The sequence below is a fragment of the Falco cherrug genome, chromosome 4, assembly GCF_023634085.1.
Source record: "Falco cherrug isolate bFalChe1 chromosome 4, bFalChe1.pri, whole genome shotgun sequence".
NCBI lineage: Eukaryota > Metazoa > Chordata > Aves > Falconiformes > Falconidae > Falco > Falco cherrug.
Window position 1 is genome coordinate 109,014,994 of NC_073700.1, and position 72,089 is coordinate 109,087,082.

Sequence of the window (72,089 nt, forward strand, 5' to 3'; positions counted from 1 at the left end):
ACACATAAGGCCTATCTAATGCCAGCAAGCAAGGAGTGTTTGTGAACAAAATTCTGGACACACTCTATTGCTTTTAAGAAAGGGGACTGCAAATAAAACACCTATTTTCTTATCCTCACATACTCATGCTCTTACTGTGCCAAGTATTTTAAATGTCAGCTCCTCGGGATTATCTCAGAGCTGTATGACCAACTCCCAAACTATGTACATCAATGGGAATATCAGTGGTTCCACAGCACATTCAAACTCACCCTGAAACACTGCAAATGAAAGACTGTGGGTTTAGGATCGCTTTTTAAACCAAACATTTATTTTCAAAGATAAGAGAATGGTTATTGCCATGCTAAAAGCTGAATACAAAATTACTATATATATGGTAGCTTTAAAATATATCACTCATTTATACTTCTTTAAGAGGAAAAAAAATTTGGCTGTAGTTGCAATCAGTCTTAATTCATTCTTTATTGCTGCTCTGGTTCTGTGTTATTTGAGCTGGTTTAACTGTTAAAAGCGTTTCAAATGTTCACATGGTCTGCATTAGGTTACAGAATAAAAGTAAGTACAACCCACCAAATGTAACTTTCTGAAATGTAAACCACATGAATTTGATTTCTTTGTGGTACAACTTTAATTGGGTTCAGAGGTCTTTCGGTCTTACCTGTCTATCTGCTCTCTGATGGCCCGACCTGATAAAGCTAATACAAAGAATCTGAGAATGTGATCCAAACTGATTATCCTCAGTTACAGTACATGGCTTTATTCTTGACAGTAACAGCCCTTTAGCCTATTTCATTTTTAGGCTGCAAGTTTGAACCCTGGAGACACTACTGAACTGGGAGTGGAAATGTCACAGCTTGTAGTAAAAGATCACGTCCCCTTGCAACTCTGCAAAACTAGAGAACCAGAGGGAAAGAGAGCATCTAGGTGCAACTGTAAGAGATGACGTATCCTAGAAAAAATGAATGAGCGTGTGCATATATGTATACCTTGCACTGTCACAGCAAATGTCAATACAGAGACATCCAACACACCCTATGTTATGGAGAAGTGACTGCAAACAGAAATTACAACAAAGCCTGAAATCTTCAGGGACTGATCTTCAACTGATTTCGGATTGTAATTTTTTTTTTTTTCTTTTGACAATACACTGCATTGCCTTAATGACAATAACTCATCAGTTGCTCAAGTCTCTGTTGCACTGCCTTGTGCTACGTGCCTTGCTGGAGTGAAACAACAGTATTGCTGCTTCCCATCCAGAAAAGCTCATCATATCTCAGTAACAACATGGAAGGCACTGTACAACAGGTATACTCACCTTGTAATCCTGTGACCTAACTTGTAAACAAAGACCTGCATCAGCTTCTGGGAGCAGTTCTTGGCTAAAGCAGACAGCTCAGGAGAAATGTAGGAAGAAAGGGAGCAGCATGCTGAAATACTAGAAGTCCCTTTGCCTGGGTAGCTTGTTTTCTTGGTTTGGGAATGCACAGCCTCAGTTTTGAAAAAATAGCATAAAGAAGTGCCCATAGTTCTTGGAAGAAGACACCATAGAAAGGAACACTCAGCAGACCCAGTAATAACATAACCCAATATTGAAAATTACTCAAGTGTAACTTCCACTGCAATTCAGAAGTTTCATTCAAATAAGTAAATCACTAACAAGTAAAAACATTACAAGCCATCATCTAGTTCAGGCAAATTACATTCTCTTTTCCCTACTGGAAAACAAAAACAAAAAAATAATTGATTTTCAAAGCCAATGTAGTAAATTTTTTTAGGTTAATATTTTTCATCCTATTCCCCCAAAGCTGTTGCTGCCTTTATAATTTTTCTACAGTTCTATTACAGTGCACTGTTCTGTACTGGTAGAACTGTTCTTCCAAGTAATTTCCACTGGTGAACATACGAGCACTAACAAATGAGGTCCTTTAATTAGTTCCAGGTTTTTCCAATAAGCGGTGTTGGCAATACAGCTTTTAGCAATCTGTCCATCACACAAATAACAAGGCAGGGCCTGTAAACATGGCAGGGGTGTCTCCATTTTCCTGTTCGTATAATGGGCAAGCAGGAGTAAGAAGGAAATGTATACCTCAGTGGTGGGTTTTTATTGTCAACATGGAATAGTTTTTTTGGCTTCGAGTCATTTACGCTGTCTTCAAGGACACATCTTACCACTTCCCAACTCAGTCATAAGGAAAATTGAACATTTCCAAGGACGTTTCTTCCAAAACAAAAATTGATTTTTTTCCCCCCGGAGGTTTTAAATGTGGTTTTTTGCTTTTGTTCTCAACCCCGGTTTTCTTTTATATATGGGTTTTTGTTTCCCTCTGCATTTATGGGTTCTGCCTGGGTCCAATATTGTTTCTAGCATTTGCTTTATAGGAGTTAAGGCCTCACAACCCTTGATGTTGCATTAATGTGCAACAAAAAGCTCCATGCTACTAGGCTGTGTACAGAAAAAGACCAGACTGGAAGGGACCCCAGCTTTCCCCATAGAGAAATATAGTTTCACTTGATGGCTTCTGGAATGAACTTAGCCTATTATGTTTTATATGGATTTTGAATAAATCCTCTGAGTCACAAATTTCTTATTGGAACAATAGACCTATATACAGGCCAGGGGGAAATCTGGAAGCAAGTATGGGTTTTCTTCCCTGTCGTGGAGCCCAGAATCCATATCTTTCTCCCCATCCATTTAGTATGGCACAAAGGGAACTCACTGCCTGCTTTCTTCCAGCTTTCTTTGCTACTTCACGGTAGAAATACTATGCTGCTTCCTATTTTATTTCCCCACAGATCAAACACAAATCAAAGACACTCCAGGTCTCTTTCCTCTGCAGGCCTGGAATGGACTGCAGAGAAAGAAGAAATTAAAACAGACTATAAAGAAAATTAATTGTAAAGAGGTAAAGTTTTCCACAGAACTCTTCCATTTAGCATATGTATTAACCAGCTTTGATTGTATAATCTACTGACCATTTATTTTCTGAAATATAACCAGTTCCAGTTCACGTCTTCAAATCTAGCATATTTCGCCCAGAATCGGCCACCCTTAACAGCCTGTTGAGTTTAACAGACCTTCTTGTTTCAATTAGTATTTTAAAACTACTGCTGCCTTTTGCCCACTTTCATAATGCCCATTTACATGTGCTGCCCAAAAAAGTTACATCAACAACACATAGCGATAATGAATTAACAAAGTCCAGCATATCCAAAGAGAGATTTCTTCAGGCACATTAAGTCAGCAGTTTCTCTCTCCAGGGGCAGTTTCCAGTAACAGCGCAAAAACACTTGCTAAGAACACAAGCTTTACCCACGAGTACATCAGGAAAGTTTTCTGCACGCAGCTTTGCCCAGATGTTCCAGGAGAGCATCACCACTGAGATCTGTGCATCTCTTAAACATCTTCGAGTGCAAGATGTGGGACAACCCTACCGCACATTACAAGCCAGGGAAAGATGGTATGAGAAACCACCTGGCAGAAAGGGAAGCCAGATGCTCAAGTGTAGCTAGCACTTGCTTCCAAAGTGTTTGAAGGATTTAAAGCCCTCCCACCAGCCCAGACAGCACCTTGCAGCTGAAATGCAGTGGCATGGTTGCTCTCTAGACACCAGAGACAGCAGTCTAACTAAGACATGACAAGCAACATCCCCTATATAAGGACTAATATAAAGGGAGAAGCTTCACTGATTTGTTGTATAAATGCCAGCTACAGGTGTGAAACTGGATGCTCACAGCAGCGCAAGCTAAAAGCCCAGTCAGCTGAGATTTAACCAACCTGGATAACCATTTCATTACTCTTTAAGAAACTTCATTATGTTCTCTACTTGTATTCTTTTTAGGTCATCTAACTTTCAAAGGTGGGGTCATCGTGTCTTTGCCTAGGAAATCATAGACATCTCTGTGAGGGGAAAAAAAGGAAAAAGAAAAAAAAAAAAAAAAAAAAAGAGAGATGTTTGAAGATATCCAGGCCCTAAATAAAAATGCTTAATGTGTCAGGAATGCTGCGAACAACATAGCTCTAAACAAACAATGAATGGTCTTCACAGAAAATTGTGAATTTGTCAACACACTATAACACCAAAAATGTCAGGTTGTACATGAACCTGCACCAGGGATCTTTAGGGACTATTAGGTGTACATAATCACTCTCAGAACTGCCATGAACTGAATAAATGGTTCAGAACAACTGGTCTACTAAGAAGTCAGGATTAACATATCTGACCTCTAACCAGGTCTAGAAAATTTTAAGTTTCTTAAAGAAAACTTACAAGGATCAAAAGCTACTAATTTAATTAAAGAAATCATGGGACTAGAAGCACCAGAAGAATTTCTGTCTAGGATGATTTCATGCTAACTGTGCCTTTTTGTTAATCTCAAAAAAAAAGAACAAGAAATATAAAGACACAAGTAAGAAAAGGTAGAAAACAAACAACAGACACACCTTTTTTCTTATATCAAATGTTTGATATGGACACATGGTATTTCAATTTATAGGGTTAAAAAGAAGGAAGAATGTTATTTTGAGCCTTTACATTTACAGCACCAGTCAGCCTGGATGCTACGGTTAAAGAACTAGGTAAAAGTAACATAATATAAATCAGAATTCCCCAGGAAGTACATACAATTCTCTAAAGACTGTCAAATAAGCTAGGGATTTGGATTTCACTCATTTGGAGAATTGTCCACTGAAAACATTTTATTACCTTGCCAAGATTTTATGGACCCTATCAGAACAGCTGTGATTCACTTCACTTGCAGCAGAGGAAGCTGGTAATAGCTCAAAGATTGCCCCCTTCATTTCATAAACCAATTAGGACCTGGATCCTACAACTGGAGTAACACAACCCCTTTCTTTACTGGCAAAATTCCACTTCATTTATGTGAGCTCGGAATAAACATCTCTGTTGGCAGAATACAGATGCTCATAACAGCAAATGTTTTTAAAAAAAACACTGTAATTTTTTCCTTCTTCCAAGGAACACTCTTCCTGCACCCATCAAAATGAACACTTCGCAATCTACCTGCAGGTTCTGCCTAGCTACCAGTTCCTTGCTCACCTCAGCAATTTTTTACTAAACATTGCTAAGAGAATTTAAAATCATGGTTTACCATGGGGAACTTTGCTAGAAGGTCTCCAAAGCGACAGATTCCTTTAAATTGTATTTTCTTTCTAAATCAAGCACGATTTCCATTTTTTTAACAGAAGTCATTTTGGTGATGTCATCTTATATTTAACTATGCTTTTGATTTAAATTGTATTTTGGTTTGTTTGTTTGTTTGGGTTTTTTTCAAACATGCATTTGGCCTGTCTGTAAGTATAAATAAAACCATATATATGCCTTACATGGCACCATATTGTACCACTGATTTCTAAAACTCACCTCATCAATTAATAGGGAAGCCTACTTTTACAGGTGGTAACATAGGATCCATATATTTTACACATAGTCTGTAATTTCTGTGTTTTCCCCCAGGTATTTCTCTCTGAACTATTGTCATTGGTTTTCAGCCAGGTTCCAGCTTAAAAAAAAAAAAAACAGCCAGAAAAAACATTAACACTTTACTAACTTACAGTAGTTTACTAATTTACAGTATGTTTTTATATGTCTTTGAAAGCATTCAAAAAGACACTGGTAAGACAAACCGTATAAAACCAAGGTGGTTTCTGTTCAGCACATCAATGCCAATTCCCTTATTGAAACAGATACAAACATAACTTCTTAGTGGGTAACTAAATTTTTATCAGAGTTCTTTGCACGTAAAGGTCTTCATTTTTTTACTCACTCATTACAGCCACTGTGCCACCCCCAGGCAAACATTTAAGCCCTTCTTTGAACTGACATGGTGTGAGGCAGCATCCCAAAGTTTGCTATTTCTCTGGAACCTGCAAATTACTCTCTTAAACAAAAAGAAAAGAAATAAATAAAAAAGCCTTACACCAAACAAAGTCTATATTGTTTGAGTTAGTGCTTTACTGTGCCTTAGTTACCTGTCAAACAGGCTGACACTTGGATAAAACACATACTGGAATCACCCATCAGGGCAAGTTAAGTGCAAACCTGTGATGAAGAGCAGAGCTATGCAATTTGGCTGTGCCGAGCTCTAATGATCATTTCTGGTCTAGGAAAGCTTGATCTGTTGCATCAAACCGACTGCAATGAGATCCTCTTCCATCCGAAAATGATTTTACATCTGTTTTAGTTCAAAGGGTCATATAAATCAGAAGCTCTGACTATAAATTTTGATAACACCTTTAAAGAAGATTTATACAGTGTGTATTTTTTATATATATATATATACACACACACACACGAGGTATGTAAGAGATACCAAGCACTAAAATTAAGCAATCAATGCTGTATTTTCCAAGTTCTGTATATCATATTTTAAGTCCTATTTATGACTTACTCTGATGTGAGAGCCAACCTATGTCCATGAAAGCTTGGCATTTCTGTTCAGATACAGTTATGGGTGCAGCACGCTATTCTGACCTCCCGTTCCTATAGTTCTTGGGCAGGACAAGCTTTCCAGAACGGAAACATCATGATCCATTTCTTAGAAACCACTTCTAGAAGAACTGGCTTGAGCGTGGGTTTGCTGCCTATCTGAAATGACCATCAGGAGAGGGAGAGGGCTGATTCCTCTTCATAACAAAAGACAACCATCCTAATGAGAGTCGATGGCCAGCAAGTCACACAATATCCTGACACTTTTTTGTGTGTGTTCCTGCTGTAAACAAGCAACACTTCTAATAAGCTTAGGACTTTTGTCAAGTAGAAAGTATGAGGCATAAAATATTGTGGTTATTAATAAATTTAACCAACATGTAGAACAAGCGCATAACTTTCAGGGTAACAGCTGACTTCAAGTCAGATAAGGAACACACTAAACCTTCTCCATTCCTGGTTGACAGGCTATTTATTATCTGGCTAATGATCCTCCTTTCAGACCCCTGAAAGTCATCGTGATATATGTCAGTACTTTCTAACCCCTCCCTAGGCCTTACAGCAAGAAAGGGTTTTTGGGAAGGCATGGGAGGATGTGGTTGGGGATGGAAGAGCGATGTCGTGAACAATCACCCCTTTGTGCGGTGTCTGACACACAGACCAGCGCTGTTTGCTCTTTTTCTTCCTGACTCAGCAGTGTTGGGAGAGATTGAGTCAGCAGCTCCTCAACATGCCGATGCAAACAACAACAGGGGAGGCTGGGGAGCAGGCAGAGCTTCCATGCGTCACATGCGGAGTGGCACAGTTTGGTCTGCAGGTCAACGTGCAGACCTGGGCAGCTGCTAGCTAAAACGGATGAACCAGCTTGAGAGGATCCGTCTATCAGACTCCCATTTTCTTCCACACCACTCTTGTCTACTAGCCGTAAGCTATGAGACAACTTGCTCCTGTGAAGGGCTTACTTGTCGTAATTTCCTAAGTAATTCACCTGAGCATCCCAGAGACTTTTGGCTACTGCGCACATGTGGCTTGATAGGATTCCGTGTTAAGCCTGGCCAAGGTCAGTGTAGTAGAAGGGACTACAGAAAACACGCCTGAGCATAAACAGAAGAAAAAGAAGCAGGAGCATTAAACAGAGACTAAAGCCCAACTTTGAATACAAAGACGGGGGGAAAAATATTTGGACAGAACGGTGCTGTCAGATGCTTTCTCTTCCCACCTCTCCCTTTTCCTGCCCTTCCAGTGATCTGACTGATGTTCTTACATCCTGCGCAACCAAGGCATGGAATGGATCTGATCAAGTAACTGAGAGGTCATTTCGTACTTCATTTCTCACTGCACAGTTCTTCTCATCTAACAACATACTGTGGTGCTTCAGTTCAAATACATGAGTTGGAACAGAGGCTTTTATCCCCAGTTTCCTGGAAAGGGAACTGGTCTTTGAATTTAATAAAAGCACATCATTCCATGGCCTCTTTGATGCTATGCACTCCTCCAACTTACTAGCAGCTTAAAGAGATACTTTCTCTAGCATGTACAAAGACCCTTCTGAGTTACCAGCCTATTTCAAGTGCCTTCCAGAACTAGACGTATTATGGACGTTTCTGCCCATGAACATCTCTTACAGGAGACTTTCCTGTTTCTTCAAGCTATAAAGGATGATAGCAGGATACTGTGAGAACTCAACCAGCAGCTGCAGTCTCAGATAGCTTGCTGCTGCGGTAAAATCCCTGTGCCGGCCACAGAACAGCTCTGTCCCTCTGTCATTTTGGGTCCCCCAGATTAAGGCTACAGCTGAGAAGGTTTTTTTCATTTTCTCATTTTCCCCATCCCCAAGGCCAGTCACAATGAGTTTGCTCTTCATTGTGTCACCAAACCTCTGTTAGTCCCATTACCTGCAGTTTTCATGACCACTCCATTTCCCATGCCCCTCTGCTTGGAAAGCGTTTGAACCCCACAAAAAGATTATAAACTGGAAACAGAGAAAGACGTATGGCATCATGAGAAGGAAGAGAGAGGCACAGGAAAGAAGTGCACAGGTGTTAAAACGAATGCTGCATGTGGGGACTGAAAGGCTGTCCTCCAACTGGCACCATGATTCTTTGGTACTACAAAGGCACCAGAGGCATCTTCCAAACCCCTTTTGTTGCCTTCTCCTACCTGCTTGCATTTCACCAAATGTGGTTGCAATTTTTTCCTTCTGATGCTGTGCCAGAAGACCATCTTATGTTGATTAAAATGCTCTACAACACTTTGAAAACAGATAATCTACATCACATGGTTAGTACTCTATGTCCACTTCAGAGTCAGAGTTCACTGAAACTGGACTCACATCTCCCTGTCCATTTAGTAAAACATTAAAAACTGGCTAGATCTGTGACAACCCTCAGTCCTCCCGTGTTCTCTTTCAGCTACAGAGATGTACCAGGGAGTTTCAAGCTGGAATAATTACTAGTTCTGTCTGCCACTAGCTTGAAAAACAGCAGCAGGTTACTTTCTCCAGGAATGCTGAGCTGTTAGGCTGCAGCCACCTACAGTCTTTGCTGGTCTGAAAAAGCCATCTTACCTAGCAAAAGACGTGCCCAGATAAAGCGCCCAGTGTACTGCATTGTCACCAATTTGTCTGACCATAATTTTCACATACGTGGCTGAATACTCAGTCACTGAAAAAATTGAGTTATTTAAAAAAAGACAAGCACTGCTATTGTACAACCTAGTTCAGAGTCCTGTATCTTGAGCTGATTCAGCTTATCTGCCTTTCTATACCTTTGACAAATGCATGTCGTATATCATTTTTTCTCCCCTTCCTCCATATGCCTTACTGCTTTTCCTGCATCTTATCTCTAAATGATGTGCTATTAATCAGCCAAAGACACCCTTCACTGCTAAGTGTTCCTCAACTGATTTTTCATCAGCACAAGTAGTTACTAGTTACAGCATTCCTCCCACATGCTAAAGCTTGGGGGGGAGGGAGAAGGGATGGCAAGGAGGCTAGAAAGACTGCCTCAACGCATAAATACTATCTGGGACCTTTATCCCAAACTGTCAGTTTGCTGTAATGATAATGTTGCTGTTTGTTCTCAACCAAGGTACATGGTGGGAGGAAAGTGGGACTGCACCCTGTCTTATTTTTTAAGTTATTAACCTTCATGCTCTTCCCTTTTTCTGATTAACTTGGCTGGATGCCCGTTCAGTAGTAGCTGAAGCTTAGTACCTGAAACAATGTGTGTATATACACTGTGCCAGTAAGGCTTGCCCAACAATGCTCATTTTGTCATGTTTTCCCATGCCTTGTGTCAATATCTCATTTTATATGCAAGCCCCCGGAGCCAGAGTACAGGACCGGGAAAAAAGAGGCGCAGGGGAAGGGAGAGGGGGAGAGGGATGGAGGGAGAGGGCAGAAAAAGACGGAGAGAAGAAAGTGGGGGAAAATTACATCCCTTGGGAATGTCAGCTGCTGTGAACTCGCCCAGTCCTCACCACGAAACCAGCTGCGTGCAGGCACAGGTGGGTCCCATTCTCTGTTACTACAGCACAGCCCATGAGCAGGGTCTAAATGAAGACTTTCATTGCTATTCCCTGTTTTCATTGGAGTAAGTCCATCACAAACATTTGCAGGTGGCTTGGCCATAGTCTGACACTAAAATATTTTTGGTTGTGATAAAAATCAGAATATTGCTACAAGATGGTTCTATATAACCTTTAGGGCTTAATCCTGCTCTTACAGTGAGAGTTTTACCCCGTTGCTCTCTGCTGGTTTTATTGCTCATTAAAAGACATATTCCCTGGAACAATTCTTCACGGTAAGGACTCATCTACCCTTTGGGGCAGCTTCAGATGGGTGTTTTTTTTTAAAAAAAAAAAGGGAAAACCCAACCCAAAACCACTGATTTAAGCACCTCAGAATTTGGGCTTGTTAAAAAGTTGAATCACCTCAACTTTGTACGGCCAAATCAAAACCACCAAACTTTGCAGAACATTTTCTGAATCTATCTGGATTTTTCTTCAGTTGTCTAACATGGAAACCATTGCCCAGTCTGTATTCCTTGTGAAGGGCTCTTGGATATAATTCTTAGCACGTTTAGAAGGATAAGATGAAGATAAATTGAAATGACAAGATACGTTCTTCGAATAAAATAAAACAGGCACCACAGGGAAAAGACCGAAGGAAAAGAAGACAAACAAGGATGCTCAACAATTTGGCAAGCAGATGAAGTTGAAAATTCAGCAATTATCTCCTAGGACACACCATGAACAAAAACCAAAACCTCCTAGGAAGAGGGAAGAATGTGGAACAGAGTATGCTGGAGGTCACACTATAAGTCTCATTCACACACCAACTCACACCGAGACTAAAATGCTGACAATTGCCTCCCAATAGAGCAGCTTTAGAGTCAGACTTAGGAAACATTGGTGTGATTCAGTCACGGGGAGAATTAAGATATGTCATCACAAAGTTTCCCAAGTGAGACACTCACCACTGACTAGGAAATAGGCCTTTTTATCCTGAACTCCTCCAACTTCAGAGATTCTAATCACCGTGGCCCCGAACCAATGCAAACCTAAAACCTGACTGACAGGGTCTTGCAAAACCACATGCAGTTTTTTTCTCATTATATAGAAACAATTGTTTGGAAGCCAAGTACATTCCCATATAAAAAACCTCACCACTGAGTATTAAAAGTTGTTTGGTGTTTTTTTAATTATTATTTTTAATTAGGATCTTAATTACCACTAGACCTATTAAGTCACAATTTGAACAGGAGCTTAATCATCCTTAACCAAATAATGGCATTAGCAGTTTTTCTTTCTTAAACTGAAAAAGAAACTTGTTTCTTCTTCCCAGCCCCCTGTATTTGAACAGAATGGGACATAAGACAACAACTTTCTTGTACTCACAGACCAACGGTATTGCACACGAAATCCCAGTTGGACACTGTTTTGTCACTACATAACATATACAAAGGCACATCTATCAAATATCTTTACCTGACCCATACCATCAAATTTCTATATTAGGAAGAAAATCCTGAAATAGTAGTAAAAAGGAAAATAGAGGAGCTTCTCCAGGAGCACAAAACTGGGGCAGCACATGGAATCTGTGTCCTGTGTGTGGCTAGGTAACCCTTCCGGAGCAGTCAGTGCCACAGGCCATCCTGCCACCATGGCACTGGGAGACACACAGCCTGCGGTCTACAACCTCCCCCAGCCACCAAGAATCTTGAAAGAAAACTCAAGAAGAACTGGATTTTGGCTTTTCAATGCCAGGATTTCTTTTTTCGATTTTACTCTGAAGAGACTGCGAGTTGTTCATCAATTATTTAGACAATGACTGGGGACAGAGACTGCTTTTGCACTTACCATATAATGGATATGACCAAATTACAAATTACAGATGATGAATCTAGGCTCCTGCTCCTTTCTTAGTCCACTGATATATCGTTTTATCCATATATTTTCATGCATACACTCAGCCTACACCCCACACACCCCCCCCCAAATCCTTAGAGTTGTGTGAGGAAAAAAACTGTACCCTCAAACCATCTGGGCAGTTTCTGTGTAATTAAAAACAAGTTATTGTGACTTACGAGGACCTGATGTTTGCTGGAAGTAACCAAGAGTACAAAACAAGGATGTTTTTGTTCACACAGTTCTCCAAACATGAGCACACAATTGGTATTCAAGCCAATACAATAAGCATCCATACTGTCAATTTATGGGAATAAATATGGATCCATCATCACAAATTGAGCAACTGTTTGAGAAACAGAGGTTTCTGTGCCAAACTCCATTTATCTTGATGGTCTTTTTATTTTGTCTTGTAGCATTCTTCAGTTAAACACAGTACGTAGGAAACAGCTCAATCCCACAGAGTACCCAGGATTCCCATTGAAGGAATTGCAAGGATCAGCTTCAGAAATGCCCTTTCTTCCCAGAGCACTTATAAAAACAACATGAACTTTGAATGTAAGCAGACAAAAACAAAAAACTGGATGGAGAAAGCAGGAATTCCCTGCACGTAACAGCATTCTGCCCCTTTTGAACGAAAGCATCAGGTCTGGAGTACCTGGCTGTTCGCTCCCAGTCTGCAACAGATGTTGCAGGCATCCTTGCTGCATCCTTGCAGGATCAAGTGCAAACTCCATAACCTCAAGAACCACCACGAGGACAACATCTGGTCCTGCATGCAGCTGCTGGAGCCAAAGAACTGGAAAAATGAGCAAATGGAAATGGACTCACCCAATCTGTCGATTTGTGGAAGGTGCTTGTGTAATGACCGAACTGGACTGTGGAGATGGCATGGCTTGTTGAATCACAACGCTGGTGTCGTGGTTTGGCATCCTTGTATTTGTCAGCTGGTGAGATCCAGGTCCTGCCATTGCTCCTCCAACTGTGTTATGCATGGAGATATTCTGTGAAAAGAAGGGAAATGGGAGATGGTGAAGGAAAATGAAAAAGAAATAAATGTCTTATCTTGAATAGAATTAGAAATCTGAAAGTATCAACAATAAGAAAAGTTACTGGCTCTTGGGAAATCCCAAGTCAATAGATCTTGTTGTAACAAAGAATAATAAAGAAATGAAAAATAACTGTTTACTTTTACAGGGCAATATAAACAGAAAAAAACCCTGCAAGTTGACTAATCACTCTTCTGCGATTCTGACTAGTGATTTATAATGAGGATATTTAGCACATATGCTCCTAACTGAAGATGATATATATTTTGTTTGAAAATTACTCCCGTGGTGAGTGCAGGGCACCTTGATTTACTAGATGGGTTGTTTACTGTGTACCAGGTCTGTTTAGGCTGACAAGCAAATCAAGTTTTATAGTCCCAAAGTAACAAACAGCACACGGCAACATCACAGAACAGCTATTTCTATTAGCCTCCATATATTTTGTAGAGCAATAATATCCCAGAGGCCTAGAATAATAGCGCTGTATTTGCACATATATAACCTTTGCTTCAGGTAACTTGGAGCCCTTAAAAAGTTCTTTTTTTAAAAGCAAGTTCACAGATAACTGATACCCACAGAGCAAACAAGCCACCAGAGACCGGAATACTACTAGGGAAGGAACCACGGGATAAAGCCGTTCTCCTGTTTTGCCAGCACACACAATACACGCTGCTGCTAAACCACAGGGTTTGACTTGGCCTGCGTTTAAAAACAAACAAAACTCTCGAGCCAGAGATAACCCACAGCGTATACATATGAAAAATACGGTAACCTTGAGAGCGTTATTTTTCCTATCAGGCATCAACGTGTGGATTGTTAGCAGTAAGAGGAAAAGAAACTTTCTGCTGTCACCTCACGCTAGGCTGAGGAAAAGGGGGAAAAAACACCTTTACACACACACACTCTGCCACCAAGACTCATGCAAAGCATCTTCCTGACCTCTGCAATACACAGGATTGAAAACTAAAGTTAAATTACATTCAAAATTCCCACTTATGAGCCAATTTCTCTAGGAAGCACTGAAAAAACACAAAATAATGATAGATAAAGCTGGTAAGAAAGGAAACTGTGCTCTGGATCGAATGTGGACAGGCAGACAACATACGGAATCCCAGACCTAAGAGAAAGATTGCATTCTGAACCAAAACAAGAATATCTGAACCAAAACAAGAATAAACCCTTCAGGCAACATTCCTCATGGAAAAGGAGCCAATAATTAGAGGGACCATTGAAGACCTTACTGTCATCCCCCTATCTCCCAATTCTTATATATTTCAGGTGATTTCCCAGACTACTGCAGACACAGGGACCTCTCTGTTTCTTTTAAGGGAGTTGCTGCAGTCTTCATAAACATACAAAGAGGCAGAGGTGCTGCCTACAGCCGCATGGTTAGACCACTCACCAAGTATGAAGAAGATCCAGCTCTGAGTTCCTCTTGCAGCAAATAATCTACACAATATGAATCAGGTTCAGCAGCTCCAGTATTTCTTTAGGAGCATGGATTGGAAGAGGAAGCCAGACCAAGGACATTCACTGTTATTTTTCATAGCCTGGTAGTATGTCATGACCATCAGGCAATAAAAGAGAATAACCTTAGCTATATGGAATTTTTTCCAAAAGAAGTTCTCTCTCATCTACCACATTCCTATCAAAATGTCACTTCTTCAATGGATTAGTTCAGGATTCAAAACCGCACTGACTTTTTTGATCATTACAAGATTTTGCAAAACCAGGTCTAATATCTATCCATCTGCAAGTAAATGTTTTAGCGATATCACTTCCTAAAGCTTCTCCTTTATACTAAGTGTGTGTTTCAATTAAAACCTACCAATAGGTGATATTTACTTGTTTCAAACTTCACCCTCATTTATTGCTCCTTTACACCGGCTCCATAGTTTCTGAATCCTTCCAAACATTCTGCATTGTCTGTTTGCTTTCAGTAGTATGTTTATTAGAGCAAACATTAAATTGCAAGACAGGTATACAGTACTTGCACCTCTGGATCCATAGGGGAGCAACAAAGAAGAAAAGCATCAGTCCCCCACCATGAGTTTATTCCGCAGTGCTGCACAACTGCCCCTTCCCATTGCCAGCACAGATGATGTGCCTTACACGGCTGCTTTGCTTCCAAAAGGGGCTGTGTGCATGGAGCCAGAGCACTGGCATGAAACTGTCCAGGATGCAGAAAGCCTTTCTCTAGGTTACACACTCCAGACCACAGTTTACCAAGAGCTACAGAACATTGATCTGCTACATGGGAGGATCTTTAAAGGAAACATGGATGGTGCCATGAGGCCTGGGAAGGGAAAGGATGCAATCCATCATGAGCTTTAGACAAGTGGCACCCCAGCACTTGCCCAGATTTTGACTGGATTTTGTTGTGCCATGGCAGAGCAGAATTTAAAGATTTGATACCAGATTCCCACGCTCCTAGATCCAGTATTTCCATTTTCTTCTCCTTCTCGTCTCCTTTTCTCCTATAATTCCAGAGCTCTCTAAGGTATAAATGGTATGAATTATGATGGGTATGAAAAAGTTTGTTATCTTACATCCACAAACTTGTAACGCTGTTCCAACGTTTTGATAATTTCCAATAAACTGTAACTTTTCAGAGAAAGTAGGCTGAATACGTGATGCATGGAAAGCAAAAACAGAATGAAAACCTGTCAATGCATCCAGATGTCCATTCTTCTCAGTAATGCAAATGCTGTTGTTGGGCAGGAACTAGACCTTTATACTACGCTGCCAAAAGAAAGTCTAAGATTTCCCAAGAAAATGTCAAACTCAGCACGACTCTTACATTCACAAGAAAAAATTTGGCAACCTCAAAATAATTTACATTGGTGAGATACTTGTGAAGTTACAGAGAAGTTCAAGCAAGTTCATACTCAAATGACAATGCCTATGCTTTGAAAGACAGGAGGAAGGTAATGCACAACAGATCTGACACTAAGCCTGTCTGATCTAGTCATATGCATCATGACATGCAGGATGACTCTATATCACCAGCAAGCAAGACTAGGCTTGTTGCGTGTGTGATGCAGACGGTCTTCAGAACTCCCAAGATGGCCTTGCTGTGTTGAGCTCTGCATCTGATTCTGAATGGATCTGGATAGGATATTAGTGAGCTCCTTGCAGACTCGACTTTGGGCCCTTATAGAAACGGGACAAATTCAGCAACATTGGCCAAAACTGAGACCTACATTTTATAGCTGAATTGTTACTTGGCTAGGCCTCCTCCAGCTCTAATTTTAAGGCGTTCTGTATGCTCTTCCACCAGGGATCCACGAAGAACATCTCACTTTGACTCCCCTTTTCATTCTCCTCCAGCTCTTAAGTCGATGGTTAAGATTAATTGATACTAGGAGGGGAGCTCCCAGCACTCCAACCCAGAGAAGTCACCAGAAGCGACGATGTGGACAGTGCTCTCCGTCTGCTTTTAACACTCCCAAGACCTGTTCATACTCTGAGAGAGTATAACACACACTCAGTTTTCTCAGAGATCTTCACAGCTGTCCTTCAGCATTAGAAAAGGGCATATAAGCTTATTAATATTATCCATTTTATTAAACTGAATCTAAATGTTCACACAGGGAACAGGCCACCCACATGCCAGGAGCTGCAGAGATATGAAAGACATCCCCTGCCCTTAAGATTCATTTAATGGCTCTTAATTAAGATCCAATAAATTAAGAAGAATTTATTTCCTCTAGGACTAAATTTCATCCCCACCAAAGTTCCCAGTCACTCCACTGAAGCAGAAACTAGGAATGTAACACTGAAGAGCTTTTACAGAAACGCTCCCCTCACCCACGCGCTCATACTGTACTCTCCAGCAGTACTTAACATTCAAATAAATAAAACAAAAACCAGCCATATCCATGAACCAGTTTTAAATCAACGTGCTTATTCTCAACCTCTCCAGCTGCAAAAGGAAATGGGATAGATCATTGGCTTGCCTTCTCCCCAGTTACACCGTATCCCCCACTTTAACTTCAGACTTTCAAGAAAACATTTGAGCATTTTTCTCCCACATGCAACCATTTAACTTTGGATAGGCAACACACTTCTTTTTTCTAAAGGCCAAAAACGCCTCAAAGTCATGCTTCCATGTTCTGGTGGAGAGGATTACACATCGCTCCGCAAGAACACACACCCTGTTGGCAAGCGCAGCAGAGAAATGACGGCTCCACAGACACAGGCAAAATACACCCCATGACTCCAGCTACTAACAGTTTCCACTAAACCCTAGTTGTTGCAGAGAAACACCCATCTGTGTCACATGGCACCACCTGCATCACACATCTCCATCTACTGAAAGCAAAGGATGAAGAAGATGAAGCCATCATTTACAATCTCATGGAATATTCTGAGTATCAAGTAAGCATGTCTGTGGTTTTAAACTGTAAGAGCTAGCTTCTGAACCAAAGCCAGCTTATATTTTCCTACTATTCTTTTCTGACTGTGAGGCTTAATGAAAATTGCAAATACCAGTTTTATACAAACTGAAGACTCATTCAGGATTGTTCTGAGTGAGCTTTTCAACAGACCTGTCACCTATAACACCTATAATTGTACATAAATATATTATGCAGACTATTATATAAATTCTAAAGTCAGAAGAGATTTGCCATGAAAAAATGAGAGAAAAATCCAATCCATCTAAACAGACAAAAGCACTTTTTTGAATTTTTTGTTTTCTGCAAAAAAATCATTAAACTATATTTTCCCAAAAAGCAACTTTAAATATTGTTCAGATAATTCCAGAGTAAAGGCTTCAACTTAAAAAAAAAAAAAAGATAGAAATCAAATGCACAGAGATATTTTAGAATTTATATAGCCTGGCCTCTCAATTAACATATTTGAACAAGGATGAATATTCTAAGCTGTCCCACTTTCAGACATTTTACAATTTATGGGGAAAGAAAATACGCATTTGTAACCTAAAGTCTTCTAGAAGGCTCTACAGACCCATGGCACTCAGGGTAACCAAGACACACATTTAAATGGCAGCTACACATTAATTTTTAAGAAGTGTGCAGTAGCATCTTGCCTTATTATGGAAATCGTAACTTCACAATATATATAATACCCACATGAGTGGAAGCCACCAGTGACACACTCACCCATTGCACATGCTGTTTACACATCCAAAGAACCTGCTGGCTTAAAAACTTGGAAGACATCGTCATAAAGAAAATTATAGACTAAATGTAGCAAATAATGCTCCATCAAAATTACTGTTGAATTCTATTGAATTCTCTCCTGACAGAAGATGATGATCATCTCAAAACCAAAGTTATCAAATCTCCCCAGAAAATAAATATTTTATCATTATTCAGATCCATGTGTAAGGAAAACACTCTGATGCCAGCCCATCACAGCTGTTTCATCAGTTACTGGTTTGCAACTTCTGAAGTGTCATAAGCCCAGATCTAAGCTTGCTGTCCACACAAAACCAACAAACATAGCAGGGGAACTAGGGAAGAAAATGGAGATAAAGAATGGATCAGATTGCTAATGCAGTTGGAGGATCACAGGAAAAAGAGTCTATTACAAAGATTTAAATTTTAAAAAAAAAAGAAAAAAGGAAAAAGTACCATTGTACAAGAGGTGGGAGAGCATAAATTTGGTGGAGACTGAAATGCAATACTACAGCTTTTTTTAACCTGTAACATCTGTATAGCTTGAATGAGAAAAAGCACTAAAGCAGAAAAAAGGACACAGAAAAGAACTGCTGGAAAATGCTGTGTAGTAACATTAAGCATAGGGACAAAGCCCTAGGAAGATCTTATTGCAGCCTGCTAAAATCCATTTAAACTCCCTTACTTAGCGAGAGGTATGAAGTCACTGAACAAGGCTGACACATAAAAATACATAACTGATGCCAAAAGATCTATTCCTCAAAATGTTTCGAAGGCAGGCAAATGCTCACTTAACAGCTACCTGATAAAAATGGCACATTACAAAAAAAAACCAAAAAAAACCACACCCAAAAAAACCCCCAAAAAACCCCACCAAACCAAAAAAACCCAACAGCAGGCATGAATGATATATCCCAGAGTGCAAAACAACTCTTCCCTGCCCCCAGGTCCCATCTAACATCCACCCCTGAACAGGACATAGTTCTATCTATCCACACTGTGCTGGAGACCCAAAGGCCAGGAGCAGTACGAGTATATCTGACTTCTTGAACTCTGGGCACCACTGCTCAGTCAAATGTTATCAACCTGATCTCCTCGGGGGTAAAAATGTAAAGAAAAATTAAACTCCTTACTCAAAAACGACAAGTAATGATAGGCAGATGGGGGAAGAAGGGAAACACTGCTCTCGCTGAAATCATAAAGCTTTGAATCGGTACTTATCAGTCTCGGCCACTAGTTTCCAATTTTTTGGATCACAGACCTCTGTCAACCCTCTGAATTTCTCACAGAACACTCTGTGCTCTTATCATAAATTGTGTAATTAAGGCAAGATGGTTCCACAGACCAGCTGCAGATGACTTACCACAGCTTTGCGACCACCAGCAGTTCACAGATGAGAGTTTAACTGCCACCCAAATATTGCTTCACAGCACCGTGACTAGAATTTCTTGACAAAAAAGGTAACCTCCCTAAAGGCATCTACAGACTTCAGTAGCCCAAGCCCTTTTTTCAAAATGTCTTCAATCTTTTGGAGCCATAGTGAAAAATTAATTTTAATTAATACATCAGACTTGTGTACTCAGGCTGGGAGGAGCTTTGCAAAATTCTATCCGAAATATGTATGCTGTAACATGCAGGGAAACTTTCTTTTTGTTGTAAGTTAGGAAGAATCATTCTTAAATGCAGACATGCTGGCTACGCCTGAAGAGGTATGAACAAAAAAACCCTCATAAATAATCTTTTTATCTTGTTTTCTTTCACTAGCTGTTACCATGTTATCGGAAAAACTTTCTGAGATATACTGAGCAATGCAAACGAAACCTTGCCTGCTAATCTCCAGCAAACTCTGCGGTGCTGCTAAGAAGCATGGCGCAAGAGACAGGACAGGCGTATGAAGTGCTAAGCCAGGTATAAGCTGTCCCAAGGCTGCAGCACTCACCACCATAACTACACCCGAAGTCCAAAGGACCCATTTAAGCACTGCTAATCCTCTTAAGGCCGCTGCCCGAAGGATGACGGGCCTGCACGAAACCTCCGCAGCACCCAGCTCGTGCTGCAGGCCAGTGTCCGTCATGTCTCCGCTCGGCCGCTGCCCTTGGGTACCTGGGGTGCACAGTCACCTCCTCTGGGCTCTTCCTGGCACCTTCTGGTGAAAATGCACATTAACTTCTTCCAGGGCCAAGTTAAGCCGCCCTGCCTGTCCTCCACTTTGGCTGCCGATTTAGGCAAACGCTCTGACTCCTCTGATATTATGAATAAAATGCGGGAGATTTAGAATTTTTGGTCTTTTATCTTAATTTCGGTGACATGATCTAATTACAGACATTCAGTGGTGCCCTCTAATTACCAGTAGAAATGAATACTGAAAGATGACCCTTGTCTTCCACGATTCCTTCCCCTCTTCCCCCACTACCCTCCTCATGCCCTTTTCAGCATGTCTGTCCAGACTACGCTTTTGACATATGAAGCTTTCTTTACATACACAGTACGTAATATATGGTGAGTACCAGATGTACCCACGATAAACCATTTACTAGGGGAAAGGAAAAAAAGTGATATAAAGGAAATGCAATGAATGTACTTTAAAGGAGAAGGAAATTTTGGAAGACTGGTCTCACCAGAGTTTGAAAGGAAATAGCTTCTCTATGGGAAAAGATGACGTCAGATTGCATGCTTATGTCTTGAAGTTTCCTACAGATATCTCCCATTTTCCTCAGGGTTGCTTGTTTCATACACAGTTACTTGCCCAAGATAGCGATTTAAGCAATATAGCACAAAGAGTTGCTTCTGTGCAAATAAACAGCAGTGACGGCTAAGTGTGCATAGCCCTGCTCGTTTCACTCTGGGTGTTTTGCACTGCTACCACCACCCTACATCCTGCTAATTGGGAGGCTGCAAAACAGGGGGAGCACAACCGGCTGCCTGGCTCTTCCCAGTTCTGTCATACTTTATGCAAAAGCCATAAGCTGACTATTTCGTTTCTTCCAAGTTGCCTATTGTGACATTTATAAACAGGAACCTGGCAGCATGTCAATGGTGCAAACTGATTTCCTCCTCTAAATACAATTTTAAAAAGCAAATAAACAAGGTTATGCCTGCTAATGAAACATTATATGCCATGCTGGAGCTAGTTTTTCTCAAACGTATTCTCTAGAGCAGATGGAACACCAATAAACACAAAACAACAAACCCTTTTATAAAAAGCATGTTTATAAGAAAATACATTCTCCTTAGAACTTTGTCTAAGGAAAAAAACTGGCTTATTTCTGTAATGTTATCTTGGGACCCAATTATGGTCCCATTAGATTGCTGTAAACAAGGGAGCTTGCCATGAATTTCAAATGGAGAAGTGCTAGTAAGAAACTTGAAAACAAAGCAAAGAGATTTGCCAGTATACTTACTAGGTGTAATTCTTAGAGGCCTCGTTGAAATCAAGGCCTTATTGTGCTAAAACCTGTACAGACACATTGATGGACTACACTTGCCCACAAGTCTTAGGGTCCAGACACAAAGCAAGGAAAGAGGAAGGAAGGAAGAGAGAAAGTGATTCGTGTAGCCAAAAATCAGGACTCAATGGAAGGGATCTTTTCTCCAGTCCAGTGTCTTATCCATTATTTTGCATCGTTTGTCTGCATCTAATACTTATCTATGCATTCAGAAAACCAGGAAACATTAAAATATTAAAAAAAAAAAAAGAAAAAGGAAAACCAGAATTAAGCTCTACTCTGTTGTTTTGATTTTTTCCAGCACTATCATTTCATCTCTGTAAATCAGACAGAATGCCATGTACAAAGTGGGTACTCAAAGAACCTTCTCAAAGTAGGTGCATGTCAACTTTTGCAGGACAAGCAATTAGACATCCAAAAGCAGCTGCCAGATCTGGAGGCCAGTCAGAGGGTAGTTGAAAACCTGCCTTTCCTTTCTTTATTGTAAGGAGTTTTGTTTTTATCCATCATGAAACAGAAAGCTGGTGGGGGCGGGGGGAGGGCGGCAATCCTCCAGGAATTGCTTTAAACAAGCCTTTGATGCCGCTAACTGAAGGCACTAGGCTTTTCAACATTATGCAAACCATTTATAATCTGTTAATAGCAAATTCACAGAGACAGCACTTTGGCGTTTAAATCTGTTATATTTTATTTAAAGCTTCTTTGAAATTCTCATCATTGATTTCACTGGCATAAGTTATTGGCATCATGCATGAGTTACAGCAATGGCTGCTTGACTGCATTCAATGACCAGAACATTTTTTAGACAGAGCAGTTGGTAAAGGAGAGCAAGGATGGCAGCAACAAAACAGCCAGTGATTTTCCATTCGGGCAGTTTCAAGCAGAAAACCAGCAGGCTTAACTTTTCTGCTAAGAAGTCAAGTGGAAACGCTGCTACCCTGGTAATAAAATGCATCTCCTAAATATTCTTTTAACCACAACTCACTGTGGCAGTTATGTTGGGCCAGGCTGGCTGCTATTACATGGGGACTAAGACAAAATGCTGGGAAAGACCCAGATGCAAAGGCCAATAGTGGTCTCAAAAAAAGCACCCAGACAGACCATTTGCTACAACAAGGGATCACAGGTCTAACCAGCGGAGTGACAAGTGAACTGGTAGGAAAATAGTTTTGATCGGTGAAAATCATACAAGCAACACCAAAGCATCAAGCTGGGATCAAGTTAATTCACCAGACCTCCTGAGAAGTAATCACAGAGGCAAACAAGCAGTTTTGCAGCACCCATGATCATGGAGAGCTAGTTTAGTCTAGATGTTGGACTGAAAGAACTTAAGAGAATTAAGTTCATCAGTTGGAAGCGTTCAGACAAAATTAATAATCTTTGCAGCCATGAGTTTAAAATGTTAGGGTTTAGGAAGGCAATTACACTGTCTACATAGAAGGCAAAGAAGTTAAATACACTTCTAGCTAGGAAAAGTTCACTGCCAGTGCGTACAGCAAGGGCCACAGACAAACAGGTATTACAAGAAAGTTTTCTTTGAATCCTCAAAGGCGCTTCTGGCATTCTGTAGTCTGGTTAAGGAGAAACACGCCGCCCTTGTCCATCTCTGCCTTGGTTTCAGCAAGTGGCAGACAGGCAGGAAAAAACACTAACAAGACTAGGAGAACAAACGTGTTTGGAAGAAAGAGAAACCGATAGTGGTCACCCTGCAAAAAACGATCCATTGGAGCTGACCATTCGTTGATGAAGGCATGTGATTTTGGTCTTAAAGCACAGATTGCTAGGGATTGCTGAAAGAGGAGCTACTGCTAACAGGAAATAAACCAGGTAAGCAAGCTGGGGTGCGTTGGGACATACAGCTTCCCAGGACTGGGAGAGCAGAAGAGAACAGAAATATAACTCCTTGGACTCCAGAGGTGCTCTGCAGGACAGGTACAACAGGAACTGCATAGCCATCCTTTTCCTCACTCTGCTACAGATTTACTGCAAGACTTTGAGCAAATTACTGCACATTCTTCTGCCTTACATCTAAAACACAGTATCTTCAATAACTACAAAGTGCTTGAAAGTGAGGAGTGAATAGCTTTTAGAGACAACACAGTATACCTAGGAAGGCAATATAATATAGCAGTGACAGAGCAGAAGGGTGGTTTTAGTTAGAACACAGCTCCACAGTTTAAAGTACCATGCCTTTGAATTTCAGCCTCACAGAAATGGCAAGAGATCATAACCAAGATACTTTAACCAATACAGAAAAGTTATATGATGAATACCACTAGAAGAATAGCAAGACAAAAGAACAGGGTTTTGGTGAATAGAAACAGGAGAGCAGAGAAGGACATGTCAACTAGTAAAAGCAAAGAATTACTACATGCTCAAGTCTAGATAGCATTGCAGGATCTATTCTTCAGAGAAGGGGAGCACATCATATGCAGAAAATTGGATCCAGTTAAAGCATCCCTGGCTGTACATGCAAATGTGGGCACTAAAAATTGCGGGCCATATGAGAGGAGTCAGGCTAAAAATCTTCCTGAGGTTATACGGCAGCAGAGGGGATGAATTCTCAGTTGTAAAACTGAGACACGTTTGGCTTAGCTTCTCTTCTGACTGGAGTAAGTGGAGAGAACAACAAACAAGCTGCACTATATTTGATAATGCTACCAGACAATCATCCAGATGTACATGCTTCCAGTCACACTAATTAAATGCGGTGTGGAGCCATCCTGGGGAAATTACATACTGTTCCTTTAGAGTACCACACGCTTCTGAAATGCCTTGGTGAGGCCTCAGTCCACCTGAGAAGCCACAACGCTCATTTTCCTGAGTCATAAACAATTGGTCCTGTAATGGTGTGGCCCAGACAGCAGACAGCTTCATACAAGGAGGAAAAACATAATTCAGGCAATGGAAAGCAGGAGTTTCAGCTGAGCCAAGAACAAAACAGGACAGGCATGCGTCCTTGAGGAACAACCTAGCGGCACATGGAGAACTGTTTTTCTGAGTGCTTTCCTCCATACAGCAGCTTTTGCCTACAAAGTGGATGTCAGTGGATTTTTACAACCAAAGCAACTTCTGATGCCTGAAAGTTGATGGACAGAGGAGAGGGTCAGGAATGCCAGCCTGGCTTGAGTAGCACCATGGATGCCATTCTCAAAAGTGTCTGGCTAACAGGGTATTCGCATTAAAGATAAGCATAGTACCCTTGAACACAATAACAACACTGCTCATTTTAAACCCACCTAACTTACAGTTAGGTTGGAAATTATTACTAAACAAGACTCAAAATGTAGTTGCTGTGGAGTGGCCAAATTGCTGTCTGGTTTTTATTCATCATCAGAAGACCACGGAAAGGACTATGCTTTGGAAATCCATTGGATCACATTGTCTGAGCACAAGGAAATAGGTTTTCCAGTAAGATAGTGTTTTGAAGGTGATTCTGTGCATGTTTTAGCCTGTCTTCCAGTTCTCTAGGAAAATTACATTGGCAACTCCTGGTCACAGACAGTATTTTAAAGACTTAAGCTGAAGACAGCTACTAAATAACATAACCTTCAGCTTCCTGGTGATTAGTATACAGAAAAAGGCAATGCAACCCCTGTGTGATATTCTGAAAGCCATGTCCCAAACATCTCATAACTGAGTGCCTGAACTCATTTCAAATATTTGGCACAAATTGTCAGATTTGAGATCAAAAGCTAAAAAGCCAGGGCTGTTTGTAACTCAATGCAATGTCTCCTTCAAAATGTGGGGCACCATCTCACATTTCTGACACACAGCTATGAAAGGGTTTGCAAAGCTGAATCCAGTGAGTCTGGATTGCTAGAGCTGGCCCCAAATTTTGCCCAGAGTTTTACACTTTCAAAAGATCCAGACAAGAAAGCTGATAAGTTCATCTGGATTTATTAAATGTGTCCTGTGCAGTAAGACCAGAAGTTTTAATCCTCCCAACCAGATTTATTAGGTATTGGCAGGGATGCATATGTAAGTTTAGCATTCAGAGAAAAGCTATTCGATAGAGAAAGAAGGGGGGGGGGGGGGGGGGGAGAAAGAAAAAGTAAACTTAATAATGTTCAAAGCAAAAAAAAATGAATAAAGATTTGTGTGATAGTAGGGAATATTCTTTGTTGTTCTTTTAGATGATTTGCTTTAAGGCAGAAATATGATAGTCTGAATTTTAATAAGATATGGCAAAGAGTCTGTGATGTAGGAAGTCTAAAATTATTATTCTTCCTTCAAAAAGGACAGACAACGTACTACCCTACAATACTTGGTCTGTCTCTTCTTACAGTAAACATTGCTAATGCTCCTGGAGAGGGGCTGACCTTGCCAGCCAATTACATTATGCTAATTTGTCTGTTACTATAACTCCTACAGAGGCATTCACAGCTCAAAGCAGGACAGAGATTTATATTGTCTCTTCCAAGCTGCAGACTATGGATGTTAATCTCTCTCTCCTTCCAGTTACAACTCTACACGGCAATATCTACACGCAGCACCACTGCACATTCAAAGCGACAGTTACCGCCAGCTTTATTCAACTTAAAAGACGTGCCGTGGTCCTACCCTGCCCTTTTAATAACTGTCACTCTATCTAAGAAAGCGTATGCTTGGTAACAGCTGTTTTCCTATGGTTTCTCATATGCTTTTCAAAACACTACAGGAACGCATTTGCTTGCTAGATGCTGTAGTGCCATGTCACTGTATCAAGCAATAAAATCATCAAAAGGAACTTCAACAGTTTTTTGTTACACTCATGTATTACAAAAATACTTGCTGTTTTAAAGCAACAAAAAATCACCCAGCCGAAAAGATTCAATGTAAAAATAAGGCTCGTAAGTTAGGAGTTATGTGCACTGCAGTGTTACTTAAAGATGGGATCAAAACATTGGTCTTCTAAAGACACATAGCAAATAGCAGGCTTCATGCAAGCAGTTTACAGTCTATATTGCATAATGAAAAAAAATCTCATGAGATGTGTCTTTTCTAACTGCTGGAAAGATCAGAAGATTCCCTAATATCTTTCAGTTGAGGTATGATAAACAGAGTATCAAAAACAATGGAGTCACAGCAGTTTATAATAACCTCCTGTCATTCAAACAAACCACAGTAATGACCTTTACACGCTTTTCTCCCTCCCTCCATAATATTTAGGGCAAGCTAAGAGTATTCATGTGGCCAGTCACATGTCAGAGGTGTTAAAAAGAAGCTAACTTGTTGGGCTACTTAAACTCAGATGTGTTCGGTCCAGGGCCAGGCTAAACTTTAAGCTAAATGTTCTGGTAAATAAAAGGTTTGGCTGTGGTTCTGAAACTGATTTCAACAGCAGCTGACACTAAAGCAGACATAAAAATGCAGAAAGTTTTCAAAGTGTTAAAAAGACAGTTACAGGTCAGCAGGAAACCAAGAAATACACAAAAATGTGGCTTAAGAGAAGGTCTCACAGAAATCTCCTGTTGGCTCTAGAAATAATTACACTGGGATGTTTGTAGAAAAGAAAGAAAAAATGATTTTTAATCCAGTTTATGCTCTAGCATCAACATCATCAAGAAAAGCATCCAAACTTTACTGCAAGACCTTCTGAACATAGCGGTATCTCCAGGCGGTATTCCAGCACTTCTCACATAGCTTCAAAAATTTTACACCTGTGTCGTTATGGCAGTTAAACACAGGGTCACACACACACACACAAAAAAAAAAAAAAAAAAAAAACCACAACACACTGAAATTTATTATTAACAGAGAGGGCACCCACAGAAGTCCACAGAAATCTGTATCACTGACTTTGCAATTTCCAGCAGATCAAGTTGCACTACTGCCTGCGGTTAATGCAGCGAGCCACAGGCCGACTTTCAAGAAGGTGCTTGAGCACATGACGCACAGAGGTCAGGAAAGCCAGTGAACAGCAAGAACTGGTGAAACACCGATGACAGCTTGAGGTATGGCCCTCAGGTGCCTGGTCAGCCCCTTTCCAGGGGTTACAATTCCCTCTGCCCAGTCTGTGAAAAGTAACACTTGCCTGATGGGCACATATGTCATTATGAGGATTTTGCATTTTGCAACCTACTGGCAGACATTCAATAAACCCATACAGACCTTCTTTCTAAAGGCAAGCAGCAACCAAAGACTTGGTAAGATGCCCTGAACTTAGAAGACAGGAGAAAACAAGCTGAACCCTTGTGCAACTGTTCCTACCAGTGAGGATCTAATGTACCAGGGACAAAACTAAAAAGGCCTCAGAGGACATGAATACAGGATGTTCCACTGGGAACGTAGTGACTGTGTCTGAAAGTGATATAATCCAAGGGAGGGAATGGAAAGATGCCCTCACCTGACAAAAAGATGCTTCAGTCAGCAAATTAAGATACAACCTAGTCAGACACCACGAGGAAATTACGTAACCAACTTTCAATACCAAGTTCTTAACAGCACCCAGTGCTCTCAATCCCAGAAGGTAACTGAGGGCCTAAGGTGACCCTTTCAAGCTCAAACGAATAGCAAGGTCAAAAAGCAAAGAATCTGGGTTGTGGAGGCAAACAGTTCACATGTGGCACCAGTCAGATCTGCAACCTACAAGACAAAAAGATTCACCACGAAATTAGATTCGCTTCTTTTTCTATACACGAAAGACTCAGAAGGAAGGAAGGAAGAAAAAGAATAAAATAAGATACAGCCTGCCATTCAGAGCTTCTTTATCCTGCCAAAAACACTAATGTGCACCTGTTTGACTTCAACTTGATAACCACAATTCAGTTCTTCACTAGAAAAGGAAGAAGGTTGGTTTACAAATGCATGTCCATTCTTTCTGAATGTATCAAATAGCTTTGTGTGTCAACAGGTATTTTCATAAGGCACAACAGTGTGAGAAGACTTAAATGTACACACAACAAAAATGAAATCAACTGCTTAAGATATCATTCAGCACATAGCATATAAAAAAATTAGTAAAAATATAACTAGAATTATATTGTTCACCTACATTTCTCTTCAGAATCAGAAGAACTGGCTCTTCCATGAAGCCAGTTAATTTTCTGGTTATGATCAACACATGATATATTTCTGAAGTCTCCAAAATTTAATTTTCTACTCATTTTCCAGTTGATGAACAAAAGGAAACTGCTCTTCCTGGATAATTAACTTAGCTTATACTGCTATCATGAACAGTCTATACAAGGCTATATCTGTACTATCTATATGATGAAGTCTCATCTATGAGTTTGCTATGCATGTGGCGTGGGGGATGTGTGTGTGGAGATAACACCGCAGGCTCCAACAGCTTCAGCAAAACTGACCTCCTACTCAAGGTGAGCTAAGATTATCTCTTTTGACATACAGATACCCTCTGTATTAAGCACCATTTTCAAAAGATGTAGTAAAAGGACAGCACAGTATGAAAATATGTTGAAGCTTAAGCTTCCCAGTCAGTTCAGTGGATTTACATGAGCAAACCTGGTCCCTTGGTGAAGTTTTTAGAATTTCTCAATTTCAAGTATAACTTCTGATTATCTCTTTATTAACTATTACTAGCAGAAGCTTCTCTGCTTGACAGAAGAGAGAGGGAATGTTTAGAATTACCAGAGTAACACATAGCTTTACATCCCAAAAGGAGCAAGGTGTCTAGCTGCCACAGCTCACGGAAGCTGAAGTGACAGGGATCTGAGCCAGACAATGTCTGTACAGACAGCACTTTAGGTTCCTTAGTTGCTCAGCTCTTTCACACTGTATTAATAGTCTTTGAATGCATCAACTCTGGAACAAGCAGACATTTTTTTATTTTCTTGGAAAGCATGATGTGGTATTAGGTTAGTAATTTAATCTTGTTGGCAATATAATAGTTATGGTATAATCCCTCACGTTATAAAAGTAATTGCCATAATCATAACCTACATTCAATTATTTCTTTTGCTGCAGTGCAGCTGCAGCGGTTTCCCACTCCCAACCTGCCGTCCCATTGCCGAGGAGACAAGAAGGGGCAGAAAGCAGAGCTCACAAAACACCACTACAACCCATCCCTCTCCCTTGCCTAATAGCAAGTGACTCCCCATCCCAGTTAATAAAGAGCTCCTTGTCCCTCCATTATGCAGTGTAATCTTTAAAAGATTACATTCTCATTTGGGAATGAGCCAAGAGCCAGTGGGAAATTCTCTAGTAAATTGGATAGGGAGACAACAATATGAAGGGCAGCTGGATGCGAGCACATTTTTTTCAGGGCATTCCTATTCCTGGGGCCCTCCGGCATTGTTAGAAGTCCTGCAGTCTCGGCTCTTTTCACTGCTCTGTTGTCAGGATAATGCTATTCAAGAAGAAGGGGATACAGATTAGCTGGTTTGAAGATGGAATGTGAGGAAACGAATATTGAAAAGTAGTAAGAAAAGAAGGGGAAAGCCCAATTATACTTTTAAGTCTTACCACCTTACATAAAAACAAGGGAGGAGGACTTTGTTTTAAAACACCGTATTAAGTGTTATCCACTACAGTAGTAAAATACGGGATTTCTTCTTCCCCAACTGTCATCAATAAGGCAATTTGAGCGCTCCACCACCAATACCATATTAAGAAGTATTTTGAAAGGAACATTTCCCTCTCTGCCTTTTTACCCTTGCCTGCACCTTCCAAAAGATGCGTTTGCTCGGTGAAACCTACTTTCCACCCACCCTACCTGTGATCCAGGATGGAGAAAACCGAAACAACACAGGGCAGGCAGCCCTATCCATCTATCTGTGCACACAGAAGGATGCAAGTGAATGAGAAAGGCAACTGGATTTTTGTTGTGGGGTTGGTTGGCTTTTTTGTTTTGGGGTGGGTTTTTTTAGGTTTTTTACATATATACACACACACACTTTTATCATTCTTTGAAAGTACTTTCTCAAAAAGTCACACAAATTTATGTATCCAGTAGACTGGATAGGTGCCTCATGTTGATTTGGTCAATAATGGCATACATATAGTACCATCTTAGTACCACATTTTGTTAGAAAATACAGAATTCTCATGGGGGGGGGGGGGCGGTAGAAAAAGCTATAGCATTAATTTATTTTTTTTGGGGGGGGGGGTGTTGTTTTTTTTTTAAAGTAGCAGATCTTTTTTCTTCCTCCAGAAAAGTAAGTTTTTAATCATAACATGAAATTCCATTCACTATTCCCTTTCATGTAACCTAATTAAGTTATTTATTAGGAGGAAGTAAAAAAATAGTTGTCACAGCAGGGTATCAGAAACATTGTTTTTACCCTTAAATTGCTACTCAACCAACTACAATTTTCTTCACCTGTAGGACTCAAGTAACAATAGTTACCTATAGTCCGTGGGAGGCAGTAGTTAAAATACATTAAAAGAGAAGATTGTGTGCAATTTAAAATCTTAGCGTTGGGAAGTCCTGATTCAGCAAACTATCTCTGTTCAGCGACCCCCTACACACATGCTTGAAGTTAACCACATGTTTAAGAGCTATTGAAAGTACATGGACTTTGGCCCCATTTCAGAAAATCAGTTATATACACATTTAACTGGCTGAGATGGATGAAGCAAAGAAAAGAAATTGGGATAAGAGAACTGTACCTGAAAAAGATTCCAGCCAAACAATAATTCACAAAATGAGAACTCATGTGCAGAGGTGCAATACACTTAATAGCTTTCCTGGTTTTCCTGAAACATATACATTGGCATTTGCACTTGCATGAGTTTACTGTACTGGAACAAAAAAATAGCATAAATGGGAGAAAAAGATGGTAATTTTGTCATTAGAGAAACAGGCCTTACATAGAGGTATACATACATAGATCTCAGAGATAAAACAGGAGTGTGAAGAGAGAAAGAATATACTATAAAGACCACAGCAGTGTTCAGGCTGACTCTCCCTTCCTCTTTTCGGGGAAAAACTATTCTAATACCCAGTATCAACTGAGTGTCTTCATGACTCTTCGCCTGTACAGCCACATCCCTTGATATCCCAATTCAACATTAAGCAGAGAAACTAACTCAGTTTCCTGGCAGTGGGGTGAAAAGAAAATTATACTTTCTACACTCCTGTATTTCTCTTCATCCAATTCTGCTAACAAGTACACTGCCGGAATATTTTAATACCCCACTTCTCAGAAAATAAAGAACTGCCTTTTTAATGGCTGCCTCGTGTGAGTGCTGTTCTTTCTTTCGTTCATCCATCTTTCTCTCTCACTTGTACAGCCTCATGGTAGCCCTCCTCAGCTTTCTTCATGTCTGAGTAATACTACTTTTCCTCTTCTGTGTGAATTTTCCTTTCCATTCTCCCAACAAAGTCTGACCTGGGGTAGGAAGAAGCCCTTTATATAAGTAAAAATGAAAAGTATTTTTCTTCCTTTCATTCCTTTCTCCCCTTCATCAACTTTGCCATCGTCCTCCTTTCTCTCCCTGCTACCCCATACAGTGCTAGGACATCAGGGAGGACTCTTCCAACACAAAGGAGAAGGGACTGGCAACATACCTTATTTTTTTTCTTTCTCCCTTGATAGGAATAGAAAAGGTATGAATGGGGCAAAAATAAGCCCAGACAATCTGCAGGTGAGGCAGCTTTTACCTTTTCTTCCAGGTGCCATTTCTCAGTGACAGTGATGAAGCCAAAAGCCAGCTCCCGTTCTGTGCCCACTTTGAATTTCCCTGTGCCTTGGGAAGTCCACAAACAGGGAGAAAATACCACCCCCCACCTCAGGTGAGGAAAGGGAGAAAGAACAAATATCTCAATGAGCCAGGCTGCCCACCCAGACACACACACACTTTAATCTCTGTTAAGAAGAAGCTCGGAGACCTACTCGACGAACAACCATTGAGTGTTTTTAGCTTATTGAAAGGCGCTGCGGCATGGAAGTCAGGCACCTCCATCATCACAGGCATTACACTGAGAGGCTACGCAGCTTCGAGTTTAACATTGTACCTTAATGTTTTCTCAGGGCAGTTCCTTTTGCAGATGTCTTTTATTTAAAAGGGGAATTTCTAACCTGTAATAAGAAATACTGGAGCAAGCTACAACTAATGAAAAGGGAAAACACACGGCTTACATGACAAGCCAACAAATTTCCCTAAACACTACACTGTAGATTTTTACTGAGACTCATAGAAAAATCAGTGAAACCTTCAGAAAACAAGTTTCCAAATAAAAACTAGCATAAAATCAAAACGGGCCGTAGTAATTTTCTGGAATTCCAAAGAAAGAAAAATAAAAAATACTTCTCCAGGCTCACAACAATTTTCCTATTGCCATTAAGCACATTTTTCCATCGAGTAGATTTCTCTTAATAATAGTACGCCACAAATTATCATTAGGCAGGAAAAACGGGTCAGGGCAAGGATAACAAAGATGAAAAGAAAACTGCTGAGAGTTCACCTCTGCTGTTTATTTTGAGGCACACTTAAGATTTGAGTCAGACTATTCTAATTGTATTCAAAGATTTGGTTCTCTAAAGAACATAAACAAAACTAGCAAAGGCCATCAGCCAGAATAAAGCTTTCCTCATAATCATTGAGTAAGGTCAGCTTTTGTTTGTTCTTTTATATGATAATCTCTACTCCTCTGTGTTGACTTTTAAATTTTTAAAAAAGGAGAAAATAAAGTTTCCTGAGACTAATGGCCTGTTTCTGCAGGGGCAGTTTTTTTAGCAAGCTCATGTATTTTCTAGTTTCTTTTAGCTGGCCTTTCCAAGTATTTTAAAGCTTTTACACCTAATCTAGGTTAGCGTGCTCTGGTTAGCAGCTTGCATCCCCTGAAAGGCAAGGCAATAATCCATCTAGGTTTAGGGCATTTTCATAGAACTGATGCAGAGCTGTGTCAATTTTAATGTCATGCTATGGAGAGTGCATGCAGCTCTCTCCACTTTAGAGGATTAAAAGTGACCTCTCTTACCAAAATCAATAAGGGCAGCTTGCTGTGACTAATAGATTGTAGAAATTCAAAAGAGAGGGTTTGTAACACTGAGTTCATTCTCCCTGAGTCTCCCCACCCAGCCCCAGACCCGCTGGCAGAGCTGCACTTTGACATGCACATTCACATGGAAAAGTGATGCCTGTTCCCCTCCCAGGGACCAGACTGAGCCACACACAGTTTACTCACATTTCAGGGAAAAAAGCAAGCTGATATTTATTTGATAAGAGTGGACTTGGCAACTTCTGTAGAGAAGCATGTGAGAGAGCAGCTAGACTAACGAAGCGGTTAAAAATGTACATTTCTGCTCCCTAGTATGGTTTTTAAAAAGGCCCTACTTTTCCGTATTATCCGGACAACAACAAGCACCCAGATACTTCCCATCACTTCATGACCACAAGGTTTTTTTGTAGTCTCTGAGCGAAGGCTTTTCTCCCTTCAGATCTTTGCCTAGTTGCAATAAGCTAAAAATTTAAATTCCATTAAAGTCAATGGAACTGCCCCAGAGATGTATGAGGCTATACATCCAACCGTAGCATTCATTAACTGCCATGGCATGTGCTCTGTTGTTCTGACTTCCTTCTTCTCTCCAATATTCCTTTTGTTACTCTGAAGTGCATCAGATTTAACAGTCAAGTTTGGGGCTTTTAGAAATACAGTAATTTCATACAGTACTGGAAATGGGTCATGCTACGGAGTGCACACAACCAGTCAAAAGCAAGTTTTCAGTTTTTTGGTTTCACATTTTGTAAGACTAAAGAGTACCAGCAACTCAGAACAGGATCTCCTACCTTACGGTGAAAACACTCTAACTCTCCTGGATGTCTCTAATTTCCAATTTATTTTGCTTGAGGTACACATTAAAAATCCTTACCCACACACGGTTCATAGCTTGTGGACATTTTCTTCACATAACAATCACCATCTTTGTCTTTATGCCAAAAAACCAAGACTTGCCTTGGGGGAGCAAGGGAGAAAAAGGGGCTGAAGTGGTGAGAGGAACCCAACTGTAAAGCTTTAGGAGTCCCTATGGAGGTTTATAAATAGACGACTGCCATGTGCAAAATGTGAAAGAAACCCAGTCAGCATAAGAGCTGTTGCTGTTCTGAAATCTTCTAACTACATCCATTTAGGCAGTAGGCAGATTTATAAACAAACAATAAGTCAAGGAATTATGAGCATTTGAATTTTGGCGAGATAATAAAACGTGTAGGGGTATAATCAGCAAATAATAGGAAAGATCTGCAAGCGAACCCACCAATTAATGATAAATAGGACTTGGCATGGAATAACCTCACCAATGTGGATCTCATTAGATGGCCGTGGAACCTGTTCCCGCAGCAGCCCTCTCCAAGTGAGGGAAAAGTGAGGTAACTGAAATGCCAGCGCACCCACCCCCTCACAGCTTTTGGGGTCCAGGATTGTAACCACCTGGGCCAAAATGACAACCTTATGCTGCTGTGAAGGCCATGCCATGGTTCTCCAGCCTCTGACCGATAGGTTTCCTCATCTCAGCTTTTGCACCTTTGCTCTGCAATTCTACCTCAACAAAGGTGATCGGAAACATGCAGCTTCACTCGCGCCGGAGAGTGAGAATCCCTCTCTCCTCTGTTCACCTTGCCTTATTCACGATACCTCTTAAAGAGGGAAATGCCCCCAAGCAAGCCATATCACTTAAACAGATAAATAGTTCACACACGAGGCAGGGGGAAGGGAGAGGGGGAAGAGACCCTGCCTTATTAGACTAAAAACAGACACACCATATTAACACAAAGAATCAGCATATGGTTCTAATAGGCCTTCTTAAAATGATTTATCAGCTGTGATTAAGCCCTCAACCAGCATGTCTATCTTCATAAATAAAGTAAAAGTGCACCTTGCTCTGAAATATATCAGCAGTATCTTATTACCTACCCAACCGTACAGGCTGCAGTCCACTCTGGGGAGCAAAGAGCTTGTGTTTAATAGCAGAGCATATGTCCTAAAGAGATTGCCAAGATTTAGGGGCTTTACCTAAGAGATAGACTTATAAAAACGCCACTACGGGGAAGGTTTATCCCTTCATCATGTGCCGTCCAGTCCATGCTGCGGAAATGTGAAGAGGTAACAAGAAAGCTGTGCCATTAAAACCCTTCATAGGAAGACCAAGGCAAAATGCACAACTATGCCATGTTGTCGTGAAAGAAATCTCAGAATGAAAGCAGGCAGGCCTCCTTTTTTGGGGGTAGCCAAAATATACAAAACACAACAAAAACCCAAACGTTACAAGAGAGTGACTCAACTTCTTTGAGACAGAGACAATAAGAAGCAGAAGGAAAGCGGACTGTCCTGACTGAGCTCTGCAGGATGATTCATCAGCTGGAATTCAGAAGAACATGGAAGATTATGGTTAGGGAGGTTTAGCTCAATCAAAAACGTATGCCCTTAAGAATTGCCTTTCTGCATGATATAGGCACTTACTGCTGGAAAAGCATTCGAGTCCTCTCTTGAGCACAAGGGTCTAAATCCATAAGTCCATTCAAACAGAGTCCACTGCTACAGAAGATGATCAGACAGACCTGCCTGCCAGCAGAAGATAAGATGTTGTACCGGCAGGAACGAGCCCAAGCTGAAGCCTATTCCTCTGAATATTTCTGCAAGATCACGTTATGAACTTTGTTGTCTTGACAGATTTTCTGCCAACTTACACAGAAAGCGTCTCTTTTGTAACACAGTTCAGTGTGGTAGCTGCCTGGAATAAGTGCCTGGACACAGATCCATGCTTGAAACAGGACTCACAAAGTCAGGGGACAAAAGTACCAACGGCCGAATTGCCACATAAAATATAATGTACCACCACACGTCCACCACGAAAGCTCCACAATCTCAGAAAAGCAGTTAAAATCCAGCAAGCCTACCCATATGGAGAGAGGAGGAGAGCATTCTTCCTGTCTTTAGCAACACCGAACAACAGCTGATAAATCTTTAACACACATGGTTTGTGGGATGCCCTATGCTGAGACCGAGGAGATATGGAATCAATCCGAGGCTCTGCCACAGCCTTCCTGTGCAATTTTCAGCATGTCACTTGAGCCCAGATCCTTTATGGTAGCTCACTGATTCGCTCCTGCTTTATTTCAGTGAGAGCAAGGCACCAAAATGCCTTTGAAGGTGTCTATCAATCTTTTGGGGCCACACTGCTAAAGATATTTAGAAACCAAAAGAGACAGAAAGCCGCTTGCTTGGCAGAATGGTGGAGAAGACCCAGCTCCCCTGCAATTCTCACTCCACATCCGTGACTCCTTCAAGAGTTTCGTGTCTCACTAGGAAGGAGCTTTGGAAAACAACATCCTCTGGAATCTGTTTTGCCTTAGAAAATAAGAGACAAAGCATTTCCCTTCTCCATAGGAATGCTGCAGAAGTTAATTATTAAAAAAAAGTGGGGGTGTTGTAGACCAACGGTGAGCCCATAAAACAACTCAATAACCTGATGCAATCAATGTATATGAAAAACTTGGAATAACCCACTGGAAAAACTCTGCTGCAGAGTTATAATGGATCTTTACAGTACTTCAATGCATCACCCAAGAAGAAATGCTATGCTGTGAAGATGCTCACATCTTTACACATACAGGTGCTATATTTAAGCATAGAACCTACCTACTATAATGAAATCTTTGGACTTACAGTGGTATTTTGGGCTTTGAACTTAAAGGTTTTGAGCTATCACCTTGACAACAGCTTAACTGATTGATAAAGTGACAGCTTTAAGTTATTACAATACCTACAACAACAGTACCCTGGCCTTTAAGCACTATATTGACACAAATCATTCCTAGTCTTATTTTGCATCCACTGTAACATACTCACCATATAAGATACTCAATGTCAGTGGAAGAATAATAAGTCAGAAGGATCTCTGACTTGAAAAAAATATGGACATTCTTACATCATGTTTAGATAAATGCAGGGAGAATGTATATATGAGTATTTATGATTGCATAATTTAAAAGAACTCGAAATAGTAAGCATTTAGATGTAGGCCTTTGCTTTCTTCTGCTGTATGGACTGTCAGTCAATGAGTCAAAAGTGCTCCAGGAACAGTCTTACAAGTGTGTTGGTTTGTATTACTTCACTAGTGAAATTCAGCTGTTTCAGAGCACTTGCCTCTGAAACGTCTGCCACCACACTATTCTTCGGAAAAACTATTCTTCTCAAAGACCCCCCTGGGGTTTCAGAGCATTCACAAGGGAAAACTGGAGTTAACGTGATTGCTGTAGAGGCAGAGCACACACACAGAATTCATACTATTCTACACCAGCGTGGTGCAGCACTGACACCAGCTCCAAGACCACACTTAAAAGGAAATGAATCTGCAGGTCTCTTGACCTGCATTACTAGAAAATTGGACAAAAAATGTATACGTGTTTTTGAAACAAGGTTCTGCGCTGCACATTAACCACGTGAAGGGGAAAAGAGTCAGGCGAGTGCACTCCTTGGGAGGGCAGCTGTTTTTCATAAATGGCTAGTGTTGAATTTGTTGTCCATCAGCCAAGCCAACCACCATAATGAACCTTCCATCCCTGTTCTTCTCTTTCACCAACAGAGCACATTGCCAACATTACTATATAGCCTATTAAAATATAGGCCTCTAAAACCCAAACACTTACACAATGTGCTTTATCAACATATGGATATTTTTTTTCCTTTCATATATGGGTACAATATAACCCTTTCTTGTCTAAGGGTCCCATTAACTGCATTGCTAGTTTCAGCTACTGTCTTGTCAATGATTAAATGTAGGAGTGAACTATCTGCTTTAATGTAATGATTAAAACAAGATATGAAGTGTTTTCTGAATGATAGACCAGATTAAAACAAGATATTAAGTGTTTTCTGAATAATAGACCAGATTAAAACAAGATATGAAGTGTCTTCTGATACCCAACAATACAGTTCTTGCAGCTTCTCTTACTGGGAAGTCAGAAGATCTCAAAATGGCATCTTCTGCAAACAACCACCATGTCCCCCAGGGCCTGCTTCTCTGACCACTGGCACGAGCAAACAGTATCAGGCCCTTCTGTGGTTGCCTAACATAAAATAAGCCTCAAAAAAAGAAAACGTGTAGCAAATACTACCAAGTTTGTGCAACAAAAGAAATGCTTATTGGACATATGTATTCCATCAAATTTAGGGGCACTGATTTGCTATTTACTTTTTTATCTCCTTGTTGCAATGTAAGATGTTTCCTTTAAAAAAAAAAAACCACTGAACCAAAACCCATCATCTTTTTTCTGCATGCTTTTCAGAAGACAGAGGGTAAAATCTGTCGGTCAGGTATACATTGCATAAAATTTAAATAAGATGTGGAAATGAAGTTAATTTTTTCACCAAACTACACTGCTCAAGAGACAGATTCTACAATTTCCAGCTTGCCTTGAATTAGATCATCTTCCCCATACTCATAGGCTACAGCACAGAGTGATGACATTCAGAAAACATTTGCAAGAATTTTCTTCTGGAGATCAGAGTCACAGAGTTCAGCACAGAATGGTGAGGTGGTATAAGCTAGACAAGTGCACTTAACCTACCTTCTTACGATGAGACACTGAAATGTCTACAAGGTAGAAACAGAACATAGAAGCTACAAACCATATTTATGCCTTTCAAATATACATCAGACTGTAGCATCATCCCTTGCTTAACACAACTAAACTGGATATTCAGGTTTTTTAATCATTCTGTAGACTGAACTTATTCAACCACCAAATACTCTTTATTTGGTTTTGTTCTTTTTCTTTACTGGACCAATTCAATTTGCTGATGATTTACTAGCAGTGTGGTGCCTGCAGTGGGATAGTATACTTAGAACAGGAGTATTAAGCCACGTAGAGGACTAACGTGGGACAACCCACATTAAAACCAAGCTGTGGTTGAGAATAGCTGTTTCCCTGCCTCATTTGTACAGTTGAACACTGGTTAGGAGATGCTACACCAGCATGGTGCAGAATTAACACCAGCTCCAAGACCACGCTTAAAAGGAAATGAATCTGCAGGTCCCTTGTCATGCATTGCTAGAAAATTGGACAAAAATTGTATACAGTCTTGCAGAACTGAACACTGGTTAGAAGATTTCAAAGTTGCAGGACAAGCCTCAGTGATGCATCCAAATTCTGGCATAAGCAGAATGTGATTTTTAAAATGCTTCCATTTAAAATATTCAACTGACTATTTCTAAATACTACTTGATGTGGTACTCTACTTACTACACTGAGCATATTTCTACTCTTTCTCATTTCGTGCAGGGAGGTCAGGCTAGATGTATTTTAATAAATACATGTCCAATTACTTATTCGGAAACAGATCCTGACTCTTCCCATCTTTGACGTTATCACCTCAGACCCAGCCTCAATGCTCAAAACAAGATGCAACAGCAGGGTCTATCCAGTAGCAGCAAAAAAAAAAACGCTTTGGATACTTAATGCTCCAAGCAGTATAAACCTAAAAGCTGCAGCTAGTAAGCCAAGATGGTCACTTGACCTGCCAGAATTACCTGCCTTGTTGATCCGGGTTGCAGATTTTATCTGGGGCTGAGCTGTCGATTGCTGCCTGCATAAAGCTCCTAACAGATTTAATATTTACGCTTTCGCAAGTAGAAATATTGTATAGGTATGCTTTTACCTGTGCTAATTTTGGTGGTGAAATTGTCAGGTAGAAGGCTTGTGTCAGGAAGAGCACTCCCATGAGGATGCAAAAAGTCTCTTTCTCATATGCTTATCAATATGCTTATCACTGATCTATAGCATCCTTTGCATTTAGGGAGTAGGCCTTTCTCCAGCAGAGCCTTCCAGCTAATATTTGATGGTAAAAGCAACAGAGGAGCCAAAACAAACTGACAATCTCACTTCCATTTATAACTTTACTTTCTTATTTCACTTCAGGTCCTGGAGGTCATCATCATTATAATTACTTGAGTTCACTCAGTCCCCAACCAAAGGCTAACCCACATATATTTTAAGAGATGGTCCTTGATAGATGAGCTTACAGTCATAAGAAATATCAAGTATGGGAGTGTCCTAGTTTCAGCTGGGATAGAGTTAATTTTCTTCTTAGTAGCAGATACAGTGCTGTGGTTTAGATTTAGCATGAGAAAAATGTTGATAACACAGTGATGTTTCAGTTGTTGCTAAGTAGTGCTTACGCTGAAGTCAAGGACTTTTCGGTTTCGCGTGCTCTGCCAGTGAGAGCTGCACAAGAAGCCGCGAGGGAGCAGAGCCAGGACAGCTGACCTGAACTGGCCAAAGGGATATATACTGTTATGCTCAGTATATAAACTGGGGGGAGTTGACCTGGAGTGGCTGAGCACTGCTCAGGGACTGGCTGCGCATTGGTCAGCAGGTGGTGAGAAATTGTATTGCGCATCACTGGTTTGGTGGGGTTGGGTTTGGGTTGGGGTTTTTCCCTTGGATTTTATTCATCACTCTCCCTCTCCTCTTCATTACAATCATTATTGCTGTTATTATTGTTACATTTATTATTTTTTTTTTAACTTTATTGCAATTATTAAACTTTTCTTATCTCAACCCACAGGTTTTACCTTTTTTCTGATTCTCCTCCCCATCCCACTGGGGCAGGTATGGGGGAGTGAGCAAGCGGCTGCATAGTATTTAGTTGTTGGCTGGGGTTAAACCACAACAGGGAGGCAGAAAGAGATACTATTCCCACTTTACACATGAGCAACTATGGCAGAAAGATGTTAAGTGATTTGTTCTTTGATGAGCAGCTGGGATATTAATGCAAGTGCTTTCCCCTCAATATTACCTTTACAAAAAAAAGTTACACATGGTGTTCCTAAAAGTGTGCACTCAGTGCTTCACAGCTAATTTGGAATGTCACTAGTCCACATAACCAGCTTAATCACAACAAACTCTCATGGATGATCCACAGACTGCTGCTCAGAAGAGGAGAAAAAAAATAATAAAAAAAGAAGGAAAAAAAAGGAAAAAAGAGAAAGAGAAAAAAGAAAAAAGAAAGAATGTGGCTAATTGAACTGTATTCTTTGAGTTTTCAAATTATGACTCTCAAGGAGGTAAAAAAAACACCAGTGCTTTTCTCTTATAAGATTTCAGTGTCAAGCTGTGTGCTAAGCCACAGTGATATACTAAAAAAAAACAAAACAATTTCTTTCAGAGTCCAAAGAAATTAACACGGCCAAGAATATTTTCAGAAGACTTTTCTGAGCCCTAAGATTTCCATGCATCTAGTCTTACTCTCCAAGTATTGGTAGGTCCATTAGAACAGTGCTGCATTGCACTCATATTCCAGGGACAGGCTGGTAGAAGCATTTTGTCAGCGATAGCTGCAGCCTGAGGAGTCCCTTTCTGCTGTGGCCTTTGTCTCTCGCATTCGTATAAAGCCGCATCAGATCCCCATCTGACAGTCAGTTGGTAATGCAAGAATGAACATACAGCAGACTAATTGGAAACACAGAGCAAATGTTACAGGTTAGCTAGCTAGTGGGACTTTTGCCACCCCACTCTTTTTTTTTTTTTTCACCCCCTCTTTTTTTTTTTTTTAATTATTATTATTTCCCTCTCCCCATCACTCATTTACTCCCTGGAGATCCCCAATGGCAGCTGCAGGGGCTGTAGGAGAAGGGCAGAATAAGACTTCCAAAAGGCAGGTAAACAACTGGAAATACCAGGTAACTTGATGCCCTTGTCTAGGTTTTTAATCAAGATTGTGCAACTGCCCCTTGTAAACTGAAAGGGATTCTGCAGCATCACACATTGCGATCTGTGGCTAGCTGCACAGACATCCGCATGAGTAGGTCTTGCTTCATCTCCTACTCCTGCAAATTAAACACCATCCAGGGAGAATCCTGTAATTCACAAAGAAGTAGAAACGTGCAGAAACGTTCCCCTTAATACTGGCTAAGACTCCCCTCTGCAGCACCTAAGACACAAAATTTTAAGAAGTTAAATCTAAAAGTAGACACATTTATCTCATTACATGTTCCTGTTCCCTAACATTCATCCTGTTCCCTAACATTCATCCTGCACACAAAGCTGTAGGGGTCAGTCTGGGCTCTTTTCCCAATCCTTGACCAAAACCTGGGCTCTCTCACATTGGATACTTTTTTTCCTTGCTCAGCATATACCATACTGCAGCCTCTCTCCTCTTCTCCTTTATCTGTCCCAGTCTTTTTCCTTATAAGCCACAAATAAACCATCCCTAGACTCCCTTCCCCATAAGCCAAAACCAAACATCTCCTAGATTCCCTTCCCATCTTCTTCCTACAAGCCTCATCTCCCATTCTGCACCTCAGCAATCAGCTTTACCTCTTTTTTTTTTTTTCTTCTTCTTTTTCTTCTTCCCAAAAAGCCCTCTTAGGCCTTTACTTTGTAGACCTCAAGACCCCTAAATGCTGCTACCTCCAGATTTCACGAGCCCCAGCGACACACATATGCCTCACACTTATGGATGTTGAGTTGGACGGCAATCACCAACAGGCAAAGCAAATGACACAGTACAGCGGCTATGAGAAAGAGTACCTATAGAGGAAGCCATTGCAACTGGATGCACAGACACGCTGAAAGGCAAAATAATGCTGAAGCAAGCTAAGGAGAAGTGCCCTCTGGCTTTAGCACGGTAGCTGCTTTGTGGCTGCCTTCTCCTAGTCCATTGTCCCAGTTAATGTTCAGATTAGACAAACAGAGAATACTGTGAGAACTAAGAAAAAGGCAGGGGACACATTACACAAGCATTTCCGAGAGCTGCAGAAACAGAAGAGGGGAGAACACAGGCACAAAAGGCAACGTTGTGAAGGGGGAGCATTGGGCAGGTTGTCAGAGGGCTGCAGAGAGCAACACTGCAGGAAGCCCCACATTACTCGTGTCTTTAAGTTTTCAGAAGCAACCAGAAATTTGGATCTTATGTGAAAAGTTAAAATTTCATGCATTACCTTTTGCTGGCTTCTTAAAGCATTAAGCTCTTCTACAATTCCTTGAAAAATCTGAACAGCTCTTTAGGATCCCTCAAAACACTCTCAACAACCTTTAAGCACAGGAGTACGCTTAATCCCATACAAAGTGGCCTATATAATTCAACCAAAACTTATGAATACTGAGTGCAAAACAATACTAATTGAAAATGGGATACAGTATCTGCCAGGTACTGCAAGTTAAAGTTTTCCCCTTCAACATGAATACTTAATGAGTAAAACAGAAACATGATAAAGCTGGTAATGACGACAAGAAAATCCCATCATGTTGTGGAGGAAAAACCAATTTTTTTTATTTTTTTTTAAGTAAATGCCTCTTCAGAGTCCATATTTCCCTGTAACATATTTGAGCAAGTTTGCAATCCTCACTTCGAAGATGATACAATTTTCCCGAGCCTCTCCCTCGAGAGGTGTGTGGCTTGTGTTATAGTTTACTTCAAAGCAGAAACTTTGAATCAACCCCTGGCAAACAGTTACACACTTTTAGAAATTTAATGCTGGTTTTCTGTTGGTTTGGGGGCTTTATTTTTTTCAGCTGTTCGGACAGTTTAAAAAGCATGTCGCAACTTACAGTGCCACCTAGTTTCTAACCAAAAGGTTACCACCAGGTAGTAGAGCTCAATATACTTTCACGCGGTGTTCTTCAATGTCTCAAGGAACCAAAAGGGGAGGAAGGGTTCAGTGTGCTCACACTCACTCTTTTGTTGTTCTCTTCTTCTTGTGCCTTCCTAAATTCGTGCTCTAGGGAGCAATCGATGTCGTTGAAGAGGCCCACTTCTTCACAGTTCTTCAGAAAGCGTGTTGGTGTAGGAGTCTGATCTGAGAATACGACAAGAAATAATTTAGTAGTCTTCCAGGAAAAGAGTTTCTAGCTAACCCCTCTGTACCTTCCCACCCCTACCACGCCATCACTAAAAACAAACCACACAGCACTGAATTTCAGCGCTAGGCATTGCAGACAGGCAGTGTTTGCCAAGTGTCCAAGCCCAGGCGGCAGCCCCCATCCCACCAGGAAGGCGAGAGGCCAGGTTTTCACAGGGCACGAAACACAAGTGCATGTCCTTAACATGTGCAAACGGACACGGCAACTGCCCACACCACCAATAACATGCGTGTGCAAAACCACGCACAGTGCGGATCGTCGTGCACATTTACATCACAGCACACAGGTAACCGCTGCAGGTACACACTAGTTAACACCTCTGAGTGCTTGAAAACCACCTCAAACATACACAGGTTGCAAAACACACAGCCATAGTGAGAAGGTCTGCTCCTAACCAATTTTTGAAGGAGCAAAAGGACATTTGGAAAAGCTATGAAACATTAAAATTTGTCCACAAAGAAGCATCCTTATGTGGTTTAGACCTAAAAGTATTGATAATACATATAAACCACAAGATTTGGAGTCAAATGATTTGTAATACATGCTTCAGCTCTAGAAATTTTTTGCCCTCTCGGAAATAATTCAGGGAAGGACAGGATTCTCTTTAATGGCACAGGCAGGAGGGACTCAAGAAGGTACACAGTTTTCAGCCGCATTTCCCAAAACCTCCAAGGCAGACGAGCTAAATTGCCCTGCAGACTGGAGTTTCAGTGATGACCTTGGCTAGTCTTTCTTCAGGAAGTGACAAATCCAGCCCAAACCTGGGCACAAACGACTGCTCAAAGGTCAGCGCTACGGCACCTCCGTTCATTCTGAGGCAAGTTCTGAACTGTCCCACATCAGCTTCCCCATCTCCCCCTCAACAGTACAATACAGAACCCTACTAGCAAAAGCAGGAGAGACACCATATGGTCCTACCGGCTTTACACACTTTTAAAAATAAAAGTAATTAAAAAAAAAAAATCCTCTCTTGAACGTTAGTTTCTTCTTCCCAAGTCCCCATTCCAGCTCGAGCTGCTTTGTACCTAATTTTATGGAAAGACTGGGCTCACTCTCTTCAAAAATAGTCTTCTGCATAGTCATTGACAACTACCCTATTGTTTGAGATTCATTCTTTAAAGAATGAAAACTCTGTCATACTAATCCCAGTTGCCCATACTGGGCCAATTCTGACCTCAGAAAAAAAGCTTCCCACTTCAGTGAGTTCTGGAAGAAAAATCTGGTTTCTTGCACCTAGCTAAATTGGCTCCGGTTCTAATACTCTCCCCTCACAGGGAGCAGTTACCAGCTACAATGGACTTTACACAATCAGCATAGAAACAGACAGAAACCCCTAAACAAAAGGCAGCACAAAAACCAACACATACAAAAGAAAATGCAGCTTTCACTTGGAAACTGAGGGGGAGGATCAGCTTCCTCCATTATAAAGCCAGTTGAAGCCAATTTCCACCTGTGTAAGGTGTGGTCCTACAGGTTTGACCTTCTCAAGTAATCCAAGGGCAAACACACTTGTTTGCATTTATATTTCTGATGCAACGTGTTGATGTAACACAAAAAGCAAGTCCTTAAAGTTAAAATGCTGCTTTATTTCTTTTGGCTTGAGCATCCTATGGCGAGCCTAAAGGAAACAAAACTCAAGTGTTTGGGAATGCACACATATTTATCTATTAGTTTTCACAGCTAACTACCGCATTACCAGAGTCAGAAACATAAGACTTTCCAATAATCTTGCAAGAACTCAGCACGAGGAGCTGAGTCAATGAGGTGCTGACACTGATGGGAGCTGAGTACACTCAGTACTTCGCAGGTCCATGTCCTAAATAAGTAGTGCCAAACTAATCTCAAGGGTAACCTCACGGAACTCAGTAGATTTACACCAGGGTTGTCTTTGGCCCTTGAAATGGAGTTGCACTGGAAACGAAGTGCACTGAAAAAGCAGGAGAACTAGATTTTATTTCCAAAAGGTATTAAACATTATGTTAGAGAACAACACAAGTGCTTTAAAGAAAAACAGAGATAATTGTTGCCAACCCTTCCTGGACATAAAGGGCATGTTAGTCTTTGAAGGGGAGGCAAACACAGGAAATGTTTTATTTTTACAAGTGGTATATACCTATCAAATAAGCAAGGTATCAATTTCATGACCAAGATTAGAAACTACGGTTTCATAAAGAAGCTGCTTTTCACTAACATCAAAAATCCTAAGTTATTTTTCAGTTGCTTGAGCCCAAAATTTGTGGGCCAGGGCAGAAGAGAACACGCTAACATAAACAAAGTCTTGTTATTTTCCATCAAGGTACGCAGCTGAGCCAGCAATCAGCCATTACTACAACAGGCTACAAGAGGTCGGGGCAACTTAATGGGTAACAAGGTGGTGATCAGGCACTTGCAGCTGAAGTTCCCAATCTGTTCAGCATCTATTCCATGAATGTCAGACCGACAGACACACAAAAAAGTTATCTCAGTGAAGTAAACTCATTTTAAGAGTAAAAACAAGCAAACCCAGAGCAAGAATGTGACTTCAAATGCACAAAGGCCTCAAAACAAAAAGCTTTTCTGTAAACATGCTTAAATGTATCTTCTGCACCAAAAGCAGTCTGAGATAATCAAATGCATTGCCAACAGTTGATCTTTCCGATTAACTAGTTTATTATATAAAAGCATCAAAACTGATAGATTAATGACATTATTTACACCACCTACATATTGACATAGTGATCTTAAATTACTACCTCAGTCTCCCCATACAGTTACAGTAGTTTCTGTGATCCAGAAATCCCACCGGCAGGAATTCACAAGATTTTGTTAAAACAGACAGCCCCTGGCTCTCACCCCAGCTGGGAAGGGGACACCACCAACCACCCATTCACAGACCTTCTGGAAGCCAGCTCAGCCAGATGTAAAACAAGAGCTGCCTTTCTACCTTGTAATACTTCATCCTTCAACATTCATGGAAACCTGAAGTCCACAAAACCTCTGTGTTGGTATGAGAGCAGAACTGATAAAGACCCAGACTTTAAAACAGAGACTTTACACTGTATAGTAGTTACATTCCACATGCACTGCACTCACTGATTTCAGGACTTTAGGGCTACCAAGTCCAGTAGGCTTACTTTGCTCCCAAAGCAACCAACTACTCTGCCTCTGCAAAACACCGGTTCTCTCTCGGGAGGTGGGCAAACTAGGAGAAGATACTACTCTCAACACCGCAGTAATCATTTGACCTAGATTAGGCGAGTCTTTGTGTTTTAATTGGGAACAGGATCACAAAGGGGACCCTAACGTTACACATTCAGGTCTCCCAGAATTAATAATATACTCCTAATTCTCAGCACTTAAAAATGCATTAATAGTTCCAACAGCTTGCGCCTGACCTCACTGTTCCCCGTTGGTACAAACAAACCTTTTGTTGCTATCGCCAGCGCCCACAGCTATTGCAGGCTCACGGAGAACGGGGCTCTGGTTTGTTGTACTTCAGCAACCGATGTGCCAGACCCATCTGGACCGAAACACAGAGTTAGCACCACCCAGCACTCCTGCCGAGGAGGCACGCTACGTAGGAAGCTGTCCTGCAGGCACACTGCTATCCATGCAACCCAGGACTTTAATGTTGCAAGCTGCATTGTGAACTGGTCAGCTCGGGATACCGGTCTGTCCGGGTTAAACCTCGTTATCTGGCTGTTACACTGACCGGCCATCCCAACAGCCCCGTTGTTCAATGTGTAAAAAATCTTTCCGTTCCCAACTGCTACCAGAACTAGTTTACTATGCTCTGAGGCATCTGCCTCCAGCCAGCTGTCACTTCACAGGTGAACCCCCATCATCTGATATTTACTTAGGAAGTTATTTCTATCCCACCTTTACCACCTGTTTGAGCACAGAACCTGTCAAGCTTCAGACTAGGCAATAAATATTTTGTTCAGCCTGTTATTCAGGTGAATAATCAGCCTCTCTGATGACATAGTCATGGCCAGAAAGGCTGCAAGAAACTTTAACATTAAATAAACCTCAACAATGTAAATGGACAATACAAACACCCCAGAGCAAGATCAAATGGTCCCACCTGTGCAGCTCTCAAGTTAACCTACTGTACCTTACAGGAGAGGATTTCAGAAGCACTCAGCCATCAGATTCCAACCAGAACCTAATATACAGAATGGATTTTGGCTGCTGACCATTTCAAAAACCTGTCTCAATGTCTGATTTTCTAGACTCGCTGCAAAGGGCATACTGTAAGGCAATGAGGAATTTGAAATCTCTTCAGTAAAGTAAAAAGATTCCATTATATACTCATCGTGTCTGGTAGTGCGGGGGGGGGGGGTGGGTGTGTCTTTGTTGTTGTTTCGTTGGGGGGGACGACTTAATTACTGAAATAATAGCCTCAGAAAGGACACAGTCTCAATGCATGGCTTTCAAAAAAACAGCTCAGGAAATGCAACATTAGCTTGCCGTATAGTTTATTTGAAACATCCAGAGTGCATTTTGTAAAACTACCTTGGAGCCTAGAGTTTCATCCCTCAAAGCACAAACGAAAACTTTAAAGCATGATACCAGTTAAAAAAAAACCAAAAAAAAAACCACCTGGAGAACCAAAGGAAAGTTATGTGAAACAAGCTTTAATTTTGAAAAAAAAAATAGAATTCTGATTCAGTAGAAGATACCTAACAGCACAGCTCTAAAGTGTGTAACTTGATTCTTCATCTTTCTTTTTTTAAAAGAAGTATGTTTAGTCTGACATGCAGTAATAACAGGCATTTGGCTTGTTCAGCTGTGGCTCTGTTGAAGTTACATACTTACTCATGTTATACTTTCATACAATGATAACAAAGTCAGAGTAATAGGGCTAGCGCTGAAATTTGAAGGACTGCCCAGCAAGCAGCCGCAAGGAAAGAGGAATGTCCTGAGAAAGTCAAGAAGGTCTCTACATGGATTTGGCAGGTTACTACCCAAGCACACTGAAAAGCTCAAGGTCATGACACCTCAAGCAAGTGATGGAAGAAGAGGTGCACCTAGTCATACCTGGCGGAACTGCCCTCACCCAGGGGTTCACCAATAAGGGCTCCCAAGAGCTTCACTGCATAAAGATGCACTGTTTGAAGCACTGGTTGCACTTGCTGTGGGGGTACACGTACTGGGTACAACACGTAATGTCTGCTGGTCACTCAGAGCATGACCAGTTGAATTTTAGAAGACTTCTCATTTCGTTATTTAGTAAAGCAAGGGACACCGAAGCAAACAAGAAATGGAATGACATTATTTGTCTCTATATCCAATCATTTTGCCCTCCACAAAATTCATGTCTAGATAAACCTCCCTGTGTAAACCACAAGGAGAAAAAAATAGTCAACCAAGAATGACATCAGTTACCTCACCGACACAGGCATTTCCTGGGAAGAGTAAGACATTTGCACTGCCTTTATCACATACAGTTTTTCATTAGAGAAGACTGTTTCTATCTATACCGTGGGCTTTACCACCAAAAATCTAGAGGACTGCATTTCAGCAAATAGAATCAGGAAGAAATAAGGTTTCTATATAGATAATCCTGGCCTCTCCTGCATCTGCTACCAGCACTTCTGGAAGGACTTCCCCCCTCCAACAACAATAAAGTATCACTCCTTCCCTTCCCAAATCTCCTACCACAGGAATTTCAGTGTCCCCAGCCCAAAGTTCAGTTCCACACAGCTTTTATTACTTACCTGGAGGCAACAATCTGTCCCATGGATATTAATATTTTGGTGTTAAAACAAAAAAGCTTTGACATACAACAAACTACAGCTTCAAAGCAGTGCAATGCTCATTTAGCACAACAGCAAAGACATGACATCTATTTCAGTCAACCTAACTACGAAGTTGCCTGCAATGGTGACTAGCATGCAAAACTTACAGAAGATATTCTGTGTTATCTCAAACAGCTCTTTTTTGGCTAGGAAAGATGGAAATGGAAACCATCAATGACTCTCTATCCATAGTCATAACAAGATTTTCTAACGAACAAAAATAAAATACATACCCAAAAAGGAACAAATAACATTAATTTATAAAGACAGAAAAAAGATTGTAATGTCAAATTATCCAACAAAAGGATTACTTGCATTTTAATGAAATGCCTGTAGCAGACTTCCCTTCCATTTATATAGTCAGAGAACAGAACACTATTTAGTGTATGTATGTACCTGGAGTCTCTGAATTAGTTCAAGAGTCACCAGATTTAATAAAACCTTTTCTTCTTCAGCCAGCACAAAAAAATGGAAGAAAATATATTGGAGCTAGCTGCTAACAAGGAAGCTCTTAGCCGGACATACCTGATAAACCAGCATAGTACCAATAGTTTCAATCAGGTCACACAACTTGGTTGTTAAACACTTGACCCCACCTGCATAACAACATATAACTTTACATATAACATAACTTTACCTCTCACTTACAAACTGATATTTCAGACCTCAGCAGAGATTTCACACAGGGAACAAGGTTCCTACTTCCCAAGTTGTATTTTGCTTAGTTTCTGAGATGTTGTGTTGGTACAAAACCAACAGCACCTCAGTTTTACTGCCTGCCTCCAATAACAGTTTATAGAAGACGTGCTTGGTGTGTATTAAATATTACTGGTATTACACTGACCCCAGACAGGGGATCAGCTATCTCTGGAAACAGAGCAGATAATTCTACTGGCTACCTGAAAGCATACAGCCCATTATTTTGCATGACTAATTACTAATAATGAATGAATCAAATATAACACATTAAAAGATAGCATAAAACATGCTGGAAAAAAGGAGAAAGTCTGACCTCTATGCAGCTTAATAAAAAGAGGGGGAAAAAAACACCACACACTAACACTGCACCTGGCTTATTACAGGGCAATTGCTACTGCAATTCTTTGAACCTACTGATGACAGGAACAATTTAAAAAAAAAAATAAAAAAAAAAGTCAAATAAGCAAAAATGCAAAAAACCAAGAAGGAAGACATGAAGACAAATGTCTAAGAGAAAAACCTGTCTCTTTTCCCCATATATCATTAATTTTTCATTATGAAATCTAAGAATAAAACATCTTAAACTTTAAGGTATTTAGATTTCCCCAGGGTTTTGGTGGGTAATGAAACAACTATTTTTCAATGTCTCCCTGCAGAGAGTAGATGATCTATGATGCTTCCAAACTAAGGATTGCAAAACGCCAAACAAATCCACCAAACACACACAAAAAGAAAAATCAATACACAGCAGCACCAGGTTGTCAGGCCATTACAGTCAGACACATTTGCCACAGCCTTTCAGAACACATGCAGCTTTTTACTCTGTCTTTACTACACAGGATCGCCATACACAAAACACAAAGAATACATCCCTCAGAAGCAATCTTGGAGCCTTTATGGCCATGAAATTCTGAATTTCCATATGCTTAGTTGGCTAACTGCATGTCTAGGGACCCCAGTACTGGTTGGAGTGGTGGAAGCCAGTCAAAGCCTGGGAAAGCAACCCATTGAAAGGAGCAGGACAGCTAAATCATAGAAGTTACCAAACATAAACAGAGCTACTCAGGGGACTTCTGATGACGGAATATACTCCTTAGAAACTGTCCTCGGGCAAAAGTCTTGCCAAACAGAAAGCTGTAACAAAAGCCAGCACTTGCACAGGGTGAATGTGGCCACAGCACAGATGTCTTTGAGCAGTTTCACTGCCAGAGGACAAGGCCAAGTGCAAAAGCAGCATTTTCTCACTCATGCTTGCAAACACAGGATTCTGCGGGCATAGCCGGCATGCAGGCACTTTACAAGCCCTACTCTTCAACGTGCTGTGTACTATTCCTTTCTAAATTTAGTCCACTATGGTATTTTCAAGTGTAAGAGGAAAATAAATTGTATTTGGGACAAGGTCTGTCCGATTTTTCACAAGTGCCTAAAGTCATCATTACACACACACCAAAAAAACAAACAAACAAACAAAAAAAGGACAAATCAAATATTTGCAAGCCATTGCTACCCAATTATGACTTTCATAAAAGTGGAAATGGTTTCTCCATAAAAGAGTTAGTCTACTGGAGACCCTTTAATCATAATATAGTTGCACCTAAAATGGCACAATTTACCTTGAAGAAGCCTATTTCAAAAGACAAATATCAAACTGGTTAACATCCACACACGCATTTGCATCATAGTTTTTTTTCTACAATTACATTAAAACATGACAAATCCTAGTGATATTGTTCTTAGTAATCCATTACTATAGCCCAAGGAATTTACAATAGGAAAGGGAACAGGAGAGGAGAGAAGAGGTATGATTAGGGCTAGCTTGACCTTACCCAACACCCACTGAATGCCAGCAAGCCACCCATGTGTGGTTACTCAGACAAGAGTACGAAAAAACTATGTAAGAAAAAAATCCATAAGAAACGAAAGGATGCAATTGCACATAACACCAAATAACCCCTGTGTATGAGGGAAGTGCAGGGAGAGATGGTTACCTTTAGGGAGAAAGAGTACTGGACATTACCCGTTGGTTTACCTTTCTGGTTATGTTTTTTCGCAATGGGCAGCTCTTGAGCCACCATAAAGGTGGCTCATATGATGTGGCCTGCTAGAGTTGCCAAAGTGAGCCTGTCAAACTTAAATAGTGAGTCGTATAGGAACAGTACAAATGCACTTCATTAACACGCTCGCTGCTGGGCTCCCAGGTGACACGCGCTTGAGTGCCGATATCTCCCTGGCATGTTGACATGGGAGTCAACAACAGAGCTGCCAGCGTGGCTGAGGTTCAACAATTCCTCTCCCTCCCATGCCAAATCTGTGGGAAGGCATAAGAATGGCAACTGTCTTTTTGTTCAAAGACATGCATTCTAGCTCATTCCATCTCTACTTATTATTTAATTGGAGCTGGGCTTTTAAAAACCAGTCTTGGAGGTATTTTGGCATTAGCGTTCTGGTAGGAGTCATGCTTTCAACATCATCTGAATAGTTATCTTGACTCTTGAATTTGTGTCTTCTTACCTGATAACATATTATCTGTTTTTATTGAAGGGAACTTCAAAGTCATTTCATGTTTGTGCCTGTGAATCATCAGATGATCCTCTGTTGGAAAACGCTGTCAGGCAAACACAGGGAGAGAGAGAGGAAGAAGAGAGGGGGGGAAAAAAAAGGAAAAAAAAAAAAAGAGAAGAATTTAATTCTCTAATAAACTTTTGGCATTGGACAGAATTTCAAAAACGAGAGAAAGAAAGAAATGTATCCAGTTAGAAACGTGTCCAAATGGCACAGGAAACAGAATATTTGAAAATGCAAGTGAGCATGAATAACAAATAGCTGTACTCTACTTCGAAACGTATTTGCTGCAGTGCTCTCTGGGGTTGCAAACTGTAAGGTGTCATGCATCTGCTGGAACATGCTGCAGACCGAGTTTGGGATCCTAAGGGTCTCAGACAGCCACTCCAGCTACCACAGCCTCACAAGTCACCACGTGCCTGAGGATCTGCGATAACTGCTGCTGTGTATACTCTTAGCCTACGGCAAACGCAAAGTAATGCAGCGTATCTTAAATCACTTTACTGGATTTTTCTGCTTTTGTGTCTTTCTGCAACCTGTGACTGCTGAAGAGCAATAAAAATAATCAAATAAGCCAGCCTTGCCCTACCCAAAAGTGTTCAGGCAAAATGCACCTTTTATTTTGGAAACCTCTACTTTTACTTAATTCAAAGTGGCAATGCAATGGTGCTCAGCATGTAACAACTATTTATTACCCTTCATGATACTAAATTAAATTATTTTCCTTTGTCAAGCAGAGAAGGTGGAGAGACGTGCTTTGTAAGAAACAATCAGTGTGATAAGTTTGTTTTACAGTCTGATAACAGACTTCTACAACAAATAGCTTCTTTTGAGCAAGTCAAAGAAGAGACAAGCTTGAATAAATGTTCAACCACTTGTACACTTGGGCTCAGAAAGCAGACTGCTGCTGTTAAGTTTCCTTCCCCAGAAGGTGCATACACAGACCTTTGCTACATACCCAGTTTTAACTGGGTTATTTCAGGACTAGCAAAGGCCAAAAGTTGTATCACCAAGGCTTGAGGAAAAAAAAATAAATTTAAAAATCAGATTTTTAAAGCAACAGGTACATAAGAGACTATAAAAAACTGGCAACAACAGAGTTAAAGTGACTTAATGCTTTCAACGCTGTATATTCTTGGCCAAGTGACTTTGCTTGTGGCTATGGTATAAATAGTTGCAGCACATTACACCTTCTGAGAATCTCTCTAAGCCCATAGACAAAGCAGCATAAATAATGGGAATGAATTCTCTGGAAAAAAAAAAAATCCCAGAGACCTTTTCCTCACTGTGAAATCCTGGTTCATTGCTTACTCATCTGGAAGAAATGCAGCACTAGAAACTTATGTGAAGAACAAAGGGAGTATGTGAAAGCCCTTGCTCAATGAAATTGCACGGGTGGGGGAGGGGAGGGGAACCCCACATTTTGTTCTTGTGGAAATGGATTTTTCACCGTGGATGCCACGCTCTGTCTTCAGGGTGAAATCAGCCAGCTTGAAGAGGACATGGGGCATCTGAAGAGAAGCTATTCCTCCACCTCAGACTTCTCCCTCTGTCTTTTTTTAAGTCTACTTTCTTCCTGGTGCAGAAGGCCAGCTCCCTCAGCACCCCACGCAGATCTGCACTGGTCCCCCGACAGCTTAGCTGGACAGCAGCGCTACGCTGTCCACTTCTGTCAAGTCCTCATTTACGATAAATGGAGATCAGACTTTGAAATGGGAAATTAAATTTATTTTAAGATGAAGTCACACCTACACTGCTTGTCTTTCCAAACTGTAACAGCATACAACCCAGCCTGCTCTCTGAACATCTAAATGGGCCTCTTTGGATCAGCTTCTCCTCCACTGAGGAAATGACTTAATATCTAACATGAAAAAGTCCACTGATCTGAGAGGAAGTTAGTTTTAAGATTCAACCAAAAAGTAAATAAAATTTGACCTCAAAACTCGGATACTTTCATTCTACCTCTGTGACAGAACGGTGAAAGTTGAATTCTGCATGTGGAGACCTAAAGTGCGAAACCTCACTCAGAGGGACAACCCAAAAGATGCGCTCTGACACCCGCAGAAAGGCTCCCACTTGGTGAAACAGCAAAGCTGCTCAGCCAGTTGTTACCCAGACCCCAGGCTTCTCCCTTTCTCTGTTTCAGCTCTTGGCAAAACCAACACCTGCACTCCAGTAACAGTCACCCATCATTCCACCAGAAGAACCTAAAGGGTCCTTTAGCCAGCTGAAATGTTAGCCATCTGAAAACTCCCAACGTACAGTTAAAGCAGGGAAATGTTACCCTCATTAAGAGAGGAGGACTCTCGGAAATGGGGAAGCTAAATCACTTAAAAGAGATGCATACAGGAAGCCCCTGGCAAAAGCCCAAATGATGCCCTTGCCTGAAGATTTTACTCACAAACTCTTGTCACTAAACCAAATCAGGGTTGGAAGAGCCACACATGGAACTTCCCTCATCGCTGCATAGGGGGGATCTTCCCTCACCACTGCAAAATCATTGAAAAAAACACATCAATCCAAATTCAAAAACCTCAGCAGGTAAAATCCTTGATATTTCAGGGGGGTTTAAGATCATTAAACATCTGTTTATGTTACATTAAACATCTGTACAGTGTTACAGGTCAGATTATACCCTCAGAGACACATGGCAGATCACCAGTCAACAGGAATCCCAGATCTACATCCTGGGGCAGAATCCATCTACAGGCTGCATTTTCTATAGAGAGTTTTTAGTAGGAAGATGTCTTAAAAATGTAAAAAAAAACCAAAAAAAAACCCAAACCCAAACCAAACCAAAAAGCTAACAGTGTATCATTGTATTTAAGTAATAAATTAATAATTAAAAAAAAAAATCAGGAGGGTTACCACATCCGGTAGGAATCATAATATATTCCATCATACATCTAAGCAGAAGACAGGCAAATGTGTCCTGCCTCGTGTGTCCTCTCTCGCTAGCCACTGAAGGAATTTGCAATACCTGGTTTGAAACATTGCATTAGGCTTGGGCATGAGGGAAGGCACAGAAGCAGCTTGAGAAGCACTTTTATCAACTCACTTTTGAGAGTCTGTTGTGTTTGCTTTAAATATTTTGTAATAACATCTTGTGGGGTTAAGCAGGGAATTGAGCGGGGGAAGACTTAAAGAACAACAAAACCAAAAAACACACATATTATTATTAGACATGTGTTAATATATGAGGAGGCATTATACAAGCCAGAGCTAGTGCTGAGGACTCAATTAATATCACCGCTGACTCCACTCACCTGTGAGCAGCCTGGGGCACTGCAGACAAAAGGCCTCTCCTGCTCCAAGTTCATCTTTGATTCCTCATAAATCTACATGTTAAAAGGGGGAGGGGGAAAGAAAGGGAACCTATGAATATATACGTTCTAAACTTCACACGTACATGCAACATACAATCGTCACAGTTTGTGCTTTCATGTCAAACTCCCAAAACAGACCAGAACAGAGTTTTCATCCTCAAAGCACTAAATTTGCTAGTATTCAGCAGGCTCCCTACAGTCTAAGTTCTTATTACTCCTTCCTAAAGCACATATTTACTTTGAAGGAAGAAAAAAAAAAAAAACATTAAGCTTTCACAGCAGAAGTCTGCCTCAGAAAAAAGCATATGTTCACTATTGTTATTAGATAAGACCGTGTCTGCGCAGAAAAATCTTGAATTAAGGGTTTTTACCTTTCCTCCTTCAGTTCCTGCTGAACAACATTAAAACCAGACGTCTAGGTTACTTCTGAGAAAGAACCCACGTTTTGAAGTTCTTCATCCATGCTGTTTGATATTAGTAACTTAAATACACTACATACATGCTCTCTATACACATAAGATAATTCTGCATCCCCATCCTTTAAAAGGTCAGCTAGGTCCTCGGGAGCTTGCAAAGTGAAGTTCTGCCTAAAACTGCAGCTTCCCCCCAGCAGTTCCAGCCCTGTAACCTTGAACTAAAGCCTGGGGGGGAGCTCCCAGCTCTCAAAGAAAACTGAAGGAGGAAACATTCACCCTCAGAACACTGTAAGCAGTTGAATTCGGGTCATTAGAATGGCAGTATCCCTGACCAGCATAAAAAAAAATACCATTTTTTCATAACAGTCTAGGACATAAATAAGTCAATTCTTCCAGAAGTGTTTCGAGCCTGTTGGTACAACTGGTGTTACAAGCTAGAATGTAGCAGCTGGCCCACCTTAAAGCACAACATACGACTTCTGCTTACAACTGTGCCTTAAATCCCTTAAAATTCAGCCTCACTGCAGCCCCACTTAGACAAATACTTGAGTTGTGTTTGTGTCATTTTTTCATAAAACAAAGAGTAATGCCTTGATGGAGAAGCAGGATTTGATTTTAAAACCACACAAATCTGCAGAAGGACAAGTGCTAAGGTGACTCAACCATGTTTTCATTTTTTACAACTACAATTCATTGCTTCCTATTATCAGGAATATCTCTATCACACTCGGACCTGTTGTTAGAAAAGCTTTACTTTCAAAGAGGTGCTACCAACCCCTGCAAACAATAAATACACTGCTAACCTGAACATCAGCCAGACCTGTACTAAACAGCAATTATTTTCAGTGCCCTAAGTTCTCAAAAAAAAAACACCCCAAACTTTTGGATGATAACATTTTCTTTTTAATGAAAATTCATTCTAGTGGACAGCATTAGCCTGATGGGATATTTTCCTACTTGTGACCTAAAAAAAACCAAGAAATAAAAAAGGCAGCAGAGTATCCTGTACCTGACTCCACTGACTCCCAGAAGCAGCCTCCAGAAGTGAAAAATTTATATTTTTATTTGCCCTTTAACCCCCCCCAGGGTCACTATCTCTTAAAGGTGATAATCAACTGATTTTCTTGATGTGGACATCTCTACCAACAACTGGCCTGAGACAAGTGATTTATTGCACCAAATATAGTCAGGTGTCAAGAAAGACCCTAACGCAGGACTAATCTATCTATCTACACAAGGCTAGAACAGAAATAACTAAAATTGTGCCTAATCTACTCCTTTAAAATTATTCATATCCTGTTTTGATTTAACTTACAGCTATGTTAACCTGAAATAGGATACTCATAATCAGAAATGAAAGAGTATGTTCACATAAAGGCTCATACTAAAATAACTAAAGGTGTTAAATTACTTCTAATTTCAGTTATTTCGGTTCCAGACTGTGCATAGACAAGCTCTTCAGAGGTGAAGCAATAAAAATGCTCTGAATTACGTTATCCTGTCTGAAAAAAAACCAGCAGCATAGAGATAACTGACTAAACAAACAAACCCCTGCAAAAACAAAACTAAAACCTCCAGCTAACTCTGATTTTCAAATTCAACTCTATTTACAGGATGTGACCCGGGATGTTGCCTTTCCTAAGGACCTTTTCACAGAAAGGAAAAAAAAAAAAAAAAAAAAGAGGGAAAAAAAGCTACATGTAGATAATGAAAGGTTTTATCTGATATCTCAATTACTCCTGCAACTGAAGCCCTGCCAAGGGTTCCTGTTACCCCTTTCTCCCCTTCTCGGGGGAGAGTGACAACTGCATTTTCAACAGCAGAACAACAGATGAGACTCGGTTAAAGAAAGCAAGATAGTAACAATTCTGGTCCCAAGTGTCCAAGTGAATTTCAAAACATTACCAGGAATTATTTGGGGGTTATTTTCTTATTGAGTATTGCAAGACTTCCCTCCCTACCCTGAGCTTGAGCTTTAGTCCCTAAATCCATCAGTGCGTGCTCTGATAAAAATCAAATGATTCTCAAGCTTATCTAGACAGATAAACATGGACTAAGCACCAAAATCACATACTCGATGAGGGCTAGAATCCTGAGTGTGAGGACAGACTTCAGGAAAACATGGACTTGGGTTTTATTCTCAGTACTTTGAAAAGGTGTCAGATTCAATGTCTAGTCGTTTACCACAAATGTACAAGCAACTGCTGGTTCCCACGAGAACTACTCTTTGCAGACTATTTGGAGACACTAAACTTAAAAAAATAATAATAATAAATTATAATCCAGAATGGCTATATCATGTGTGCCCTCCAGGATGCTGCCTAGCATGACAACCCATATAACATGTTACCAGATAGTACCATGGCCTCAAGACAAATTGCACCACGCAGAATTTGTATTTATGTGTGATGCTATCACCGCAGTTGAGACTGTAGTATTATTGATTCTTTTACAATAGTAAATGAGTGAAAGCAACCGCCTACTGCCTAAAATTTTTGAGAGGGTGTCTGGTGCTTGGCTATCTTATGGCAGTAATTCAAGCTTTCTGCTTGAATGTTGACCAGAAATAAGCAGCTGAAGATCTGGGCACCGTGAGTATGAACCTCCTGCATCCCCCGTTCCCGCTGAACTCCACAAGAGCTGCGGATGTACAAGCCATGTAGGATGTCACCCCAGGTTTGCAGCAGGATGGGAGCTCTCAGCAATGGAGGCGCCTTCCTCACGCACAGCACAGTTTGCACAGCATCCTTTTCAAGATGCCGACATGCACCTCCCATCCTTCAGTTCAGCATATAGACAGTCGCACCCAGCCTCTGGCACACCGTTTGCTTCACATGGCTCATGCTCATCTCCTTTTTCCACAGTGTGTGCAGGTGGTTCAGCATACACGAAGGAAATAACCAATGGCAACGTTTCAACTTCACCTAATACAAATAAATCACAGCAACCCTTCCATCTCAATTAAGGTGCTTATTAACCTTCGGGATCTTAAAAATTCAAGTTATGCTCGCGCACCTCTCATAGCACTACATATGACTGCTGCAATTAATGTACATGAAGAATATCAGGCAAACTTACGATGACTGAAAAGTTAAAAAATTGCTCCGGCTTGGATTTTTTACTTCTGTTATCAATAGCTTAATTTACTGCAACTTTGTGACCTCATTGAAGAAACAAACAAGGATTATAAATAAAAGCGAGCACTAATATTGATATGTCAGCATTAGTTCCAATATTATTAACAATAGGCATGAGTGCATTATGCAGCAGAAAAGGGGGCTGAATTTTAATAGACATGTTAACAACATCTGTCAGCATTTATTGCCCTATTGTGACCACGTAAAGAGCCTTATTGGCAGAATGTGTAAGTGAGGAAATCTGCTACACTGTTGTTAGTCTGCCATTCTCCTGACATATCACTCTGCTTAGGAGAAGTTAAGGTATGGTAATTCGAAAAATACACAAAAATACGGAAGAAACACAGATTTCTCCAAGCCATGTTACACGGAAGAGAAACAAGTTCTGCAGCAAGCCAAGATTTTCTCCTATTCCTTGATTTCTGCATAAGATACTTCTAAACATTTTTTATTATAATTAATAAAACTGAAGACCACAGCGAGGAATGCAAGAACATAACAAAGAAATAAAAAGCAAACAAAAGAAACAAAACCACCCTCAGAACACAGCAACCAACTACATCCTCTCTCAGCAGCATTCAGAGCGAACTCCCTGAGGAGTCTCCTCAGGCTCCTCAAGGAGACTTTGCAGAGCCCCACGATCATCCTTTCTGAATCAGAAAAATAGGTCCAACATCTAACACCAAGAAAGTATGCTCCTTTCTGTCTCTCTCTCCCCCTTTTTAAACTCAGCAGTAACCTTACTGCCATACTGGTAAAAACATCAAGCAGGCTTGTTTCCTGTTTCAATGTTATTCTTGAAGTGGGCTGCAGTAAGAATCTGATTTTCATTGGGCTATTATTATTTGCAGCTGCGCGACCTTTTTAACCCTCTTTTAAAAGTGACATTTCAGCCTTCAACCTCAAGCTGTCTAAATGTTGCAAGGTTTTCAGTCCTCTGATTAACAGTGAAAAAGAACTGATGGGGAGGTGTATACTACAATGTGTCTAATACAGGTCAGTGCACCCATGCTGCCATTTGCACAAGTGAGTAATTACACTCTTACAAGTAACCTGTTCGTCGAAATTAATCACCTGGGCACATGCTTACAAGACAGGTTTCTTCAGCCTGGTGTGACCAAGGTCACTGAGATTTCCAAATACAAGTATAAAGTACACAGTCGCTAGCGTTAGCAGCAGTATGCAGAGACATGAGCAATAAATGAAGCATCACCTATTTTTTAGGGTCATGGCCACAATGTAAAAAAAAGTGAGAGGAGACATGGCTATGCTGCACCTGCGAGTATTAAAGAACCCCACTGCTACATGCAGCACTTTAAACTGCTAGTCGTGGCTATTCAGTACAGCACTATTTATAGATAATTACAGTGTTATTATGAATGCTATTAAGACTTGTTCATTTTGGAAGTGTAGCACATGCAGGGGTAATGGCTACAGTTGTTCCCAATATGTTCTTGCATGACCAAAGCCAATTTTAAATATCGTTGCGCCGAAACGGTGCATGGTAGCTTTCATCAGCACGGGCTGTTCGCTGGAAGCACTTGTTTTCTGAAACCAGCATCATGCTTTCCACATGCACGCAGGCAGGGCTCATTATCACAGCCCTGCCTGCTTCGGCTGCTACAAGGAAGGGTCTGTCAGCATTTCCATTAGAAAGCCCCTCGTTTCAGGATTAAAGCATTTCCAAATGGTTCTGGATGCTGGAAAGCAATTTGTGTCTGGAGTCCCCAAGAAGGACTTTAATATGATGCACATTTGAGCTGGGGCTCGAGCCCTCACTGGTACTCCAGTGAGATTTTGTGATTGCATTTATGACATTTATATGTGGAAAAACACTCAGCTTGGGCCTTTAAAACAAATTCATTTGTTTTAAAAGAAGAGAGCCCCATAAATCTTCAGGCAGAGACGAGTGCTCTCAAAAAGCGGTTGATGTGTGAATTGCCTCAACAGCAAGCAGCCTTCGGTCCTCTCCCCGTAGCTGGCAGCACTGTCGCCCAGCAGCAGGCACCCTCTGCCTGGCACTGGGGGGTGCCTCGCTAGTAGCCCCTTGCCACCTGTGAAGTCACTGGCCACTGGCATACTTCAAGATCATTTGCAAATGGAGTAACAAAGAGATTCTTGTTTCACGCTGCCAGACACCCCGGCGTTTTTTAAAGGGCCACTCTGTTTGCTGACTGCCTCTCTGAACAAAACCCAGTGCTGGGAAGGCTCCCCAGAAGTCCTAAGGTTTTGTCCCATCTCTCTTTCCCAGGTACACCCATTTGCCTCCGAATCACCTGAGGAACAAGAGGGTTTGCTCCCCTGCTCAGCACTTGGCTGCTAAACCCCACTGTTTCTGTTATCAAGGAAAATCAAGTAGCTGCCTCCCACCTTCTGCCTATGCGGAGTTGCTTTCTTCTCACGAAAGAGCAAGCAGAGCTGAGGATAACTAAAAAAAGAAGGGGCAAAGATAAGAAATTTCAAAAGACAGCAAGAATGAAATTGGTAACTTTGAAATTGCAGGGAGGGGCAAAGGGAATAAGAAGAACCCCAAAGGGGCTGCGGGCAAGGACCCACAAGTGGAAATGGAAAAGAGGAAGAAAGTGGAAGTAAGGACTGCAAACCACTGAGGACTGGGCTGAGGAAAAGGAAGAAAGTAAAAGGATACCTCACTCAAAATAGAAAGCAGATGACCTACTGCCTTCCCACTAACAGCAGCGTGAGGGCCCAACGTTGGACATCACCCATGCAAGAGTATTTGGTAGGGGGCACAGTCTGCCCTCTGCGCTGGATGAGCTGTGTCTCAAGTCTAGGGAAAACGCCTGACTCTAAACGATTACTCTACACGTCTTGTGCTCTCCATTTCAGTATAGGAGACCCGTCATGGATTTACTTGATTTAGAGCAAAAAGATTTGCTGTTTGACAGAAATGACCATGGGCTTATTAAGCACAGGCAATAGAAGACACAAAAAAAAAAAAAAAAAAAAAAGAAATATGAGAATGAAGGTAGAGAGTGAATTTAAAACAAAACCACAAAAAAAAAACGCTGCAAAACCCCAGCACTTCTGAAACCAGTTCATGAAAGTTATCTCAGCACATAAATATTCTATAGGAGAAATCAGATCTTTATGGGGCAAGATGGCTATTACTTCAACTCTGGAAAAACACTTTAAGGAATAATGTGGTTATTTTGCACTCTGCGATTGGCCAAGCAGGGCCAGCCTGACCTGGAAGCAGCCCAGGCTTGTAGCTCTGCAACTGTCCCCCACTGATGGCATTTGCAGAACAACCCTAATACCTGCTCTCCCTAGTTACAAGGCTGAAACAACACAAGAGACCAGACTGTAACCTTGCTGACAGCACAGGAGTTTGCTTAACAGAACATGCAGCAGCAGCAGCACGAGCTGTAGCAATATAACCACAAAGTCAAGCAACGCAAGGAAAAGGCACAATTCGACAATTAATATTAAACAACTCCTGTATCACTTCTCCCTTTTCCCTACATGCAATTTTCCTTCTAGCTTTTCAGTGCTGGAAATTCAACAGCTAACCCAGACCTGCTGAGCTAAACCCAGTATTTGTGTCTGTGGACTTAATGTGCCCAATGTCAGGGAGAACGCCAGGTGTCCATGGGTCATCTATATCATCAACGGCATCAGAACTTCATGTTTATCTCACCACGAACGAATACTGTCCTTGCTCTGTATTGTCAGGCGTTCAACTTAAGTGCTCGTGTTAGAAGGCTAAGTTAGACTTGAGGGCCTCGGGGCGGGGGTGGGGGGGGCGGAAGGAAAGGCTACGTTAAAGCAGGATTCAAACGCATGCCTTAAACCGTCCACTACAAAAGGACTCTCTGCTAACCGTCTCAAAAGCTTCACCACTCAAGACTTCTTTGATCAGATGCATGTAGGTGGTGATAATATCTGCCCTTACTTAAGTCACTGTCCCTCTCACAAATTGTTCTGCAGAAAGGGAGGTGGGGGAACTGCGGAACAACTGCAGTAACACAAGTGACGGGGCTTCCAGAGACAACGCTAACAGCTAGCATTTTAAAGGAAAAACATATTTGCTCTGTTCTTTCTGAGCAAGTCTTGGCTTCTCCGTGTTTGGGACGCAGTCCCTTGGGGCACAGAATATGCACACAGAAGTTAAACCCACCATTAGCTGAAATCAATATTTACTACCAAACTCTTGAAAAATTTAAAGGAGAAGATACACGCAGAGAATGCCATTCCAGGCTCTTACAGTCATTATTAACAGGGATCTGATAGCACCCATTCTCTCTCACTACTAATTGTTAATGGGTTACAGCACTACAGTGCAATTTTGGATGCCCTACCGTGTTGCTAATAACATACAAAGTCTGCTTAAAATTGTATCGACAGTTACTTTCCAGGCTAAGGGATAAAAAAAGAACAGAAGTTGCTTAGCCTGTCAGATAGCCTGCCCCAATTTTCGCTCATCTCCCAAAGGTTACTAGTGTTAAGTGAGGTGGGTCCTCTGCCTCCTACAAAGCCCTTCACGAACGCAGCCCCATTCTCAGAGCTGTAGAAGTCACTATGCTTCACCTCACCGGTTCCTACGCCAAGAGCATTACTGTGGGTGTAGGAAAGAAAAACAAAAGAGTCTTCAGATCATCTTCACAAGTTAAGATGGTTCACCATGCCTATTGCTGTGAAACAAACAAAAAAAAAAAGCAACAAAAAACCGACAAACAAAAAAGACCTACTTCAAGGAAAAAATGCATGTGTTATGCACTGGAGAAGATCTCCAGGATGCCTGCAAAGGGCAGAAAAGGCAGCCACAACTGTGGCGAGAGATGAAGCCCATGAAGCAGAGGGTGTCAATGATGAACTCCCAGTAACATCTGGCAAAGAAGCTAATCTTTTGGGACTTTCCAGTGTTGGCAGAGAAGTGTGTTGTCTGTCCCTTCAAAGGCTGACCTCATTTCTATCCTTGGGTTAATGGCATGCAAAGCCCTCTGCTACACTTACTTTTTTCACTCTTGCCCCCACCCCCAACAGTTATTATTAAACACCAAACAACTTTGCCTATTGTTGTAGTTTGCATACAATTTAATTAAGAGTTTTCCCTCCAGGAATAATATTGACTGAAGGTTTTGAAGGGTTGTTTTGTTTTTTAAGTGTACTGTAACTGCAGTATGCTAATTGCTTTGGTTTATGATACACAAATATATAAAAGAATTCACCTACCTTGCATGCAAATAAACACTTGGATTTCCAAAGGGAAGGAAGAAAAAAAAGAAAAAAAAAAGAAAAAAAAAGAAAGCATAAAAGATATCCTGGGGGAAACAACAACACAAGGCTGCTTAGCTGACTTTCATACCAGAAGCAGTTAGGGGCTTTAACACAAACTTTGAAAATTCTGCCAGCCCAAATTTTCTTTCTGCTTTATTATATAAAATAATCCCTAAACCAGAACTCTGCAAACCAACTTTACACATTTTATGGATAAAACTCTTCAATCTGTATATTCAAAATAATTTTAAATTAAGGCAAATCTCACTTTTTGCCTTTTTTTTTTTTTTTTGGCTTTAAAGTTAAATACAAGACAGCTTAAGATTTTCATTACATAGAAAAATGAGGCCATTAATAAATCAGCTACAAGCCATTAATTATTAACTTTCACCAATTTTTAATTACAATTTTAAAAGATTTTTTTATTATTATTATTATTATTATTATTGGGAACTTCTCTCTCTTTAAATTGACCCAAAAAAATCTTGACTCAAACCTTCAGCATTCACTGTTCTTAGTATAAGATAAAATCCTCTGGGGTTAACAAATCTCTGCCGAGAACACTGGCAGCCCGCATGTCCCCTCAGGCAGTACTCAGCACTAGAAAGTATTAGACATTAAAAACCAAAAACTGTTCTTTTCAGCTCTGACAAATCAAGGGCAAGCTGCTTTGCAGCACTTCAAACTCTGTCCGTGCAAAGCCATCTCCAATACATACACCTTTTCTTCAGACACTTAGTTTCTTGCCATCATATAACGAGTTTTACTAACGACATCATAGCAACCTATTTCAGGTAAGTTTCATTTAGATTTAGGCTTATCCATGTTTTTTAGGAGGTAAAGATGGAGCCATCCTACTGTTAAAATACTTGCATTAAAATAACAGGGTTTGAGTTTTGAAACCAGTTTAAAAAGCAGTTACTAAATCAGTCCGTACTGTTTGTATTGAATATAGCACAGCACAGCTGAGCTGTAGAAGGGCAGTATGCACCCAAAGTCGCAAGCAAGGATTTGCTTGAACTAACTAGTAACTCAGAAAAACAGATACATTCAGAGAAGCTGCAGGTATTAAGAGTTTCTGTATTTTGGCAGCCCATTTACCCTTTACAACCACCAGCTCCTTCCGGAAATTTTTTTGCCAGACTGGAGGCTTTCATCTCACCAAAAGAGTTAAAACTATTGACCCCAAGACCAATTCACAAAAGTTTATGAAAGCCTTCAGGTATTTTAGCCTTAGTCTCCTGGAGTACCAGAAGCAACATCAGGAATCACGGGATGCATCCAGCGCAGGTACCATCCACGAACGATGCCCTGCTGCAGGCAGGGACCTACCCAGGGCTCCGAAATTGGGACCCCCTACCCAGACCTGGAGCCAAAACCGGCAGGAGAGGTGAGTGATGCCTGGGGCAGGCAGGCTCAGTGCTGAAGCCCCCTCCTCTCCCCCCATTACACGGGCCAGTGGCATAGAGTCCTCTGCAACACCACAGGACTCCGTCCAGCTAGCACGGGAGCACAGGCTGAGGACCGTCTGCCCCAGCAATTCAGGTATCTGACTTGGAAAGAAACCAGGATGGCCCACAAGGTGCTTGGCAGACATCCAAAACAAAACAAAAAAAATCTAAACCATTTTGTGCTGCTCCTCCCCCTGCCACGGACACCCCAGCACGGCTCTGGTGTTCCCCTCTGCCCTGGATGTGTCCACAGCCCTCGGGTCAAGCTTCTCTACCGTTAAAGGAGCTGACCCAAAAAAGGGGCTAACTTTGATGAGAATCCAACACAGTTCTTCAAAGACTGTTTTGCAAATATATGCCTGTTCTGAGCACAGAGGCAGTGATCCCTATCTTCCCTGCAACTCTGGTGAAAGCAAGAGTGCCCCAGAGGTACCGGTGAAGGCTGGAGGCACTCCTCCAGCCCCAGCACTAAGGACACCCTGCAGATACACTTGATGCATGCGAGGGCGAAACAAAAGTCTGTCTCCCTCTCTGTACCCTGAATGCAGTTCAAACATCAGCATCTCAGAGGAGCCCCGGGGTAGGCAGGGATGCGCCGATGCCCAGGGCTGGGGCTGCCCTGCTCCTTGGCTGCGGAGGTGGGATGGTACAGCTTGCGCACTTCTAGATAGCCTGTCTAGACAGACCTCAAGCCCTGCTGCAAGGAATGAGAGATTTGGGATGCAGAGGTAACGGGACATGGACACAGTCATTGCTCCACTGCCACTTGACAAGCAGGGGACATCTGACATAGGTTGCCACTTTGCTCTCAACTAACAGAGCTGCTGCAAAGCTGCTACCAGTGGTTGGGCAGGGGGATGAGGCTGCTTCCCAGAATCAATTGAAACAGTGCCCATCATTAGGCAAGTGCAAATGCAAACTATGGGAAACCCTCCCAGGAGCAGCCAGCCAGCAGAGAGAACCGCTCGGCAGGCACTGAGGAGAGCGCTGCACTGCAGGAGCAAGCGTGTGAATCTGTGCACACGTGTGTGCAAATCTGTGGGGTTGGTAGGAGTGCGCAAAGTCACATTTCTTTCCCTCCTGAAAGGCTGCAAGTACCTCTCAGCAATACAAAAGTCTCCAGAACTCTTCTCAGAAGATTGCTGTACCACATTAAAAAATATCAGCCTTTCTGGCTGACGGATTATTGCCTCCGTTAAGGAGGCAGTACATCAAAATGGAACAATTCCCAGGCAGCGATTAGCCACAAATTTCTGGCAGTGACCAATCCATAACTACAAACAAGAATATTAAAAAATGACACATATGAAAAAAAAATATTACTTTTCCTAAAAAGAAAGAGGCAAAGTAAGGAGTAATTCTCCATAGGCTGTACATTCACAATCTGCGAACAACTCACAGCAACTTATAATGTACTGCAAGAGTAAAGCGGTGAAATTCAAACATCCCTAAAAACCACAGATTTGTAACTTGCGCTTATGTAAATACACAGCTTTCAAGCCTCAGCCATCCCGGCCATAGCTCTTCTGGGAAAAACGAAAAAAAAAAAACTTGGCTGAGATTTTCAAGAGCAAGTGGTGATACTGAGCGCCTCCAGTTCTTAGGTGTCCAATCAGAAATACTTTAAAAGCCTTCATTTTCAACTCATGCTGCACACACCCTCTTCCAATCATACCCCTTTAGGGAATATTTATCTTAAAAAGCAAGCAAAGAAGGAAAGGTCAGGCACATAGACATTATTTTCTTCATTCTTCTCTCGGTATCCTCTCTGACGTGAAGTTGTAATACTATGCCAAAATTATAGACAAAAGGTTAAAGAACACACATGTGAAGACTTGAGATATATTATTTTTTTAAACAGAGCTTAAAGATGCTAAAATTCATAATTAACTGCAAGGAGCTGTAAGTATGTTATCCTTGTAGTTTCACCTGAAAAATCCTAGCTTACATGATTTATCCCGAGTATTGCAAAGTTGGTGGCAAAGCCAGGAAATAAATATGTATATATATTTATAGTTACAATGTACTGCTTAAGATCATTATTTTGGGACTGCACTGCATAGATTGATCTGGCTTTTTGCATTTTTAATGAATATAATTTATCTCATTTTGAACTAGGGTGCAGAGAGTTATGAATAACGAATTCTTTGTATGAGAACTTAAAATGGAATTTTTAAAAAACCTAAAACGCTATCTCAACATATAATTGCCTCCATTTTTAAAAAGAGGATTTAATATATAAGCTGTTTTGATGGTCTAGCAAGCATATGAGTACATAATTCCTTTGTGTCCCCCCCCTTGCAGGAACAGAAGATCACTGAGATTTGTACCAGGCCAGTGAAAAAATACCCTTGTTTTGAAAGTAATCAAAATGTAAGCGTTAACATTGCCTAATAAAATAGATACTATAACCCATTACACAAAAAACCCAGAGCCATGACCTTTGCATACAGAATCACTAACATTGCCATCTATATGCCTGTACAGCAAAAATGTATGGATGCCTTTTATCAGCTGACCAGATCTATCTATACTCCACCGTACCTATGCTACAGCAGTAACATAAGCACAAAATAAAGGCATAACCGAGGTGGCAGAATTCCTGTGAAAGCAGATTTTACAGGTTAGTGCTATCAGTGACTGCATCCAATAAAGGGATCACAAACGCGGGCTTCAGTGTCGGGAACTGCAGAGCGTGTTCTGGAAGACGCTTTCAACCCAAGCGCTTGACGGATCCTCTCGGCGTACCGTCTGCCTCGGGGCGGGCACCTGAGCAGGGTCAGGAGTTTTTCTCACAAAGCTGTGTTCTGCACGATACTTCTTTCCAAGTCTACGCTAGCAACATGAAGGCTATTAGGTCTGTATACTCTAGCTATCTTAATTTTGCGTGACACGCTATCCGGTATTTTTATAGGTAAGGCTAGGTTTTCTTCACAAAGAGCACTATTTATACAAAGTTTCAGATACTAATACTTCTGCATTTAGCAATGCCACAAATAACTTCCTGAACATTAACATCACTAGATTTTATTTCAGGACAATTATAAATAGGTTAGCAGCAATTCTAAATAGTTGCTATTATCTTCTCATGTTAAAATGGGCAAAGAAAATGCTTATCACCCATTTTGGTTGGATTATCTAAATAATATGAATCTTTGCATGAATTCTGCAGAACAAAAGATGTTTGGAGAGTATTGAGAACAAACGGGACTATGGTGAGTCTCCTTCTAAGGACTACCATCCACCTCTTCTAGCAGACTCTTATGCTACACTTCCCTCCTTCTCCCCTCCCTTTCTCCTTTCTCACGTACTGCCTTGGTCTCACACGAAGAAGCCTCTGGTCTTGGACCATTCATTTTGCATTTAAATACATAACAATTCATTTTATGCATTTTGGTATTACTTCACAGCATGCATGTGGCTGTAGTATATAATGTGTTAACCAACTTTTTTTTGTTCCACTGTTTAAAAAAAAAAATTAGGTCCTTCTCCAAGGCACTCTGATACTGCACCAACACCTTTGGCATTGTCTTGGCTGGGCTGCAGACCGAAGAAGTTATCTCCTTTATGTAGGCAATGGTAAGAAAAGAAGCAGCAAAATATCCGTACTCAAGAAAGAACATCTGGGCTAACTAACCTACCTAAAATACTAGCAACCTTCCTGGTGTCACTTCACAAATAATGAAAAACATACCTGGAGGTATAGGGTGCATCTTCTATTTTAAGTTAACGTGCAAAAATTTTACTGAGCATTACCTAGGCTGTAACAAACACAAAAGAGCAAAGATCGATACATTGAAAACTTCATTTCAATTATTGCTTGTGAGAAGTATTCACAGGTTGTCTTGCTTCTAGCACCAATGCTTAGCTCTTTAAGCAGACTCTACATTTTTCTTTATAGATTTCAATCTATATTTTTTTATATGAATTTATATTCAACAAGGGAGCAAATGAGTCACTTTGGTAGGTAAGTATCAGAGCAAAGGCAAAGAAAAAAAAAATGCAGTTATTGTGGTCCTTCACACTAACAAGAAGGAATGTACTTCATGTTTTTCAAGAAAGTTCTATCTTTTTTCTTAGTGGCTTTCTCCAGTAACCTCATTCCCGTTCTCTTATTTTCCTACCAAAAGAAAAGAAAACGGCAAAGAAACTGAAACCACAGTGGAAAAAAAATGTGTTGGTGAGGACGTTTGTGTGACAGAGTTCAGGGGAGAATTATGGAATTATTTGGGTTTCATCCTCAATGCAGTCTTTAGGGAATTTTACAATTCCAGATCAGCTCTTCTGTTCACACACATGATGCAACTGACAACAAAATCCGTTTTACAGGAGTTGACAGGGCAACATTAGTAAGGTCATCACAGCTTCCAGACAGAGAACGCAAAACTCTTAAGCAACAACTCAAACCTCATAGTGATGAAGAACCCAATTTCAAGAGGGGTCAAGCCCATTTCACTACTGGATATGACTCCGTTATCTGGGGGGCGGGGAGGAGGAAGCAAAGGAAGCCAGACTACATACGTGCTGGCAAAGATCCCTTCTTTCCTTCAGTACTTTTCACAAAGCCTGTATAACTGGTGCATTTTGATGGAAGGCTTTAATGGTGTGATAAACCATAATTGGTAAAATAATTATTTCCAATTTAAATCAAATCCGTTTTGGAGGGCTTTACCAAGTTCTGCCCACAGATCTACTATAAGCAAGCCTGGGTAGCAAGACTAGTTCAGGCACTTGCTGATAGAGCGTGAACATGAAAATGCATATCCACCACGGACTGTGATTTTACAGTAACTTTTAAAGAAGTATGGGCTAGAATTTTGCAAGACTACTCATTCTGGTGTGTGAAAATCCCTTTGGTGTTTTCCAGTTAATAAGGATGAAAGAAGGGGGAAAAAAAAAAAAAAAAAAAAAAAGGGAGAACAGAACATGGGAAAAAAATTATAGGGCTGCATAGGCAGCCTTGAAGGAACATGGACTGAACAACCTTTGAAGTACCCAATTCTAAAATGAGATCATATGAGAACTTTTTAAAGCAATAAAAGTCAAGCCTCAGAAACAAGTGTAAGTTACAGCCTGAAGTGCTTTATCACAGCTCCGTGAACCTTCTTCCATAAACCCTAGTTGTTTTAAAAGTTTATTTACTTCAAGGCAAAAATTGAACTGATTCTGGGGGATGAAAGGGTGGAGCGATCTATAGCTTCCCAGAGATGTGTTAATAAATAAGACCTGTATCTCAT

At 40.9% G+C, this 72,089-nt stretch overlaps 1 protein-coding gene across 1 annotated transcript; it reads right to left on the minus strand.

Annotated features, from left to right (window-relative positions):
* Positions 1 to 12,682: 12,682 nt before the first annotated feature.
* On the minus strand, positions 12,683 to 53,328 carry LOC129735883 (cyclic AMP-responsive element-binding protein 5-like). Its single transcript, XM_055707655.1, has 3 exons — positions 53,234 to 53,328; positions 44,058 to 44,179; positions 12,683 to 12,859 (listed from the first exon to the last, which is right to left on the minus strand). Exons 1-3 carry the CDS (start codon positions 53,301 to 53,303, stop codon positions 12,683 to 12,685), a joined length of 369 nt encoding a protein of 122 aa, XP_055563630.1. The 5' UTR covers positions 53,304 to 53,328.
* Positions 53,329 to 72,089: the final 18,761 nt, after the last annotated feature.

Excerpts from the sequence above, each read along its gene's own strand:
- LOC129735883 (XM_055707655.1), bottom strand. The coding sequence starts at position 53,303 with ATGATTCACAGGCACAAACATGAAATGACTTTGAAGTTCCCTTCAATA. Across the intron at positions 44,180-53,233 it reads AACAGATAATATGTTATCAG|ATCAGACTCCTACACCAACA; the intron begins GTAAGAAGACAC and ends TCGTATTCTCAG. Across the intron at positions 12,860-44,057 it reads AAGAAGAGAACAACAAAAGA|AATATCTCCATGCATAACAC; the intron begins GTGAGTGTGAGC and ends TTCTTTTCACAG.